The 72089-nt window shown below is 33.8% G+C and overlaps 5 protein-coding genes across 5 annotated transcripts; 2 read left to right on the top strand and 3 right to left on the bottom strand.

Moving 5' to 3' along the window:
* Nucleotides 1-915: 915 nt before the first annotated feature.
* LOTGIDRAFT_162631 (hypothetical protein) lies at nucleotides 916-4102 on the bottom strand (the record flags this gene model as incomplete). The annotated part of the gene is made up of 4 exons (XM_009058644.1): nucleotides 916-1125; nucleotides 3161-3247; nucleotides 3852-3967; nucleotides 4090-4102. 4 exons carry the CDS (start codon nucleotides 4100-4102, stop codon nucleotides 916-918), a joined length of 426 nt encoding a protein of 141 aa, XP_009056892.1.
* Nucleotides 4103-8269: 4167 nt separating this feature from the next.
* On the bottom strand, nucleotides 8270-15419 carry LOTGIDRAFT_162630 (hypothetical protein; the record flags this gene model as incomplete). Its single annotated transcript, XM_009058643.1, has 6 exons — nucleotides 8270-8756; nucleotides 10564-10676; nucleotides 11837-11957; nucleotides 12208-12266; nucleotides 14048-14149; nucleotides 15183-15419. The coding sequence occupies 6 exons, from the start codon at nucleotides 15417-15419 to the stop codon at nucleotides 8270-8272; spliced, it is 1119 nt and encodes a 372-aa protein (XP_009056891.1).
* Nucleotides 15420-20198: 4779 nt separating this feature from the next.
* Nucleotides 20199-31007, top strand: LOTGIDRAFT_62240 (hypothetical protein; the record flags this gene model as incomplete). The annotated part of the gene is made up of 10 exons (XM_009058605.1): nucleotides 20199-20321; nucleotides 20592-20916; nucleotides 23232-23342; nucleotides 23457-23579; nucleotides 25887-25987; nucleotides 27518-27575; nucleotides 27890-27973; nucleotides 28978-29110; nucleotides 30181-30280; nucleotides 30855-31007. Coding segments are annotated over 10 exons (1311 nt in total), but the record flags the coding sequence as incomplete, so codon positions are not given.
* Nucleotides 31008-42226: 11219 nt separating this feature from the next.
* LOTGIDRAFT_233104 (hypothetical protein) lies at nucleotides 42227-44834 on the top strand. Its single transcript, XM_009058642.1, has 4 exons — nucleotides 42227-42360; nucleotides 42967-43065; nucleotides 43258-43345; nucleotides 43915-44834. The coding sequence occupies exons 1-4, from the start codon at nucleotides 42235-42237 to the stop codon at nucleotides 44055-44057; spliced, it is 456 nt and encodes a 151-aa protein (XP_009056890.1). The 5' UTR covers nucleotides 42227-42234; the 3' UTR covers nucleotides 44058-44834.
* Nucleotides 44835-45866: 1032 nt separating this feature from the next.
* On the bottom strand, nucleotides 45867-61297 carry LOTGIDRAFT_206598 (hypothetical protein). Its single transcript, XM_009058641.1, has 13 exons — nucleotides 60891-61297; nucleotides 60568-60687; nucleotides 57710-57910; nucleotides 56784-56938; nucleotides 54908-55076; nucleotides 52991-53096; nucleotides 52428-52517; nucleotides 51619-51743; nucleotides 50982-51172; nucleotides 50746-50835; nucleotides 50024-50172; nucleotides 47169-47272; nucleotides 45867-46509 (listed from the first exon to the last, which is right to left on the bottom strand). The coding sequence occupies exons 3-13, from the start codon at nucleotides 57855-57857 to the stop codon at nucleotides 46457-46459; spliced, it is 1380 nt and encodes a 459-aa protein (XP_009056889.1). The 5' UTR covers nucleotides 57858-57910; nucleotides 60568-60687; nucleotides 60891-61297; the 3' UTR covers nucleotides 45867-46456.
* Between the last annotated feature and the right edge of the window lie 10792 nt (nucleotides 61298-72089).

The raw sequence follows: 72089 nt of genomic DNA, 5'->3' as shown, positions 1-72089 counted from the left end.
CCTACTTAGTAAGAATTAGTTAGTAATATTTCCAATAGGGATAGTTATTTATTTCTTTTCATATGCCGACTTAAAATGTAGAACATATATTGGCGTCATCCATTTCAACAAAATAATTTAAGTTAGTTTGTTTCCTTTTGACTTCCTTGCTTTCACTCACAGTTCATGTGTACACAAATCAGCAATGTTTGTGGAAAAAGTCTCATCTAGAATTAAATCAAGAGAAACATGTTGTATAGATACCTTCTGATATAATAATACTTTTTTAGTATTTAGTTTTTAAATATGATTTCATTATAACTAATGACAATTCTTTCAAAGATCATTTATATACGGGTACAATATTTACAATAAAAGCAAAAGAAACAATTAAACAGGGTTATTTATTGCTAAAATGCATTGAAACAATGTAAAATTACGACCCTCATAGTCTTCTATAGATTTTTTCTGGTGACATGGAATCAGTATTTCACGTGACTTTGTTTACTAGAATATTGTGAACAACATGAGGAATTCAAATAACAGCTTTATAAGGGAATCTGGCCAATAAAATATTGTGTAATTCAGTAATAACTGAAATCACCATTTTTCACATTAGAATTGAATAAAAAAATATCTTCTTGCTTGTTTCTATGAGATTCATTCTTCAGGTTGACTTGGTAGGGATATCAAAACATGCAGCTGATGATTTATTGCAATATGACTTAGGGTGAACTACAATTTCCAATGTTCCCCGAACTTATGGTTCTACAAAATTGAATAGTATTACTGTATATTATATGGAAATAGCTTGCCAGGCAAGGTCACCTATGCCCACTGACTAAAATTAATACAAAATTTCACATAATAAAGAATCAGATGAATACATGTATTTGCAATATTATGGATGGTAATATAAAAAAAACAAACTGGTCTTCACGTTGCTGGTAAGTTTGCAACTGCCTTTTCAACCAGATCAGGTGTTAAAGGACGAAGTTTATAGGCTGTTGATTGCTGGGATACACGCTGCAATGGATGTGCTAATAGTTGTGCCATGTACACATACAGTTTGGTTTGATTTTTTGAGACTTCGAATATGTATGATTGCCCTTTTTTGTCCAAGTTACATAAACTGTGGAAAATCTCCTGAAATTAAATAGAACAAAAAAATAAAAAAATGTCCCATTATGCCAGAAATCCTGTAAAAAGAAATGTATATAATTTTAGTCTTAGCTTATCATTGTAATCACTATCTTATTTTTAAATTACTGTACCATCTTTATCATCATGATTTTTACAATGTCTTGATTTGCTTAGAAGGATATATATAACGACAAGAGCTCAAAGGAAAGCCTAAAATTAACAGCTTACTGAAGTTGGTTGATTAGTGAAGAGCCAGGCTGTATAATGATAGTTTAAGGTATACTAGATAGTTACCCATAGATTATGATCATCTTCAAGATATATGAAGAATGTTCAATTTGTTTGTGATCCTTAGATTTTTGTCAAAAATTATTTGTCTTGCATTGGCCTACACAATTTGTCTAAATGTCTTAAATTCAATAACGTCCCCATTCAAATATTTTGTAAATAAATAATAGAAAATAAAATCAAAATTATGTATAATTGTGTGTCATAGTGGTTTATTTCCATATTGCCCCTTCGAAATTCACACAGATTTGGCCCTTCCCGTCCCCTTCCTATTCCATTCCCCATCTTTCCCTTTTCCTTATCGCTTGTTTCATGTCACCCCTTATTCCCAATTCACTTAAGTGTAGCCCTTTGTCCTTCCGAATATTTACTCCATTTTTAATGGGGTTTTGAATGAAATATGAGAAATTTTTCTTGTTATGTTAAGTTTACTTTTCATTTTATTGTCACGTGCTACAGTGAACACATGTGAGAAATTTGCATTCATTTACCGATGAACTACAAAATTCCTTAGTGATTACTGATGACATAATGACGTCGTAATGATGTCATCTGTGACAACTTGGGATTCAGCGTATGAATACACTCTTTTTAGGTACAAAGCTAATAAGGAACACCTGGCCAAAGGCCTAAGAATGAAAGGCGAAAACTGAAAAAACAAGTGGTTGCCTAGCAAGATACGCCTACTTCCCTGATACATTTTCAGTATATCAAGGGCAGTCAAATCTAATTTGTGCAAGATACTGTTCATTTAAACAAACACACAAAATAAACTGTCACCTCTATTGCGTTCGCAAGCCAACAAATTCTGATGCATTTTTACTAAGTCAAGGGCAATGATTCAAAAACCGTTCATCGAAAAATCTTCAAATTCGAAATTGACCAAGATCTCATGAATATAAATGATCACACCAAATTTCTTTAAAATCAGATAAAAACTGTAGCCTCTATTGTGTTCACAAGCCAGGGGTGACAACAATGTACGACCACATTATAATGTGGGCTTATAAAAATGAATGATAAAGAAACCGGCAAAATTCTGGTCACATGATGGAGGAAGAAAGCCTTGGAAATATCAGTATCACTCTAAGATATTCAAATTGCTTTATAATATGCAAGATTTAGGTCCAGGCACATGTCCAATTTATGATTTACAGCTTTCTTACTCCATCTTGTGACTCATCTTTTTTCCTCTTTCCATTTTATTGTCTTGGACCTTTGAGGGGCCCCAGTGGAATAGGTCAAAATGAAATGAAATGAATGGTGTTTTATATCCTGCTTGAAGAAAACCTAACCATCTTTACGATTCAAGATGTTTATCCGCAATTGACCTCAAAGACGGAAGTGATATTCATTTTTCATTATAGGGAACTGAAATGGTTGGATAAACCCGGTTCCATTGTATCTTCAATATAACAGAACTTAGAAATTGCATGTTTACCAGCAATTGATCTCAAAGACGAAAGTGATATTTTGAAAATAGTTAGTTTTCAGATTAAAAAAAAACATAAATTGCAGCTTGATCATGGAATTTTCAATAAATTGGTTAAAATTATTATGTACATGCTATACTTACATCATCAGATTTTGACCGTTTTTTGTACCCTTTGGTATATTAATGAGATAATGAATGAGTTTGACAAGTGCAATTTATTCAGAACTGCTTTGTGAGTTATTGCACTGGACTTGACTTGGTATCATAACTAACATACTCAATCATAATGTAATAAAATTATAAGTAACATCTTACCTCACATGAATTATCTTCAGCTAATGGTTCATGAATATATAATGAATCAAAAAATACGTAAGGTGATGATTCTAAAATTCTTTGTGACTGAAAATATTAAAAATTGATGGCAAATTGATGATGATGGCAAGGCAAAATATAAAATATCGATCTGCATTTTATTAAGATTATTTCTGCAATTAATACAGTAAAATCATTTTGACTGTTGGTAAATATACATAACATATCCTAGAAATTGTAAAGTTTTAAAAGTTTTTTAGCTTTGTTGAAAAAAATACCACAACTAGTTGTTGAATCATTGTAACCACTGCCTCTTAAATGATATACACTCAAAAAAAGTTGCTACATGTGCCCCTTCTAGATCGCGTTGTTCTCGATAGTACAACAGAAGAAAGTGGTCGATGTTTTTCTAAAGGTATTTTATCATGATGTTGCAAAATACAACCAATGTAGATGGATACAAATTACATATTCAGACAATTGCTGTCGACCGTCCTCGAGTCCAGTTGTTACTTTCTGTCACATCATCATCAGTGGAGATTATCTATGTTAATTTTGTGTAAGAGGCAAGTAAATGATATAGTCCGAAAGACTCATTCAAAACAGACGTGATTACGCAAATTGATACATTCTGCCCCATCAGCTTATATCGCAATTTTTAAATATTAAAAAAAGAACATGAAGTTCTCACCTCCAAATTAGAAAGCTTTAACAGACAATTTGATCTACCATATAAAAATAATATTCTAACAATATATGGTGGTGGTAAAATAATATCATCTACTGTTGGAATATCTACTTTATCTTCTCTAAAAAAAAATATATCAAAATATCAATCAAATCCTTCATAGAAAATCACCCTTCACAGGCTTAAAACTTAACAGTTAAGGGTATTGTAAACAAGTGGCTGCCTAGCAAGATACACCCACTTTCCTGATACATTTTCAGTATATCAAGGGCGGTCACCTATCTGTGTCAAATCATACCAAAACTCTAATTTTTGCAAGATATTGTTAATTTACACATTATTTAATAAAATTCTGACATAAACTGTCACCTCTATCGCGTTAACAAGCAAACAAATTTTGATGCGTTTTTACTAAGTAAAGGGCAATAACTCAACTTCCATTGATCGAAAAATCGTCAAATTCAATTTTGACTAAGATCTCATGATTATAGTAAGTAAGTAAGTAAATTATTTATTACAGTGACATGTGCATGAAAACAAATAATACAGAGACGTGAATAATAATATAATTATAAGCACCCAGCCCTATGGGCTTATATGTCACTATGATGGTATAAATGTTATTTCGTTTATGGACAGCGGTGAGACACAAGTTCTATTTTGGAAATAGTGTTCTCTGTCTTTTCATGAAGGCGTGTACTAAATATTTAGATAGTTTTCTCGGAGCATTATTTGTTAATGACCACAATTTTTCGTCATCTGACAACATATTGTTATCTATCCACTGCTTTCTATATTCTGGATAATGTGAACAGTGAAGAACGAAGTGGGTTTCATCTTCAATGGCCTGATTTTCACAAAATATACAGAGCCTATCCTCGACCTTTTCTCCAACAAATCTACCCGTCTCCACCCTTAACCGCAAAACACCACACCGGAATTGGGCTAATAGTGATTGTTCATTTCTCATGAGATTTAGTGAAAGATATTCTTCAGTTTCATATGTATGTTTCAATTTTACGTAGGTTCTAAGTTTTGGAGAATTGTGCACGTTCTGTTGCCACATTTCATTGACAAGTGAGAAGAGTCTTGATTCAGCGAGTTTGATGTCCACAGGGGTTTTGTATATAAAATGAGACACTAAGTTTAATTTTTCAAATATAGATTTTATATCCGCGCACCAGTTTCGTACCGTGTCACACAAATTGTAGTCAAAGTTAAATACTCTTTTGGTTACACGACTTTCGTCCATTTTGATTAGACGATTCCAGAAGGACAACATTTTGAGCCACCGCCGTTCAGTTGGAGGAATCCATCCTACATCAGCGTTGATAGCCAGATTTGGGGTGAATCTATGGACGCCAAGAAGATATCTCAAGGCTCTATTTTGGACAGAATCAATGACTTTTCGAGGTTTGAAGCCCCATGTTGAGCAACCATAGTCTAATTTCGGTTTTACACATGCTGAGTAAAGCTTCTCGTAGTATGGTATCCAAATTCCTTCAAATTGTGCATTTTTGAAATGATTGACCCCAAAGCTCTCCCCCCGGCTGTGGACAAGGCATCTGTAGTTTTAGAGAAGTCCGAATGTTCGTTAAATACAACACCGAGATATTTGTAATTACTCGTAAAGTTTATTCTGTTTTCACCAACACTAAATGTAGCCTTACTTTGGACCATACCTCTACGCCTGAAATGAATACTTTTAGATTTTGTTGAGTTTATCAAAACCCGCCATTTTCTACACCAGTTATGGAGACTGTCCAACATGCTCCGCATTCCATTCTCGGTTGGGGACAACTAAACGATATCATCTGCGTATAGGAGAATTGAGAGACAATCTGAGCCAATTGAGACACCTAAATTAAGACTGTTGATTTCTGCTACAAGGTCATTGATAAAAACCGAAAATAAGGTGGGTGATAGGTTATCACCTTGGCGCACTCCTGATTTGCAGTCAAACCAGTCAGTGTAGGTTTCATTGATTTTGATACATGCAGACGTTTGCAGATATATATTTTGGATTGAGTTGTAAAGTTTTCCATCTACACCATTAAGTAGGAGTTTGTATAACAGGAATTCCCTATCAACAAAGTCAAATGCCTTTTTTAGGTCAATGAATGTGGCGAATACTGAGCTACTGTTTCTGGTGATGCTGTTAAGGGCGTAGATATGGTCTTCACATGAGCGTGATCGACGAAATCCATTCTGTTCGTCAGCAACGAGGGAGTGTGTTTCAAGATATCTAGATAGGCGGTTATTGATGAAACTGCTGTATAATTTTGAGATACAGCATAGAAGACTTATTCCCCGATAATTGAGTGGTAATCTCTTGTCAGATGAAGCATCCTTCAGTATTGGAAATATAATAGCTTTTCGCCATATTGATGGAGTGATTCCTGTATCAAAAATCTTTTTGATTAAGGCAAGAATGAATGTGGCGAATACTGAGCTACTGTTTCTGGTGATGCTGTTAAGGGCATAGATATGGTCTTCACATGAGCGTGATCGACGAAATCCATTCTGTTCGTCAGCAACGAGGGAGTGTGTTTCAAGATATCTAGATAGGCGGTTATTGATGAAACTGCTGTATAATTTTGAGATACAGCATAGAAGACTTATTCCCCGATAATTGAGTGGTAATCTCTTGTCAGATGAAGCATCCTTCAGTATTGGAAATATAATAGCTTTTCGCCATATTGATGGAGTGATTCCTGTATCAAAAATCTTTTTGATTAAGGCAAGAATGGTTTCGGTGATCAGGGGGAATTTAAGGATTGCGTATTGCGTCCAGTCCAGGGCACGAGTTAACTTTGGCTCTTTGTGTCACCCGTATTATTTCGTCTAACGTGAGTTCGTTCGTGAACATGGTCTGGATTAGATATTATTGTTTCTATCAAAGTCTTATCTTCGATTATGTTCTCATGAAATACTTCATATGGTGAATTGTCAGAGTTGTATAAGTTTTCATAGTCTAACCTCCATTTTGCAAGAACTGCACTTTCGTCTGTTATAGATTCATCAGAGTCATCGACAGTTTCAAATGGAATCTTGGAATCTTTCCTTGGTCCAAGGGATTTAATAGCTTTCCAGAATTATTTGGGGTTTGTGGTGTTCAGTGAGTCTATATTATCAGAAAAATGTTTCTGATATTGACGCTCAGTATCTCTTATCAAACATGTCTCGTGCACAAAGAAATTGTTGTCTGCAAGTTTGTTTAACGGATCGACCCAAGGTGCTTTTCCGGAATTGGCGCTCTCTGAGTTTAACATTATTCCACAGATAGCTAAGCTCATCATTCCAAAATGGTTTTACGCGACTACGTTTTTTATGATATGTTTTTGGTATTGGTTTAGGTCCTTAACCTCTAACACGATAACATCACATAAGTTGTCATATAGCTTGTCAATCTCATTTTGTGACGACCTAGAGGACGATATTTTATCGATGATGTTCCTAATTGCAAGTTTGCTTGATTCAGATTGAAACAAATTGTTCGATATACGATTAAGTCTAATCGGTTTCGGAGTTTGATTTGGAAACTGATTACCATCGTGGTTACTATTAGTACTGTTTGCAGTTGGTACACAGAAATCAACTATAAGAAAGCAATGGTGTGGAAGTCTGCTCCGATTCCCTAGTAAATGATGCAAATTACCCTGATCCACAAGGTCTGAGGTCAAAATAACATTAAAGGATTGACACATGGGGAGGACTTCGTGAGGAACACATATATAATCCACCACCGATCTACCACGGCTATGAAGGAAAGTGAAATTGTCTGAACTTGGGTTAAGCCTGCCATTGACAATGCACGTTTTGGAATCCCTGAGAAATTCCAGAAGTGCGTGACCATGTTGGTTGATTTTTGTGTCAATGGATACTCTTTCTAGGGTATTGTCTAGTTCGTTGTCTACGTCCTTAAGAGAACCAATTCTTGCATTGAAATCGCCACATAGAAAGACTGCGTCGTATTTGTAATGAGTGTGGAACTTTGAAAGCAGATGTGAGTAGAAACCCTGGGCGTCACGCCCCCACTGGGAATTTTCTGGTGAAAGGTAACAGCTAAACACGAGAAATGTAAATTCTCTACTTTAAGAAGTTAGTGAGATCCCTAAGATTCCGTATGAACGGTCCAGAATTGTCACAGTATATTCCTTAAGTATCCATTCTTTGATTAAGAGACCAACACCCCCAGAGCCTTTAGGTGCAGATATGTGTGTATTTATTCTATTAAGACCATACCATTTCCACCCTTCTGCATCTATAGTTTTTGTATCTGTTAGGTGTGTTTCGTTTATGCTTATTATATCAGCCTTAGATTGATTGATAAGAGCAATACGCAATTCTTGGTTTGAATTAGTCCACCCACAAACATTTATATGAGCTATCTTTATCTTACGGTTAGAGCTTTCGGATTGCTATTGAGGCACATTATCGGCCGACAAATCATTTCTCTGCTGGGATAGTATGAGTCCGTTCGTGTTGACTCTTAATGATCCAGGATTGGGCGGTGCTCTTAAAGTGGCTTTCGCATTGCTTTCAATACGACGTTCAACATATGATTTTGAGGATTTCAGATACACATTTGAAAAATCTTGCGACTTTTTGAGGTTCATCTTTTTTCGGAGAATCTTAATTTTCTGTTCGGTATTTTTGAAACTGATTTTCACAAGACCTGGTTTATCGTATCGCCTTTGTGGTATCCGTTTGGTAGCTGTGATCATCACAGGTGAATTCGGATCAAGAGCCAGAGTTTGTATAAGATGTGTATATTTGTCGGTTAGATTCTCGGACTCTTCGTAGTTTAAATTAAATGCAATTATTGTGACGTCATTGTTTTCAGTAGGGTCGCGGTTATAATTACTAATTACATTGCTCACGATAGTATCTTCAATATTGTTCATTCTAGACTCTACACATTGAACCTTGTTAATGACTAAATCAATCCTAATACTTTCACCGGCCAAATCAAGAGTTAGCTCATCACTAAGTGTTTTAATTTTTCGAATCCATATTATTCAATAAGTCTGATTTTAGTGAATCCAATTTGTTTTCGAATACCGTTTTAAGCGATTCCTGATTGTCTTCAACTATGGAAACTTCTGATATTAAAAGAGCCAATTGGGCAGAAATAGTGTCAATTGATGCAGAGGAGGTGGGCACTGTGGTCGCCATTTTATTCAATTTGTTTTCTGGTTTAGGCGTGTCCCCTTCACTATCCCGATCTCTCTTCTTCATGGGAATAAATAATATATATAGTCAATGCTACTTACAGCTCTAGTTTTCGAGCCTTTAATCCAGTAGCTACAAATATATAACGCTTATACAGCACTCAGGTCACGCTTCAATACAGAGTAAACAAAAAGAAAACACGTCCTCTCTCAACGCTGTCCTCTATATGATTATAAATGATCATACCAAATTTCATGTAAATCGGATGAAAACCGTGTTCACAAACAAATTTTGACACATTTTTCATAAATCAAGGGAAATAACTCAAAAACGTTCATCGAAAGATTGTCACATTTGAACTTGTCTAAGATCTTATCATTATAATTGATCACACTAAATTTCATTTAAATCGGATGAAAATTGTAGTCTCTTTTGTGTTCACAAACAAATTTTGATGAGTTTTTCCCAAGTCAAGGGCAATAACTCAAAAACCGTTCATTGAAAGGTGGCCAATTGTGGACGGACGGACGGACAGGGCCGACGACAATATACGATCACATTATAATGTGGACGTATAAAGATTAATGGAGGTGACGACTTAAAGGAACAAATGCGTCGATTTGAGTCTTGAATATATGTAAATTATGTAAAGTCTTCAGAAGTACTAGAAATGTATGAAAATCACATAATTCCTTCACAATTATCTCAAACTAGGAATTTCTTTTCCTATTTCTATAGATGTCTTTTCTATATATGGCAGTGTCTCATGAAAAGACGACTTGATTTTTTTAACATTCAAATGCGGATAATTCTGGAAACACATGGATTTGAAGGCCCAAATTTCGACGGTGAGCTGTGAACACTATTACTGATTGACTTAGTCAATTTTATTGTGTAATATAATAGTCTTTATCACAACTTGTCTCACATTGATATATACAACGTGTATCAAATCTAAGGCCTAAAGCATGAGACAGAGGAATACTTATAAAAAGAGTGCATTAGTGTTTTGCTATTTCCGCTTAAAATGTTTTGATTCCTTAAAGTATCATTTGACAGCATTTGTTGATACAAAATAAAACTAGAAATGCAAAAACATCAGAATCGAAATGCAAAAACCAGCTACCCAAGAGTTGCATTTAAATGTGATTTGAAGGCTTTGTATATGGCCTAATGTGTCTTTAATTGGAATCTAAATCATGCAATCTATTAACTACTTCTTTCCATTTAAAAAATGCTGTTCTTTTTAATATGACTGACTCAATGATTTTAATAACTTTGGAAATGAAATTTGTATCGAAACCAGAAATGAATATTTTGTATGCACAATCTAGTAAATCTTTTTCATCAGAATGTGTAGTAAGTAAATTAGACAAAGTAGGTATGTCCCTTTTTACCCTTAATAGAATGGTGGACAATCTGTAAATTTCTCACTTAAATAGCACCAAGCTATAGCATCTATTGTTTTCACAAAATAAATATTCAGAGATAGAGCGACAAAATACATGTGTCGTACGAGAGTGTACTAAAATGTACTTACATGATATCAAATACTTGAGAAATATCAAATGTATTTGATACAGGTTTATTTGAACACATCAGATCTTCTAACAAAGTTAATATGTCTCTTGGGTTGTTGGTAAAGTCACTCACCTGTCAAATTTATAAGAGTTACAACACAAACATATTTTATGTAATAGGTACTGTCTGATACACTATAGAACCTGCTGTTTATTTACTTTAAGTAACTTGACTCATGATCTTAAAATCAAGTTCAACCAGACAATACTACAGTGAAACCCCTTTAAACCACATCCTCTATAAACCGGATTCCTCTGTAAACCGGATTCCACTGTAAACCGATACATTTGAAAAGTCCCAGCCATTTGGTCATTTCCCAAGCTCAAATTTGCGTTAAATTAGCTGATTTTCGAAAGTTTAGATCATAAACATGGAACGCCCTAGCAAACGTCAACATGTTATGCAAAGGGAAATAAGATTAGAGTAAAAAATTGTTAGTTATTATAATGACATTGCGTGGTGTCCAGTTAACATCATAAAGGGTGATAAAGTCATACACAGATGTAACTCTGTTATATTGCCCACTCCTACTGGTAAACCGGCAACCCCTCCAAACCAGCATTTTACAGTAGTCTGACGGCCTGTTGGTTTAGAGGGGTTTCACTGTATTAACCTCTTATATAAAATGAAATTATAAATCTTATTATAACAATAAGATAAGACAACTCTTCAAATGAATAACTAATGTGGCGAAAGTAGCTCAATTGGGCACATTTTACCAAGTATCAGGTTACTATTTTTCTAACTCTAGTTCATGAGGCTTTTGCTAATAGGGATTGTAAAGAGGATTTCTAAAAAGTTTTTTATGTGTATTGGGGACACTGATTGCATCAATTTGCACCATTCTAATTTTCAATCGGACGTCTGTGGCTCATGCAATCCACTAAAACTAAGTGTTTGATGACTTTGATAAGGGCCTTATGTAATACAAGCATATTTTGCAATTAGTGACGCCATCAAATACTTTGTTTTTTTGGAAATGCCTCAACAACAAAAAATCTTTTTAATTCACCATTTTCCCCACTAGATTCTTCTACAATATTACACTACAGAATTAAGACTTCGCAGACAGTGGAGTATTTTGTTGTTAAATTACTGCAAAGATCACAAATATGAATATTGACTGTCAATTCGTAGTTAAATTTGACTTTGAGAGATTGGAGTTCAATAATTTGTAGTAAAAGATATTTGAACTGCCAATTCAGATCTCATACATCAAAACTTATACATACCCAGGTTGCTCCATCATCCAATACAAGTAGAGCAAACTCATGTTCAAAATGTAGCTTAGATTTACTGTTTAAAAACAAACGTAGGGCTTTGAGTAACACTTGTATTTGAGAAAATTTATCTCTGAAATATAATAAATCAACTACTTAGACATATTAAAACAGAACCTGAAACATGTTGTTACTCTGAGTTTCACTCTGTTTGATCATCAGACATCTGACCTATTTCATGACGTAAGCTGAGTATTTACAAAATTGTGTCTGTTCAGAAAAGGGTGACACCAACAAACGCTTTATATGGATGGTACGGTTTTGATTGGATGAGATTTTAACCTTTGGCCAATTTGTTTCCATGAATTTTTAACAATACTTACCCTGCTCTACTTCTAAATGTATCCTTCTCCATTTCAGAACAGAGATCTAAACAAATTATCTGTAAAAAAAAATTGATATGGATAATACTAATGTTTATAAGAGCTGGATTTCATCTCAGTTCGAGCTAAATCCTTAGCAAATCTAATGTTCTGCTCTGCTTACATTATGTGTTCTCAAACTCAACAGCGCAATGGATGGCTCGTTTAGCGATTTGTTGTGTTTGTGGACCGCTACAGAGAGCTAGTAAGGTGCCAAAATTAAATCTGATATTTTTTTATGACAAGCTTTATTGGGTTAAAAATACTAACTTTGGGACAAGCCGTTGGTAGAAAACTTGTAAGATTACAATTGAAACTTACAATAGAAATCACAAAAGATATGAAATTGTTATCATATGTCGCACATAATCTGACATGATTTGTATTACCTAGCCTACCTAGGTTTTTTTACATGCTCTTTTTTATCTCGTCAGTTGAAAATGGATTATTTCTATTTTGAGCCTGATTTGAATCAGAAAATGTGTTTGTTTCATTTTTGAAATATTTTTGATTCCATAATATTGACCTCAACAAAAATTCCGCAAATTGACTAGTTTAGCTTCATAGTATGAAAATCTACGATTCTTAAATCTAACAATACTCATTTCAGTGCATTTTTTATTTTGGTAGGTGTGGTAGGTTTGGTACATGTGGTAGATGCGGTAAGACGGTTTGCTTTTTGATTGCAAACGAAAGTCAATTCACAAAATATCGATTTTTGGCCACATTTGGAGGTTGTTACGAGTCTTGAATATATGTGAGTACAGTCTTCCTAATTACTAGAAATGTACAAAATCGCATAATTCCTTCAAAAATACTTCAAACTAGGAATTTTACTCACTACATGTATTGCTATATATATATATCTTTTCTTTATATCACAGAGTATCTTAAATTGACGAGTCACCATTTTAACATTCAAACAAGGATAAATATTGACACACATGGATTTGAAGGCTCATATTACGACAATGAGCTATAAACATTTTTACTGATTGGCTGGTCCCTCTAACATGGATGACCTTCACCTTTTACATTTTTTAAAATTGTCCCTTCATCATTTGATCTTTGATTTTGTACTTTTTACATTTTCTAAAACAGTAACTTTCAAAACTTTTAAGGCTGATACCTCGTGACCTTGACCTTTGGTGACACTGCGACCTTCACACAAGTTTTTACGCCTGACGAGATCTATCCAATGGTATCAAACGCACTGCTTTGTTTTCGTTATTTCAAAAAAATATGATTATGTGTTGCCTAATCTGAAGAATCTGTAATAGTTGCAGCAACATTTTCACAGCCCCGTCAACACGGGGGCTCGGCCCCAGCAAGCGAACATTGAGCCCCAATAATTGACCTATAACAAAACCATATTCAGTTCAGCAATGCTTGATTATTTGCCGTGACTTCGTCAGTTTTTTGTTCCCTGTCAATTGTAACTCTCTTATTTTCCCTTGCCTCAGACACCTGTATTCTGATTCGAAATAAGTGCATCCCTGTAATGGCCAAATTAACTGTCGTTTGTAATGTTTTGATTCATTGTTTGGAGTTGTCTTCCTTGTTTGGAACGAGACTAATAGTCTTAACAGAGAGTATAGATAGACTATCTCTGGTCCTAACGTCTTTTTCCGAGCCTGAACACATCTTGATAATCAAGTCTTAAATCGGATAACCGAGTACGTTTACTGAGAAACATCTTCTTGACCAAAATGAGAAGTTTTAACGGTCTATAAAACGGTTAGAATTCTTTATCATACAGTTCTTTTATTTGCATAAGTTTTTGGTTATATTATTGAAACACCTTGGGTCCGGCCATTAGATCAAATAAATCAGCTTCAGGCATATTGATGATATTGACAACAACGACAAAAATTCCAACAATTGTGTGTTTCCTCTTGTGCAGCTGCAAAAGAAGTTCAATGTTTATGTTTCGGTAACAAGACCACAGTCATGTTCCGTGCATGCGGCAACAACCTCAAGGGTACAACCTATGGGAACAGCCACTTAGTAAACAAAGGTTAATCAAAACTACGTCAAACTACTAAAAATACAATTAGTACTCTCTGTATTTAATTAATCCTTATATAACAAATTTAGTTTGTATAAGTGGATAATAACACATTTAGAAATAATTGCACAATATTGTAACCATCACTTATAAAAATGAAAATTTTGTATTAAAATTTCAGAATGACTTTTACAATTTGGATGTTAAGCCCAACGCAGACTAGGAACATTTCTGTCGACGAACAAAAACATTGAATATATTTGTTTTCCGTTATCCGCAGATGACAAACATAATTCCGCAGACGACAAACATTTAGCTCGAACAATACGCCAGTGCCACGGAAAATCACATGACCTCAAAATGGCGACGTCCAAACGAAAATGTAAAATTGCCTTAGCTATTTTATTAATTTTAAAAAGACGCCAACGTAGACGGCGAAATAGGAGCATTTGGGTCCGTACCTGGATTCGACGTCGTAAAGAGCAGAGTGTGTTCGGCAACCTTGTACAGGAGCTGTCGGCTGATGACCCAGCAATGTATCAGCAATATTTCCGGGTTGACAAAGATGGGTTCAACACAATATTGAGGCAGATTGCGACCACATATCTTCCAAAATCTGCTCCTTCTCCACAGTCCAAAATTTTGTGTTGGTGGATTCATTGGACTTCGCCATTTTGAGTGTCATGTGGTCTGGCTTCGATCGCTGATTGGTCTTTCGTCGATGAATGTTCGGTGCTAATGTTCGTCGTTAACGCAGGCATGTTTGATTTCACGAACAATTCTCACGAACATTTTTGTTCATGTTTCTGTAATCCGCAGACGGTGAAAGAAATGATCGAAAGAAAATTTTTACGATTGTTTGCTTAAAATGTTCCTCGTCTGCGCTGGGCTTTTGAGTGCTTAAAGGGATTTAGTATCATATACTTACAATTTTCTCAACACAATTCACATTAGGTAAACCAACTGTTAATGTTTTTTCATCTTCCTCAGTAAGCTCTGTGGGTAGATAATTCTCAATACATATATCACTATTTCCAGGTTCATTAACTGGTTCAGAAACAAGTTCATTTGATGGGTTCACATCCTGTGGATCTTTTTCAGAATTAATTTCAGTACCATTTTCTTCTTCCTCTTTATTTATCTCTAATACATCACTTTCCTCCATTGTAAGTTAGTGCCTAAATGACTTTTGTCAGTTCCTGAAAAATATAAATAATTTGTGGAGAATGGGATGATGTTCTTTATATCTCCCAATGGATATTTGCTAATAATAATCACTGTTGGCCTTTGTAAACCACACTCATGATTTTTCAACAAGATGGTCGAAGTCAACAACGACTTGCTTACAGATCTAAAATGACCATACAAAAAACACATAAAACTCTAATGCAAAATTAACTTGAGCTATTCGAGACAAGAATGGGGTCTTGCTCATAAGCATTTTGAGAAGCTAATAAATTTGAACCTCTATGTCAATTTGGTTTCAAGTTTCAAAGATAAGGGCAATAACTCATAGTAAATATTCGATTCGTCTGATTTTCAATAGGGTTCATCCTTGGGTGATTACAAACACTCACACCAAGTTTCGTCAAAATCCATCAAGAAACCAGCTCTCTATCGTGTCCACAAACAATTCAAGAACAAGGGCACCTATACAGTTAATATAATTACAAACACTCACACCAAGTTTCGTAAAAAATTCATCCAGAAACCAGCTCTCTATCGTGTCCACAACCAATTCAAGAACAAGGGCAATAATTCATAGAGTGAGAACGAGTTACACAATACAGTTAATAGAATGAAAACGCTAAGTCATACAAGATGTTTCTGTGAAAAAATCGATAGGATCATCCTCATAATGACATTGACCTACAAAATAAAAATCAAAAGAATCGGTAAAGAATAGTAGCCAGTAGAGTGAACAGACCGACGAACAGCCAGGGTTTTTACAATATACGCCTAAAATATATTTGAAAAGACATCACTGGTAAATATTCAGGTTATGTTGGATACACAGATCTGTGACCTTTGACCCTGCAATGGGCTAATTACAAAATGAATGTAAAATGAGGCTTTTCTGAGTAACATGAAGTGACATTGGCAACATACAGAAAGTGGACTGTAGAGAGCATATTAATGACCAATTTTGCTCAGTTTCCTTCATTTTACTTCTTGTAACAAAGTTGACAAATTCAATTCTTCACATTAAGCTATTGTGGTTGTTAGGCAGACAGATTTCAAACTTTATGATGGAATAAATGTACACTTTCAAAATCTTGGCATCACTTCTGGTTTTGAAGTTATTACTTCTGGTGGCATCACTTCCAGTGGAATTATACCGATTTTTAATGAGTATTGAAGTCACATTAGAAAAATATTGCAATTTTCTGGAAACTTTGAATGCTTCTATCACAACTTTCACAAGAACTTGACCTCGGATGACATTGATATTTACAGTAATACCGGTAATTACTATTGAACGAAGTATAACATGATGTTATTTATATTATAAATCCAACACATGGTTCCTGTTTTAAGGGTATCACAGAAATTGGATTTAAAACACTTAATAATTCTTTCTGATTTAGCATTAAAATATCATTTAAAATTCTATTTGTGTAACATTGGAGTATATATATATATATATATCTAAATAATGATGGTAGTAAGGACACATCAGTATAGATACCTTCTATCCTCTTTCTATCAAAAATGCACTATGTCCAGTTTGCGCATACAAGGACGTTCTGGAATAGATTAAAAGGTGCCATGCATTACTGAAGCATCCTGGAACCACCCCAACAGCCTAATTGACCCATATGACCGAATTTTTTCAAACTTGAAATATATCTCAATATTTGATTTGTGATTTGAAGAAAAATATTGAATTTGCACAGTGCGCATTACTAACAATCTTATTTCTTAAAATTTGGTATGTATGTGTATAGTCTAATTCTGAATTTAACAGAAATACTGAATTTGCGTGTTGAGTAATGACTATGCAAATTCAGACCACTTTTCAAAGACAAGACTTTGGGTGGTCCTGAAAAGGACTGTTTGATGTAGTACTTGATTTGAAAAATTACTTTATTTGAAAGACTATTTCATTCTTTTAAGAGAGTTTGAAGTTTGCTAAGACATTGTTCCTATTCTTAAAAAAAAAAAGTGGTCCTAGTGTGTTATGAAATGTGATCCGGTATGGTAAGAAAATTATTTTTGTTCAAACAAAATATGTAAAATAGTGTTCAACTGTTAGGAATTGTTTAAAACTTGGTGGGAGTGTGTTATGATTATGAAAAGAGGACCGAATTTGCTTAAACATTGTTCGGAGTCTAAAAATAGTGGTTCAAGTGTGTAATGAAAACAGGTCCGACTTTTTAAAAAAATAGTGGTCCAAGTTTGTTTTGGTCTAAGTTGTCCTGATTCCAATTTAGTTAGGGTTCTTTGTTACAATAGAGGTAATAATCTCTGTTAAAGGGATACTACGTCTATCATAATGCTACGAATAATAATGCCTCGTAGGAGATTAAGGGACTCCACGAAAAAGCAATTCATATAATTTAGAATGAATAATCCACCGCTGACACAATTTTCAACGAATATCAATCATTGGCAAAGTTTGTTTGTATACACCAGAAGATGATTGTTTCCTTTTTTAGCATTGATTACCCGGATTCTTTTTTTCATCGCTTGCTCACTTTGGGTTAAAATTCTGATTATAGTTTTATTATCGCTTTTTCAAACTTGATAAAGTGTGGGATGCATATTTATTTAACCAATGGTCACTATTAAACACATATAAAAGCCACAGGACGAGTGTATTCTAAGACGTAGTATCGCTTTAAAGAATCAAGATAAATGATTGACTATGATCCTTCAGTAAAATGGCGTCTGTACGATATTTCATATTTTCCTGCTACGTGTTGATATATTATTCTTTACGTGATGTGCAAATTTGGCATATTTCAACACACGATTATTTCACAATTTGGCAATAAATCTTGTCTACAAAGAGCAGAAAAACTACTGACAGCAACATCGTTATGTTAGGCGTTAAACTCAATTTAGAACCTTCAGATTCTTGAACTGCTATGGTGGTAGGCCTACTCAATACAACAGGTAGGTGCATCAGCTGATTCTGGTCGAAAACTCAATTTCAATAAAATCAAAAGAATGCCTTGATTTTTTTTTTACATTGTTTTTGATAGATTCAGAATCAGGTGACTGTGTAGTAGTCTGATAACACCCAAAACATCATTTAAAGAAAGGATCTGATATCTTTGAGTCTTACCAAGGAAACCTAAGTTCATAGGTTCTATAATATAATCTTCATAACTGCTTGAGCAATTTTTACCCTATCAAGTCGAGTTCTTGAATCAGACATTTACTTTCGTTTTAGACCTCAATAATCATGAGTTGTCTCCTCTTGCTAGACTAGCGTAGTCTTCAACCCAACTGTTTTTTGATCTTTTGAGGGTTAATGTTTGATATTTTTCTAAATATGTGTTAGAGCCATTTATTGTTTTGAATTCCTTTAGAACCGAAAAAGAATGATAATCGAAAACGTTCCAAAATTTAGATATAAAACAGCTTTATATTGCAATTAATTTTAGTTAGAGAGTATACAATAATAATGGTGATCAGAAAAGTAAATTCGTGTCAAAGTTTTTGCTATGAAACATAGTTGGTCTGTATATTACAAATATTTTGACACTTGGGTCGTCCTTGACTCTATGAATGAAATATATAACTCTTGTTACACCTGACGCTTTATTAACACTTCTCTCCTTTTTTTTATTTCAATCAATTTAAGCTTAGGTTTTAGAATCTAGCTTCACCTATAAAAATTAAGGTCTACTAGTTCCTATCGAATTTTACTGATTACTTTTATCAGAATCAGAATATTAGCAATTTATTAAGACTTTTATTGGGTACATTTGTCTATTACAAATTGTGAAGCAAACTGGTATTTTCAACAATCATGAGAACATCTATTCTCTACTTCTTATTCAAAAAGCATCAGTCCACCATTTCACAAATCAAGTAAGGACATATACTGTGTCATTAGGCCTAGAGGATGTTAATTAAAGCGAAGTCAAAACCGGATCAAGTCCTGTGTAATTGAATCACATCTCAAAGCATACACTTAGATTTAAAAGTCCTTCTAATAATCCTTCTATAATCTATTTCTCTTTGCAGTTTTATCAGATTATAAAAAAAAATTCAAGCTATTAATTGTATAGTTGATTCAAGACTTATCTAAGATAACAGCCTAATATCGATTATGAACAACTTAAATGATACAGATTTAGAAAATAATAATACCTCAACAATAAATAACAATTCAAATAACAATAATAACCCAGCTAGTGTCAATAATAATATAGTGACTGGCGCTACCAATGATGGTGATGGAGATGAAAATGATGAAGAAGATGACGGAGTTGAAGGGGATGATGATCAACATCAGTCTTTAGGTGGAGCCAGTATTGATGTCCTCTCAAGTGAAAGCCCTGGCTCAAATAATGTTGAAGAAATTGAAAGAGACAACACCACTTCTGTTAATGAATCAGACAGAACTGAAAATCCTGTAGAATTCTCCAATTCCGAAAGTAATTCTGGACCATCTACAAGTGGTAATTCTGAAATGGCTAGTAGTGGATCATCCAGGAATGACAAATCAAATGGCTCTGAAAGTAGTCAAAACAGTCCTTCCAATAGTTCTGATATGACAGCTGAAAATGGCCGGTCTACCATGCCTAATGAAAATTTTGAAAATAATGGACAAGTTGGGACAAATGCAGAAAATATTGGATCTAATGGAAACAGTCCTTCTGTGAATATACCTGTAAATGATGAAACTACTAGTGCTACACCAACTGGTAATCTAGGATTTGGACCACGTACTGTTCCACCTTTGGGAAATAATCGTCGCAATCGGAATAATCCGATTTTACATGTTAGAGACAGACTGTTTCATACATTATTTTGTAGAATTGCTATCACTTACGCAAGAGCTTTTCCCAAACCACTAAGAAGATTCCTGGAATTTGCAATTTTGGTAAAGGTGAGCTTTTCACAACTTTTTTTAAAATTATTTTACCATTTCTCTTACAATTGATTGATATTGTTGTAGTATGAAAATGGAAATTTATGTCCACATGAAGTCTGGAGTTTGTAAACCAAAACTGCTTTATCTAGTTTTTAACTGTAGCTGTTATCTTGACAAACAAATTTGTCTTTGGCTCATCTATATTCACAAAATGTCTCTGGTTCTACTTTTCAGTCATGAATCAGCCAATCAATTGTGTAGAAACCATATTAATTTGTGTTTTAGGCATTGGTAGTGTTAGGAACGCTGGTCTATATTCATATAGTGTTTGCTCGAACACCTATAAACTGCTTACAAAGTGTACAGAAAACCTGGCCGAGGCATGGTATATTGAGAGTAGAAATTGTAAATAATGCATCTGATAATTATAGTATTATTAATTCGTATGAGAAGGAATATTCAGATTATCAGTTTATATCTGACAGTGATCTAGGACCTGAGTTAACTCTAGCATCTTCTCAATCGTGGAATGAAACAGATTTTGATAGTGTCACAAGTTCTGATAGTGGTAATGATACTGAAACTGAAATTAGACTTGAAGACATAATAGGTAAGCTCTTACAAATGTTTATCAATTAGTCATCGTAACTGTGAAATAATGATATATATTAAGAGTATTTTAGAAATTTTTATTCCTATAGCCTCTTGAGAAACAAATAATTAAATGATATCTTGTTGAAGACATTCTAAAAAACTAGCAGAGAGCCCTTGAAAGTGAACATTCTTTACTCTGATTGGATAATATCAGAGGTCTCTCTATGTCTGGTAATGAATCAATTTTTTTTGTACCCTGGCTATGGATTTGCTGGTTGAGATGATGTAAGGTCAAACAACGTCAATCTAACAAGATGTGAGGGGAAAGACTTGATAATGCAATCTATACAGAAACATGGTGTCGTGAATATATTGGGGGGAAATCACAATACTTTCTTTACTTAGTTTGTAACTCTACATAATATAATATAAAATTACACCTTGTTTTAATGCAGCAAGCTCAAGATTAGGGAGGAATTTTCACATGCATCAAAAATTGAAAAGATTAGATCCAAAAAAAAAAAATGTTGCGTTGGCTATAAAATAACCTGTTTTAGAACTAGGATCTTTGATATTTTTTTCACATGTACTGAAAATGCATAAAAGCATACTTTTATGAAACTACCAGAAACGACCAACGAAAACATGAAACGACCAGAAGCAAGCAGGAAAACAACTTATGGTGTATAGTTTTCACAAATTTAAGCAGAAATTTCTTGCGACCAACAAAAAACTGAATGCATCTTTAAGATTTGAACACTTTGTAGATGTTGAAACAACAGAAGATTTTGTAAGTGTTGATACACCAGTCGTTGATGATAATATCACTACTGATGATTTAGCGGAAGAAAAAACTATTTTTGAAGATGTACAAACAGAGCCTTTGAAAGATACTCTAACAGAACTAGAAATGCTTGCTAAAGCAGGTAAGAGACTAAATTATTGAATTATTGTCTGTGTGTACAGAGTGTAAGCTGGTGTGAAAAGATTGTAACTTTCTATGTGGTCACATGTAAGGCATATATATAGCATAAAGTATTTAAACTTACTTCAAACTTACTAATTCTAAAATATACAATATAATATAATTGCCCTTCGTCTTTGATCAAAACATTACACTCCATTTGGTTTGATTCCCGAATTATACTAAACTTGTTGAAACCTTTTTTAAATTTGGTAAATTTTGTAGCTCTGGCATTTGTTCTTCAAGCACATTCAAATATTTTCTATATTATATATCTTTGTGAAATACATGACTAAATACTAAAATGATTGCACTTTCCCCTAAAAAATTCTGCTCCAAATCAATTAAAAATTCAGTTCTTGCCTGCTAGTGGGGCTTAGTCCAAGCTTCTCTATGTCTGAGAAGTGCCAAAGTGAATGTGGTAAATTTGATTAAACACTTTGCAGGATTTTGATGCAAAAAATGATTTTGCCATAATTCTGTGCGAGTTAAAATATTAGTCCCAGATTTTTAGAAGACAAGAATTAATTCTTTATAACTGTAACATTGTCCATTAAGTTACTTAATCAGAACAACCTAAGTAAAATTCAAAAAAATTAGGGCTGGGAATGCCCATGGTTTAAGCATGAGAAAACTCATTATGAAATATAGGATTTTTGATTCAGTCAATATTGAGAAATGAAAACATTAATAATTTTTTTGCCTCAAAAAATGTTACTGAATTGGTGTGATTAATTTTAATCTCTGCCACTACTCTCATCAAATTTGGTGTGATCATGAATAGTTTATTGCCCACGACTATGAGTGGACTTAACAAAATATTTTTTTGTGAATATAATAAAAACAAATTTAAGGTTACAGTGTGTTGAATTGATAAGATCTCTGATGAGTTCTCATTTGACAATTTTGGGGATTTTGGAGTTATTATAGCCCTTGACTTTTAAAGTAAAACACATCAAAGTTTGTATATGAACACAACAGAGTTTTCTATCAAATTTGATGATACTGGGTATAATCATTGAAATTGATAAGATCTTGCACAAGTTTGAATTTGACAAAGTTTGTGAAGAATGGGTTTTGTTTATTGCCCTATACACATTAAAAATCTATTCAATCACCTATAGGAAGCAGCTAGTTTAAAAGAACCTGAAGATTGTCGAAACGTAGTGTGTAATAAAACTAAGGAGTAGTATACCATACAATTGTATTCCGTTATTTAATGTGATCTCTACCCCTAAATGTCGCTAAAGGATTAGTTTAAAAGAAAGGTTGAATATCGATGGTTGTCAAAATAATGCTAAATAGATAAAATTGTAAATATAATTAGAAACATATATTCCTTCATTTCCTATTCTTTTTACATTTAGTATGGCCAGAAGAGAAATATATTGTAGAATATGCCCTTGAATATGGTTTTTTACGTTTATCACCCAAAACTAGAAGGCGTCTAAATATATCAGTTATGCTGGTTACATTGGGTAAGTTTTTATGGTTTTTGTTCCAAAAAATTACTCATTAAATGTTTCTATTTCAACTTCATTTATATCAAATTTTACATTGATATATAAATACATGCTACGTGGTATTTTCAGATCCATCAAAAGATGAATGTTTTGGTGATGGTTTTAGTCGATTTTTGTTAGAAGAATTTCTGGGTTATGATGATATTTTAATGTCTAGTATTAAGCAATTAGCAGAACAAGAAGAAAATAAAGGTTTGTTGATAATGTGGACAACGTATTATAAAATGTGGATCAGAACATGTTTTCAAAACATCGAATGTCAATTTGGTGTGCGAAAAGTCATAAGACAGCATATTGTTGTTAGGTACTGATTTTTAAATGTATACTATTTTGAGCCACCTGTTTGATCATTTAAAAAGACTAACAGTAGATTGTATCTGGTAAGAATAGGCTTTGCACATTAACGATGTGTAGACTTTTAATTAAATATGATTGAAAAATTAGATTATTTGACCAACAAGAACATATATTCATCAGTGGACTTAGAATCAAAACTACTCAACAGATTCCCTCTGTAAAAAAAACCTGAGTATTTATTGAAAACGCGTTTTCAATGATTCAATTATTTTATGTATTTATTAGATTATAGAGGGATTCTGTTAAGTTATAATACCAGGTAAGGCCACTGATTGGCCAAGTTCGAGAATTTTAATTTTATGATTACTAGGTGGTATTACTTAAAGATTTTGTGAAATTTTTTTATCATCATTAACCCAAAGACACGGCATCTGAAAGATATGACCTGAAAAGCCAGTTTCAAATCATTTTGTTTTGCCTAATGGGTATTTTCAGTGTAGTCTTCTTACTGGGTGAAAGAATTCTAGCCATCCTCTTCATAATGAAAGGTTAAAGGGATATATGTGCTATTTTGGGGGGTTGATTTTAGTCTTAAATATATGTAAATAGTCTTCAGAAGTACTAAAAATGTACGAAAATCACATAATTCCTTTAAAATACTTCAAACTAGGAATTTTACTCACTACAGTATAATCTGCGTAATTTGACATACACTGATACCGACAAACAATGTCAGATTAGCAAGAATTTCAGAGTATTCAGAATTTTGACATTTTTTAACATGTGCCACGTGTTACTATTTATAGCTCAGTGACTCAAGATTCTACAGACGGTATCTTTCTAATAATAAGACAATAATAAAAGACAATTCAGTTGTATACGTTATATAACAAGAAAGAAGTGGGGATGTCCAAGTTTAGATTTGTCATTGATCCCATTGGAAAGTTTGCAATCTGATATCAAATGGAGGGCCTATTGAATGTAGACTGTGTTAGATCCGTGTTGGTGCCGAGTCTGTTGATTATTAGGTAGTCAAGATTTCGACTGGAGTGTCTCGGTAAATGGAAGTGATAGGCGACTAGTGTGTCCCTCTTTGGATAGATAGTTCACTTCTTTAGCCTTAGCTTTGGCTGACTTGGTTGGTGGAAAAGTAGACTCCTTGTCTTTTAGCCGATGGATTTTCTTCTACCACGGCGGTTATAATACCGAGTGTTGAAAGGGATCACGACTGCCCGCGGGGGTCACGAAGTTAGCCATAACTGGTTGTATACGTTACTATTATTTAATTGTTCATATTTTGAGCTACTGTACATACCCTTTTTATTGGATTTAATGTACGAATTAAAATGTCACTTATTGTTGTCAGACGTAAACCAAATTTCATAGCCAAATATTTCTGTGAAGGTCACAGCACTTTTTCATAATCTCCAATAATTTGCTGTTTCTTATCCAGAGACACATCAGTACAGGCAAGCTTCACAGGATGAGAATTGCTAGCTTGAGAATTTTGATAAAGCGCGAAACAAAGAATACGGTGTAATGAATGATAAAAGTACCCATGCCATTTGATCTAAAGGTAATGACCTTGATCTTGAAGTGAAGTCATTAGCGGTGATTAATCAGCAGAATTTAGTTCAGCAATCCTTTGTTTTCATATGATTTGATCCGGATTATCAATAAAATAAGCGATTATCTAATTGACGATAAGTGATTAAGATGAGTAGATGTCAGATTATACAGAGTGTCGGGACCACTGATTAGGGTCGTAATTTGTAATACACAGAGTGTCGGAGTACTCTAGAGTTTTTTTTAACTACCCTATCGGGACCAGAAAAAAATGTCAGATTACGCAGAATGTCGGAATACTCAGATGTCAGATATCACAGAGTACACTGTATTTCTATATATTACAAAGTATCTTAAATGAGTCATCATTTGTACATTCAAACACAGATAATTCTGGACACACATGGATTTGAAGGCTCAAATTTCTACGATGAGCTGTGAACACTATTACTGATTAGCTTAGCTAAAAAAATTCAGTTCCTGAAACTAAAGTATGATTGGTCAAAAAAATGTCCTACCTGTCTCTTGTAAATGGCTATATTATCATAATCATTTTTGGCATTGTTTTTTAATCGTAGTTGAGGATTGTCAAACTTTGCTGCTTAATCTTATTTTGATCACTGTTATTTTAAACAGGTTTTCTACGAAATGTTGTAACTGGTGAACACTATAGGTTTGTTAGCATGTGGATGGCGAGAAGTTCCTATGTAGCTGCTGCATTTATTATGCTAGTTTTTGTAAGTAAAATATTTGACCACAATTTTTATGTTACTGCTCTTGTTTTCTATGAATAAAATTCGTGAAAGAAAATATTAGTGTCTGCCAGGTCTGTTCATAGTAATGGCTGAAATAGAATGTCAACTGCTGCTTTTTTATACGCCCACATGCAAGATGGGCATATATTGTAATCCGGTCCGTCGGTCCGTTCACATTTGGCTCGTGCTCACTCTATAGGCTACAATTTTTTACAGATTCTTTTGATTTTTATTTTGTGTGTCAATGTCATTATGAAGATGATCCCTGTTGATTTTCGTGATGATCGGATAATTTTTCACCGAAATATCGTGTCTGACTAGACGTTTTACTCTATTAGCTATATTGTGCAACTCGTGCTCACTCTACAGGCTACAATTCTTAACAGATTCTTTTGATTTTTATTTTGTGTGTCAATGTCATTATGAAGATGATCCCTATTGATTTTCGTGATGATCGGATAATTTTTCACCGAAATATCGTGTCTTACTTGACGTTTTTCTCTATTTGAGTTATTGCCCTTGACTTTGTTAAAATGCGTGGAAATAGTTTGTGAGCAGGATTGAAGCTACAGTTTCAACCGATTCTGATGAAACTTGTTGTGATCATTGGAATTGATAAGATCTCGGACAAGTTCTAACTTGATGCATTTTTGATGTACGGTTTTTGAGTTATTGCCCTTGACTTTGTAAAAATGCGTCAAAATTTATTCGTGAGCACAATAGATGCTACATTTTTCAACCGATTCTGATGGAACTTGGTGTGATCATTGATCACAGTTTTCAACCGATTCTGATGAAACTTTGTGTGATCATTGGAATTGATAAGATCTCAGACAAGTTCTAACAAGAGATATTTTTGATGAACATTTTTTGAGTTATTGCCCTTGACTTTGTAAACATGCGTCAGCAGTTGTTTTTTGCCCTTGATTAGAGCTGTGTGATTTAATTGTTTGTTGTATTTGGGTTATTGATATTGATTTTAAAAAATTTTGTGGAATTATTCAGCATAAATAATTTCTGTTTTATTACTTCTGACAGCTGCCAGTGGGCATATGTTAACTTGCAACGCAAGCTATCTTTAATTTCTTATTTAGGTTTAAAATGACTCAAATCAACACTAAAAACTACTGTATTTGTTAACTAATAAAGATGGGTGAATAGACTGAAACTTTCCCAAATTTGTGTCTGAAAGTCCATCAAAGAGACAATTCATCCTATACAATAATAATAATATTGTGGTTTTGGATTTATTTTTTTTTTTGTTCGTCATCAAATTGTTTAGGCTTATATGCATTGGGAAGTTTAAATGAATAAGAGTTGTCTTTTGACATTAATGATGCCAAAAGCTTTGCTGCTGTGTGGTCTTAAAGCTTCTTTTGCGACTGCTTGTTATGTTACTGCACAAGTGCTTGTTGAATTGAGCATATTTTAACATCAATAGCACATAGTTGTCAAAAACTGTCTATGTTTTAAATTATTGACATGATTATTTTTTACTTGTTTATATTTTAGACAATATCAGTATCAACACTACTAAGATATTCTCATCATCAAATCTTTCTGTTTATTGGTAAGTTTATGTAGTTTAATTAAAACTGGAGATTACTAATAGTTAATTAAGCAGTTTGACCTAGTTTTGGTGTTTGGCTTTATAATGGCTCAATATTATTAGTTGAAACCTTCTGAACAAATAGGTTTTTCTTTTTAATTTATTTTTCTAAAATGATGAAAAAAATGGACATGATCAGAGATAGTAACATTTCACATTTGTATATCACATCTGAATAGTAATTTTGAAGAACATAGTTTCAGTAGTGTCACACCTAGGTATTTGTATGATACAGTGATTTAAAGCAAATAATGATATGAAATGTTCTATTTCAGTTGATTTATTACAAATGTTAGAAATGAATGCCAGTGTTGCTTTTCCTGCTGCACCATTGTTAACAGTTATATTGGCTTTAGTTGGTAAGTTAAAATGGTTGTTCAATTTATAAGTACCTCATAAACATTCTACAAAGGCACAATTCCTGGTTGATTTTGATGAAACTGGTTTGAGTGTTTGTAATCACCCAAGGATGAACCCTTGAAAAAATGTTTAGTATAAATCATTGCCCTTGTTTTTGAAAACCCAATTAACCTTAAGCTGCTGAACACTCTAGAAAGCACAAGTCCTAGTGGATTTTGATGAAACTTGAAACAATGAAACTGGGTGAAATTGTTCTTAATGAATCAGAAAGGAACCACATGAAAATATATAAATCAGAAAATATAAGTCCTGTTTTTTTGAAAAACAATTTTACAATGGTTGAGATATTATGTTTTGGCACAAATGCAAATGTTTGCTCTCAGTCTTATATCTCTAAACAATATTAACATGTAAATGTAATAGAGGCTATAATCTTAATCAGATTGGATGAAACTTATTATAAATATGTGTTTTCCACATATACAAGAAATATTAAAACAAATATAGGAATATGGCTTGGTAAAATAATTGATCAAATGTCAACGTTTAATTTTCTTTCACGTACCCATTAATAAGCAGTTTCCCTTCAGCACATCACTTACCTTAACTAAAGTATAATAACAGATCATAGCAATGATTGATCATGTTATTATAATTCTATGATATACAAATAACCCATGGAATCAAAATTTTGGACATGATTTTTATTTAGTATTTAGAAGATTTCTCACTCAAAATATTTCGATTATTAATTGATTATTGATCGAAATAATATCATCGATAATCAATCTGAATTTTGTAATCCATATCTAGCCCTAAATATTGTAAGCACCCATATTCCTTGCTACTCATGCCATTGAGAATTATCACATGCTACTTGTTTCATTAAAGGTCAGTTGCACTAGTTTAGAAAATGGAATGTGCAAAGATGTGTTTAACAAACCATATAGCCAATTTTATTGACAAGTAATTGTCCTTTTGATAGATTTTTTTATTGTTCTAGGAATGGAGGCTATAATGTCTGAATTTTTTAATGATACCAGTACAGCATTCTATATCATTCTTATTGTTTGGGTAGCTGATCAGTATGATGCTATATGTTGCCATACATATATTAGTAAACGACATTGGCTTAGGTAAAAAATTGTTATTTATTATTTGCCCACATTTCAATGTTGGCATGTTTTATTGTTGCCCCTGTCCAGCCTTCATTCCTAAATGAGTGTCAGACATCGGTTAGTGACTGGCAAAGTACTGTCTAATGGTTTACCAGTGCAGTCTGTCATTTATACCCTCAGTCATATTTCTCCAATTATGGGAATTTCCATTTTGATTTTTAGGTAAAATTCATTGTTATGTGTTCATTATCCTTTTAACCAAGTGATCTATAAAAAACAGTTGAAACATTTTAGTTGCTGCAAACAAGAACTGTTGTCACAAGTTTGCATTGAATGATAAAATTTTGAAAATTGATTAATGATGTTCAATCACAATGCAGAACAAACATTGCACTTTACTCAAAACCTTACTTCATGACCATTGAAGTTTAGATAAAAATGTCTGTTGGCCTAACTGACGCTGTCCTTCTGTGGAACTTTCTGGTACAAATCACTGCTGTGATACTTTCATTTTCTTAATATTTGATTGGCACACTTTGACTTTTGACTGGTGAGATATACCCTTTGCCGTTTTGCCATTTTGACTGGCACACCACAAATCCTGATTCATAGGCTTGATATATGTACGGTGTATATGACTAATTATACAGACTGGTTTGGTTTTTTTCAAGAAAAACTTTTAAGTTATTGCACTTGACTTGGTCTAAAATATCTGTTGAACGCAAAACAATTTTGATATATCTGAGATGAAATGTAGTATACTTATGAAACGCAGCCATTTTTTTTACGTAATATTAATGGTTTTTTTAGTTAATGTCTTTAACTTGGCCAAATATGTCCAAATTGGTTATGAACAAGTTAGAACTTGGCAATTCAATTCTTATTGTTACTAGATTTTTAAAATTATCTTTTTTTATTATTTATTATTTGAAAGAACTTTCTTAGAAATCCAAAAAATCAATAACACTAAAACTAAAAAAAAAAACCTTTTGCATATGGATCTCATGTTTTACTGTTACCAATTTCTATATGGAAATTTTGAGGACAGCATTTTTATGAGCTCAAATTTACATTTTGTTTATTTTCAGATTTTTCTACTTGTACCATTTTGCATTTTATGCTTATCATTATCGGTTTAATGGACAGTATAGTGGTTTGGCTTTATTCACATCATGGTTATTTATTCAGGTATGCTTTTCATTATTGAAATCAAGTATCTTCCCCCAAGCCCCATTGTCAGGAATGAATTAGTGCTTGGGCTCAGATTTTGTACTCAGATAATTGGAAGAATTAAAGGCCCAGAGAACTTCTGACTATATTGAGGTGCCAAAAACATATCTTAATCTATGTATCTTTTTGATTTTGTACAATGACACTGAAAATGAATCAATCTCTGCTGAACTGAAAAGGGTTTTTCTGGGGCTTAATTCTCACTTACTGGGGCCCAACCTCCACGGCCCCTACCCTACCGATGGACAGGCTTCCCCTCTGAGAGTAGCATCAAGGTGTTTGATACCAGCAGGATATTTAATTTGAAATTAATGTGAAAGAGTCATTGTCATTGAATTTAATTTTTTGAGAACAGTGATTATGTCACTGGCGATAATGCTTGATATTTGGAAATAATTTCTCTATATAATTTGATTGATTCAAAACAAAAGATTTCTTAAAAATCCAAAACCCTGTCTGTTTCTTATGGCTTGTTGACAATCTTCATGTACATTTTTAAATGGTTGAAATAATTTCTATTCTTTACTTTCAGCATTCTATGATATATTTTTTCCACCATTATGAATTGCCTGCTATTCTTCAACAAGCTCGTATACAAGAAATAATACAACAAGGTGGAAATAATGAACAACCTGGGGGAAACGGCAATAATAATGCCAGTAATATGAATACTAATTCAGGAAATAGAAATACTAATACTGAAAATATAAACACTAATCCAGAAAACACAGATACTAGTCAAGGAAATACAACTGCTAATCCAGAAAATTCAACTGTTAATCAAGAAAACACAACAACTAATCAAGCAACTGTAAATGCTAATCAAGGCAATATAAATCCTAACCCAAATGATGTAGGAATAGGAAACGCTGGTCTACGCATTAATGCTAGAATGTTAGAAAGAAGTGTGAATGATTTGTTAACCTCTTTAAATGCACATATCAATCCTAACAATGCCAATAGGCCTAACGAACCCATAGAAGTTAATCGTGTGCGTGTTTATACTCCTGGAAACTTCATGCGGATGTGTTTTCGTTTAGCAAGGAATCCTATGAACAATGCACCAGAAGAAAATATACGGTTGACCAATACAGAGACTCCTAATATGGAAGATGTATCGAATACAGCAGAAGTGAACACATCTGAATCAATAAGTGATAATAATTCTTCTAATGTGATCAATGACTCTGAGTTGAACTCATCCTCACATGTATGTGCTGGTACTGAAAATACTTTAGAAACATCTGATACTGTGAACAATTCAAGTGTCAATAACCTTAATTTACCAAATTCCTCTTCAGAAACCTTATTAAGTGATTTATCAAATTCTAACCAAAGTGTTCTTAATTTTGAAGATAAATTTGAAGATACTTGTAAGGTAAATGCAGAGTTGGATACTGCCTCAGCAGTGGCAAAAAATAGTTTTTCGGAATCCACGTCCAGTTCAAGAAATCAGTCAGCCGTAACTTTGGAAAATTTAAAGACTGCTTTAAGTTCATGTGAGATAGTAAGTGAATCTAGTTCTATAGATAGCAAAAGTCTCTCACAAACTGATTCAATTTGATTATTATATTCTATATTAACTGTGGACGTTGTTATCTGTCTATATACACTGACTGATAAACAAAACAAAACATTTCTGTAAAGATTTATTGAAACTTTAAAAACAAACCCAATGAAATATTTAAAAAAAATATTTGATATCAGTGAAAAATGATTGTGAATTAAAACTCAACTGAATTCTAATGTGTGGATTTGCTTTCTCACCTGACAAGCTATCTTTCAATATCTATGTGTGATGATCAATTCTTTGTTATGATAAGGCCTATTTTTTGACTGATCTGATACAGATACAGCCCAGGAAAGCAGGCAGTCTATGTCGTGGTCCCTCTTAAATTTGAGGACAGTGCATTTATCAGAAATTTTAGGAAATTCAAATTTTCCCCTCCAAGACAATTTTAGAGAAATTTCAATAGATTGCTAGAAATTTTACCTTCTAGTAATTCAGATATGATCCAGAGGGAGATGAAAAAACTTGGTTTTGGACTTGATATCAACTTTTGAATCAATTTAGTTAAAATTATTATTTGTCACCTCACATAAGGATGGTAGACTCTGGATGTTTTGGGATTTAGACATGATGTTGAAACTTGAATTGATGTAAGAATTTTGAAGATGTGTAATTATTTTGATCAATTATTTGTTTGGTGAGAGTTTTTTTTGACCACCTCTGTTGAATCTGGGATGTTCAGTTTTGATTGCTGAGTCTTGAGTCAATTGTAGTGATATACTGTATTTGTTACCTCTGGGAAGTGGGAAGTTTCCTACTAGGAAGTTGTAATTACCACTTGATTCTTTTCTGGACACATTTGAAAAAATAATACAGACACATGCGCTCCAGAGAGAAATATTTGCATAAAAATTATATCATGTGTCCATTATATGATATAGATTTGTTGTCCAACATTGAAATGTCATATGTCATGATCTGGATATAATTTTAGCAACCTGAGATCTCCAAGCACATTTAACGAAATGAGGAAGCATTGTATTTTCTTTTGTTTCCCCAGAGGTAAGAAATACAGCAATAGTTTCACATATTTATTGAGGTTATTGAATTGCAATTGAATAAGAAGTTTTTTTTATTATATTATAATTTGTTATATGATCATATTGATTTAATTTTTATTGTGATTTGTACCTGCCAAGGTTCAATATAGGCTTTATTTATGAGTCAAAAAAAACTTTTTATTAGACGCCATGTTTCACAGGAATATTACTTTATTCTGGCTATTCTTAAGATAGTTATGTTGATCTTTTTTTCCTCCCATTGTCAATAGCCAGCTTTCTTATATAATGGAATGCGGAAATTTGATTGGATTGTAAGATACAGCCTCAATCAGAGGCCTCAACAGAAAGTATGTGAACAGATGGCATAATGTTTACAGTCTTTCTGTCCAGCGATCTGATTGGCTGTATTCGTTAGCCTACAATGCAATCAAATTGATGCATTTCATCATACAAGAAAAGTGGCTTTTGCAGTCAAGGTATATGACGAATAGTGTGAGCGTATGCCTTTTGTGGCAACCACTCATGTTCAAATATTATACAGTATTGAGAACTGGACTAAACTTTTTATTTAACATAATTATATTTATAATCTAGAGCTGTAAATAAAATATTATTAAAATTCTTTCATATTTATATGTATGTCTTCTCTACATATATCTGTCCATTTAACCATGTTGGCTTCTAGTCAAGCAATCAAGCATGTTAGTGTGCAGATTCCATGCAATCTTTCTCTTTTGAGAATATGTCCTTTGGTAAAATGAGCTCTTGGTTCTTTGAAACTTTGTATGTATAATTGAATGCACTGCTTTGGTTTTGGAATGTTCATTTTGTTTTTCTTCAAATTCTGGTCAGGGCCCAAAAATATGTAATTTTGACCAAAAAATTTGAAAGAAATAGATAAATGGAGGTTGAATATTTCAAACTGGTCATTGTTACTGCCAAATATTTTTATATTGTCGTCGCCCCTGTCCGTCGGTCCGTCCGTCAACATTTCATGTGAGCACTATAGAGACTACAGTTTTTATCTGATTTTGATAAAACTTGGTTTGATGCTTTAGATTCATAAGATCTCGGTCAAGTTTGAATTTGACATATTTTCGATGAACGGTTTTTGAGATATTGCCCTTGACTTAGAACGCCTTGAAATTTGTTAAAAATTGTTCGTGAGCAGGATTGAAGCTACAGTTTTCATCCGATTCTGATGAAACTTGGTGTGATCATTGGGATTGATAAGATCTAGGACAAGTTCTAATTTGACGCATTTTCGATGACCGGTTTTTGAGTTATTGCCCTTGACTTTGTTAAAACGTGTTGAAATTTGTTAGTAATAGTTTGTAAGCAGGATTGACGCTACAGTTTTCAACCGATTCTGATGAAACTTGGTGTGATCATTGGAATTGATAAGATCTCAGATAAGTTCTAACTTGACGTCAAAAGTTGTTTTTGCCCTTGATTAGAGCTGTGTGATTTAATTGTTTGTTGTATTTGGGTTATTGATATTGATTTTAAAAAAAAATTGTGGAATTACTCAACATAAATAACTGGCATATATATATGTAATTGAATTCAAACTAATAAAATTTCTTCAATATGAGAAAATTCATACTTTAATCACTAAAGACTGTTTTATCATTTCTGACAGCTGACAGTGGGCGTATGTTACATTGCCTCGCAAGCTATCTTTCTTTTTTTTTCTCTCTTAATCAATGGCTACAGAATAGCAATATCAGAATTTCTAAATTTTTAGTTTAGTTGCTGAATTTGTGATTCAATTTACAACTTTTTTCAATTTTACATAGTCTCTGTTCTGTCTGTTCGAAAGCTGATTACTTGACTAAATTTGGTTCGAGTGCTTGTAATAACCCAACGTAAAATATAATATTTTATTGCCCATTTTCTTGCAAATGTGTTGTGGACAGGATAGAGAGCTGGTTTCTTGGCGGATTTTGTTGAAACTTGGTGTTAGGGTGTATTGAGATGAGTCTCAATGAAAGCACTGGCCTAGGTCACAGAGCAGTAGATAACTTGGTGTTAGGGTGTATTGAGACGAGTCTCAATGAAAGCACTGGCCTAGGTCACAGAGCAATAGGTAAGTCTATTAATTATGTGAAAATTAGTTAGTCATTAGTATGATTTTAGTTGAAAAGACACACACAAACATACACTGCATGTTATATAATATACTGTATATAACCATGGCACCAGTCCTGAAATAAGTATTCCCTGAAATCTAACTTAGAAATCGATTAATTTATTGATAGAACATGATACATTTATATGAAGAAATATCTGCTCCTAGGATGAATGGGCATTGTTCAATGGTTCAAGTCCACCGTGAAAGAGGAAATTGTTAAGATTTTGTAAGTTACAACCAAACGTTTTGTGTATACATGGGGAAATTTGTTCTGAAGTTCCGAGTAATGGCGTTTGACTATTATGGAGGCTTTGATAGCTGTAGAATCAAATGTCGTTATAAAAGGTACAATCTGGTTATCGTGTTGAATGTTGAGTCCATTTGGCCTCACAGTCTGCAGTTGGTCGATCCAGTAACTTTCGCGCTGTAGACGTCTAAGCTTAGGTTTGATGCTAGGTGATGTAGAAACTGTTTCTATAGGCATGATGAGAAGGTCATCAATGGAATGATCGGGAAGGTTGAAGTGATTCGCAATTGGTCTATCCTTGTCATGGTAATTTTTTCTTAAAATGTCTGAAAGCGTGTCATTCTTAATTGTTCGAAGAAATCTTTTGGATTAACCCCTCTCCCTTAATTTGTCAAAAACAAGTTTACAGGCGGATTCAAAATCAGCCTGTTGGGTGCAAATTCTATGAAATCTTAGAATTTGAGATTTAATTATTTCAGAAAATGTGTCCTTCGGGTGGAACGAGTATAAAAGTTGGTGTGTATCAGTTTCCTTAAAAAATACTTTAATGTCTAATTTTTTAGGAGAAAGAAAGTTAATGCCTTTGAACACCGTGGTGTCCACATAATCCATGCTGTTTTCGCTGATATTTGCTGTCAATTTCACAGAAGGGTGGTGGTTGTTTAAAATTTCGAAATATTCCCAAAAATGTTCTAGAGTATCGGATCAAATGATAAAAATGTGAGTGTTTGTAATCACCCCAAAATAAACCCTATTGAAAATCAGAAAAATTGAAAAAAATGTTATCCTAAATAGTGCAGAAAGCGGATACAGACAAAACTTGATGAAATGGTTTATTTTCATCTAACGAGAAAAAAAGAAAAGAAAAACAAACTGTAAAAAAAGCTTTGTGTAACCTATATTTGTGCATTTAAGGATTCAACACCGAATTTCGTCAAAATTACAAAACAGATTTTTTTTATATTTAGATGTTCCTTCAGATGTTCCATAAAATAATTAAAATTGGTTTGTTTCGATTTTCTTTATGAATCCCTCAACTCGACAACGGCTACAAAATGCGTCACCTATTTTCGTGTAAAATGCTTGATCTATAAATATCAATTCCACCCGTCACTCCGTCAATGAGTTCGCCACTCACGTCAGTGCCTCAGAAAAACACGTTGTATGGATACCAAGTGGTATCTCATAGTATTTATCTTTAATTCATTTTAACTAATGACAATTCTTTTCACAATGTTTTAAAAAAAATAGTGGCTGAAAAAATAAGATAAGTAAAACGAAAAAGTGATTTATTGCTAAAATTCATTGAAACAACATAAGAATATGGCCTAAGCTACAATGTGTTCCATAGAAAATTTCTGCAGACATGGAATCCGCTGTCACGTGACTTTGACCACTGGAACATATTCCAGCAGACGTCACATGGAATTCCGAGTAGGGCCTACAGCCGGGGATTAGGTCACGCGAGGTTGCACATGTAAATTATAGAAAGTCCACACTTTTCTATTTTCAACTTAATTTTCAGCTATTTCTAGCTAAATTTGCGCTATTTTAGGAAATGTTTAAAATTAATTCAAGTACCCACTGCTATTTTTTGGCTATTTTTTAGCTAATAATAGCTGAAAATAGCCAATTATATACTTGGAATTATTTCCAAAGTTTTCTATAATAGCGCAATTTTAGCTAGAAATAGCTGAAAATAGAAAAGTGTCATTAAGCTATTTTTGCAGTTATTATGAAGTGTCGATTATATTTGAGAATAGCTAGCTATTAGACGCTATTTTAGAAAATTTGTAAAATTATTTTAAGTCCACACTTTCCTAATTTCAACTCAATTTTTAACTATTTCTAGCTAAAATTGCACTATTTTAGAAAATGTTTACAATTAATCTAAGTATCAAGTCTGCTATTTTCGACTCTATTTTCTAGCTAAAATTACGCTATTTTTCCAATTTTACACAAAAAGGCTAGAAAACCTCTTTCCAATTCCTTTAACTGATTTCCTTGTAGGGGATTGAGAAGGAGAAAACCTAGATATAGCCCGGAATTTGTAAGTAAACAGTCATTTTGGCTCAATATTTTAAGTGCAAGCCAACTCGGCACAGTATTTTAGGCAGAATAAAACTTGCAAAAATAGAGTAATTTTAGCTAACATAAGTTTCATCTGTGACTGAGGGTTGGCAACAGTTTTAGACACATAAGTTCCATCTGTGACATTTCCTAGGGTTAGTTTGAGTGTTTGAATCAATTTTAAATACTTAAGTTCCATTTGTGGCATTTCTAAGGGTTAATTTGAGGGTTTGCAACATTTTTAAAAGTAGGTGGCTATTTAAATGTATATTGTGTGAGCATCGTAGGTGCGATAAGCGAGCGTCGCGAAGTGATGCAAGAGCGTAACAACTAGAAACGCCGTAGGCGCCGGAAGCATGAAGGGTGTGGGGTTTGCAACAGTTTTAAATACGTAAGCTCCATTTGTGATATTTCTTCGGGTTAGGTTGAGGGTATGCAAATGTTTTCAATACACAAGTTCCATATGTAACATTTCTTAAGGTTAGGTTGAGGGTTTGCAACAGTTTTAAGAGTAGGTGGCTATTTAAATGTATATAACATGAAGGAAACATGAAGGGCGTGGGGTTTGCAGTTTTAAATTCTAATGACGCTATTGTAGCAAAGCGCTAAAATAGCGGTTACAGCTATTCTTATAACGCTATTGTAGCAAAGAGCTAAAATAGCGGCTACAGCTATTCTAACGTTATCTTAGAAAAGCGCTAAAATTGCGGCTATTATAGCTGGTTTTAATAGAGTCATAGTCAATCGCTACAAAAGCGTTATTAGAGTAGCTGTTACGGGCAATAACTCTGAAAATGTAGCCTCTATCGTGCATACAAGAAATCTGGACGTACGGTTGGTTGGTTGGTAGATGACAAGTTAACGTTCGCTTCCAGCGGATGCTGATATTGCAAACTAGGTAGTTGTTGGTAGTCGTAGTACTTGGTAGTTGGATTGGTCCAAATTGGATGGTGTAGTTGGTTTGGTTGTTGATTCTTCGTTCATCTGGTCGGGTCGAATGATATGGCGGTGAAACTCAGCCCTGGATGGTGTGGCGTAAGTTACTCGATCTCCCTTATTCTTCCAAACTCGTTCTGATCATGGTATGTCTTGTTGATTGGTAGTCGAATGGTAGCCGTTGGTTTGGTTTGGTTTGGTTATATTATCTAATAACTGTTGGAAAACTTGAAGACCTGAAAAAAAAGTGAGAAAAGAGGAGGAAAAAAAAAATAAAAGGGACATGCGACCTTGTGGCAACGTGGTCGCAGCGACATTTAATGGTGTTTAACTGGTGGTCTCGTAGTACGTTGTTGGTTCGGAGTCTGGTTGCCACTTCGCAGATGGCTACAGATGGATGGTTTGGTTTTGCTTGGTTTGGTATCTTCGGATCAATCTGGTATCTTGCGGTGTCGAGGTTCCGTAGCATGTCGGCCCATTTCTGGTTGATCCTTGTTACTGCAGAACTCCGAATAGGAGTATTCTACAGGCTCGATATCCTCATGACTCAGACTTTCCTTGGCACAACGGTCTGCTTGATCATTGCCAGGAATATGGAGACGTGCGATGGGACCCATACTAATTCAATCGTAGTTGTGGATCATTTTTCTTATTTCGGCGATAACTTCTGACCTGCAATTAGATTGGAGGCTGCTTAGCGAGTCGGATAGAATTGCGGCATGCTCCATGTGATTGACGGATAGCCACGCTGTGATGCTGTGAACACTGAACAGTGCGGGGGGATCCTTTTACTAATGCGGATGCCTTTTGCTGGGATGCACAAACCGTAACCTGTTGCTGTACTACTCTTGGAACCATTGGTAGATCTTCAAATGGTCGGCGTACACGGAATCAACTAGATCAAGAGCGTTTATCGCCGAAGGGATGAACGGACGGACGAGGGAGTGTCAAGGTGTGGGGAGGGATCTGTGGGCAGGAGAGAACTCCACTGGTTATCACTACAGCTCTGGCCGGGCTTCATTGATCGCGGTCGCGTTCGTCAGCGACAACACCTTCCAGGAAATTGACAGAAACTCATATGACCAGGAAACAACCAATGAAAACGATGATCTTGATGAAAGTTCAAAGAAATTACATTTAATTGAAGTGTTGATGAGTCAAAATCTAAGGCATTTTTATTTAAGTAAATCGTATCAAAGTGTGCATTTAAATAAGCGAAACGCCTATATACAACAATTGCCTAATTTGCAAAGAATCGACTATCGTGGCTCACAGCGCTTTGGTACGATTTGTTTGAGATGCAAGATGGCTGGCAACATTGACAACAATTAATAAAAATATTTCGAGAACTCGCTCTAAGATTATAGGAATAAAGACAAAAATATTTTTAACCAGCGTTTGAAATTTACGAATAACATAGAGGACGTTCTGAAGAAAATTTTATGCCATTGGCAGATTTAACTGTTCAATAATCAGTGAATCGGGATTAATGGGAAGTAAACAAGTTGGCCCCGGTTGCACTTCACTTCATAGCACTTCATACTAAAATACTGTAACATTGACCATTTTAAATTTAGATAATGTAAAATATCCAGGAAGTAACACACCACAAGTCTTACTTTTCATAGAAATTGTCGTTGGGATTGTTACATAATTACATTTTAACGGAAACTGGTATCAACTGTCTCAGGGGTTTGCAGTACCGTTTAAAGAGATAGACCATTTTTTGACCAATCATACTTTAGTCTCTGAAACTGATTTTTTTTAAACGAGTTATTCAGTAATAATGTTCACAGCTCACCGTGGAAATCTGAGCCTTCAAATCCATGTGTGTCCAGAATTATATGCGTTTGAATGTTCAGATGACAATCGTCAATTTAAGATACTCTGTGATAATAGACTATATAGAATAGACATAATGGAAATAGTGAGTAAAATTCCTCGTTTGAAGTATTTTCGTACATTTCTAGTACTTCTGGGGACTATTACATAAATTTATTCAAGTGTTCAATTACTCCAAACTATCTATACCTCTTATATCCTGTCGCCTTTTGACGGGTGTCTATAAAACTAAGACCTAAGACTCTATAAAACTAAGACCCATAGGACAATAAAACTAGACCCATAGGACAATAATACTAGACCCATAGGGCTCTAAGACCCAACTAGAAAACTAAGACCCATAGGGCTATAAAACTATACCCATAGGGCTATAAAACTAAGACCCAACTAGAAAACTAAGACCCATAGGGTTATAAAACTAAGACTCATAGGGCTCTAAGACCCAACTAGAAAACTAAGACCCATAGGACTATAAAACTGAAACAGTTTCATTTACTCTAAATTATAACTTATCTAAAACTTGTCCAAAAAAATTTTGGGTCTTAGTTTTATTGTCCTACGTGTCTTAGTTTTCTACTTGGGTCTTAGTTTTATAGTCCTATTGGTCTTAGTTTTCTAGTTGGGTCTTAGTTTTATAGCCCTATGGGACTTAGTTTTATAGTTGGGTCTTAGTTTTATAGCCCTATGGGTCTTAGTTTTCTAGTTTGGTCTTAGTTTTATAGTCCTATGGGTCTTAGTTTTATAGTTGGGTCTTAGTTTTATAGCCCTATGGGTCTTAGTTTTATAGCCCTATGGGTCTTAGTTTTCTAGTTGGGTCTTAGTTTTCTAGTTGGGTCTTAGTTTTATAGCCCTATGGGTCTTAGTTTTATAGCCCTATGGGTCTTAGTTTTATAGTTGGGTCTTAGTTTTATAGCCCTATGGGTCTTAGTTTTATAGTTGGGTCTTAGTTTTATAGAGTCGTAGGTCTTTGGTCTTAGTTTTATAGACACCCAAAAAAATCTATTTTCAAAACGTTCTTAGTATTTACATTAATCCGTCTTTTATCTCAAGGTCAAGATGTAGCGATATCTGTATATGCGTTACGTATTATATTATATTATTCATGTTATATTATATTTTTATATCATTTAAACATAATGTTATGTACATATGAAAATCAGGAGAGGGGTTATATAGGCGAAAGCGAAATCCTTTTCATATTTATGTGGATAAAATATTGTTTAAAAAAACATTGTTAACATTAATACATTGTAACAATATTGTTTTATAGTGTTGTCGTGAAGTTTAAAGAGACACTGGGATACATTACGTTTATAAATAACAAATATGCTAAATTTCATCTTAAGACATAATACTGGTAGTGAAAATTATAAATAGTTTGAGGTTGTTTCATGTTGATTTCATGCTCGTTTCACGTTTTCACTGGTCGTTTCATGTTTTAAGGGCCGTTTCATGTTTTTTGGCCGATGAATTTATTTAAGGCGATTTAATTTGTACCACGCGCTGATAATCGGCCATTAAAGCGAGCTGATAAGATTTGCTTCATAACCCCTCATGTAGCCTGATAATGCATTAAATACTGCAACTTAACACCGTACACCATTGCCCTCGAATATTGTATTTTCCCCGTCCGCGCGAACCATCGTGTTGGCTACGGACCTGGATCTATTGAAAGTTATAGACTCCGAAACTCTGGGTTGCAACATGGTTAAGTTTCTGCTTTAATATATTTTCAAACACAATTAGTCCAAAACATCTGCACCAATTCCAACTTCTTATGGTTATTTTGACAGTTGTCAGCTCTGTCCAGAGGTTGGAATAGAGACAGATGCTAACAGTAGTCAGTATACTCAAGAACTGAAATACAAGTTGTACCAGTTGAAGAATGAACAGTTGTAGAGACTGTGGCTTAGTTGATAGAATAAAGTGTAAGCCTATTAGGCCAATTGATATAATCTTTGACATATTTGGCAACACTTTAATTTAATTAAGGTAAACTCACAGGTTTGTTGGTTGGTATGACAGATTAACAAAGTATTATCACGTGATACATACAGGATGGTATAAAGTCATGTGACTTCGCATAGAAACTATAGTAAACATCATTTCAAGATGGCGTCTTCTGCAGGTTCCCCGAAGTTGGAAGATTTTCGCGATGACAGGGTTCCCAGAGCTCTTTATTGGACAATGGAACAGGTAGCAGAATGGATAGAAGGCTTGGGATTTCCGGAATATAAGGTATTGTTGCTTAGGCCTATATGGTTTTAATTAGGCTTATATTTAAATTTTTATTGTATAAACAAAGTAAAAATTTTGAAATTTTTTAATTATATGCTTCATAAAAGAAAAATCAATGATGTAAACTATGGTAGTCCTATAGCACGGGTAGTGTTAGTTGTTAAAAATATTCATACATGCACATTTCAATAAAGCTAGTTTCAAATTTATAAATTGAATATCAAAACCAAAATAGAACTGAGAGTTAGTTGATTGTCTCCAGATGAATATTAATATTATTATATTCCCTGTCATTGATGTAGGTAAGAGGGGCTGACATGGACATAGTTGTTCGGATGGGACAATAAACTGAGGCGTGGTGTGGTTCAGGCTGTGGACATCAAAAATTGCCACAAAAGCACGCTGCTCTAAACTTTTCAGTCAGGCATGGGTAAAGTAAAGGTGATGAGGGATGAAAGCGAACACTGGGCCAGCAGACCCTGGACCAGCAGAACCTGGAATGCATTTGCATTTTCCAATGTTTTCTTACCTGAAGAGTGCTTTGTATCCACATCATATATTTAGGAGATTACCCATGCTTTGAATAGATTTCTTGTATACTTTTAGTCCTGTATTACCAGTAATTGTATTGATGGTAGAAAATTAATTCTATTAGATGCTTGTAAATTACCTGATATTGGTATAACAGATTATAAACATATAGAGGTTCAGTAACAATGCTTTCTATCTTTTTTTTTATATATCTTTTCAATTCAATTATGAGAAAAATAAAAATAATTCAGTTGAGAATTCTGTTGCTAAGCATTGGTTAAAAGCTAGAGAGATCAAGTATTTAAGATATTTTGTAACAAAAATGATCATTTAACAAATCAATTAAACAATTTCTTTTCATTTTAGAAAATTAGAACATGTTTGAGGGAATTATTGGAATTAGATGAACCTGATTGGAATAGAAGTATATCATTACCACCTAAATCTGATATAGGTAACAATATTTTAGCTTTGGATTTATAAGTTCACAGTTCTTGAAAAGCTGTAGCAAAGCAGCATGTTTTTCAGAATGCTAAAGATTAACTTTTAATTTCATTTAAATTATTATGTAATCTCTCCAGTTAGTGTATAAAAATGCTGCTCTTATAACTTTTGACCTTAATCTAATTTAACTGAGTCAATTTGGAACATCGAATAAAAAAAGTTGGTTTCATCAACGTTTAGTTTTGGTAGACTTGATAAACTTATATAGTCTAATGCTCCTGGGTAGACACCTTTCGTTCACATCACATAATCCCAGCTTTGGTGAGGGAAGAAATGTGATTTGCTGATGGTGTCATCAAATATTTTTTTCTTTCAGGGCATACCCGTTCACATTATCTTCATGAGAATCCCACTTTATTTTGGGATAGAAATTGAAACTTGTAATCATTACTACTTGTACTTACACTACCTAACAATACAGTGAACTTCTTTTATTTATATTTTGAATTGGTCTTTAAAGTCAAAAATATATTTGCATGAATATGATTTATGATGAATATCTCTTTTTTTATTTTACAGGAATGTATTTAGAGAAGAAAAGTCAAAGAGGAAAAATTATTGACAATATGAGTTTCCAAAAATACCTACTGACTGTTCAAAAGCTAGATCCAAAATGGCAGCCACCATTATCTAATCAGTGCTTGATAATGCCAAGGTCATAGGCTTAACATAATGACAAGAAACTTTTATTTCCAATTTTACAATGTGGAGAACATCAGCAAATGAGATAATTTTTAATGCCTCACCTAGTTGATTTTAATGTCTTCTTACCAGATTCACTTTGAGCCAGTTTGACAAATCGGTTGGTGGATTTGCATCAAGTCGAGTATACCAATCAAATATAGTGATAATAAGAAAAGTGTAGAATTTAACAATATAACATCTTCTGCTCTCTTTACAGACAACAAGTTTTATCAGTTTCATATTTGGTTTGATCTTTCATCATTATACTATTATCAATGATTACAATTATTGCTGATGCCTATTGGTTAACCAGTTTTAATGATCAGATATTATTTCACTAATTTAGGGTGTTGTACTGGTATCTGGTGCTTTGGATGTTTTTTTTCAGGTATTTTTCAATGTTTACCATAGGTAAACCCTACTGTAAATAATAAAGAAGTATCTCACAAGCTTTAAAATGTTATTGCCCTTATTCTTTCAAATTTTGGCACTTTGACATCACAATTCAATTCAGCACAGACAAAGTGTAATTGTTTGTTGTCAGCAGAGGTCAAATTTCATCGAAAATCAAAGAACCAAAAGTTATGCAGCCCTTCTTTCATTATTCAGCTTTATAACATTAGTAGGCTTAAAATTGATACTTAACATTCAAGGAATAATGATAAATAATTAGAATGAGTTAATGCCCTTTTTTTTTAACCTTGAAACAAAGCATCTTTTTTGATATAAATTTGTGAATAAATTTTAATATTTCATGCTTGTGATGTTCAATGTTTTGTTGATGATGCATATGTTTCTAACCAAGTTTTTGTTTTGTGGTACTGTGTGAGAGACAATGTGAGAGACAATATCTGGCAATGTCTTGATGAACTCAATAATGGTCCATTTTTTATAGATACCGCACTTTGTGCGAAAGTTGGTGAAAATTCAAGTTATCATAAGATATTGATATATAAATGAGTTGCAAGATTAAATATTTCCCTCAAGGCTCGGGAAATATTAAATCTGGCAACTCATTCATGAATATCATAATTTATATGAATTGTCCAAGTCACAGCCAAAATTCTGTGTTAACTAACTTTGGATATACTAATTGTTACGTGTATAACAAGGTTTTAGATCTCCGTGTGGCAAGTTACATTACAACACTTTAAAGGACTAAGGCAGTGTTCTTGGTGCAGTTCAACGTTCCTCCTCCAAAATTAAGACGGCTTAGTGATAAAAGGGTTCAAGTACCAGGGATTACATACTTGGACGGATCACAGTTTTGCCCAGAGAATTCAAAGAGGAACTTATGACACATATTTAAAGATGGAGAAGCTCATTGATGGCAACCAGCATATGATTTAACTCTGAATCAAATGTCCTTCATCCAACAAAACTGGTGGATATAGATTGTATTCATGACCGGTAAGTTCATCTGAACACAAGAGTCAAAAGGTTTCGGAAGTGTTGACGCATACCATGCTACCATCGGTGAACCTGATCCCATCTGATAACGCTATAAAGTCAAATAGGTTAAGTTTTTAAAAAAATTTAAAGATCGAAGGCAGTTCACAATTTGTCTAGATTGAGTTTGAATATCATGAACATCAATACACTTTTTCCGGAAAATCAAACCTCAATGTGTATGAAAGCGGACTTTATTGAGAGTATTTTTCAAATTAGGAATCGAAAGCTCTTTTCCAGCAGATGGAGAGACGCCAGCCATGTTTTAAGCCAAGATGTTGCAAGTTTCAAATTTCCATGAACATAAAAAATATAAAAAAAAAAAAAAGTTCAAAGGAGCGTTTTCAACCATTTTATTTATGTATATCAGATATAAAATAGTTCTAGCATAGAGCCACGCCAGTCTGGACAGTTCTAACTCCATTTTACAACTAAGCAATGTATTTTATAGTTAAGTTCGAATTCCACTCGCTCCTAGCATTCAAAAGCTTGGTAACAGAAAACTTGATCCAGGTCACTATCACAGTTTTTATGATAACTTGTCTAATAAAAAGTTGGAATTGAATGTTCACACATAGTAAAATGGCTTTATTATTTCGATTTTATATTCCATCTATCGGGTCTGCCCTCCACCATTTCAATCAATTCTTCGATCATTTCATTTGTCCCCATTTTTTTAGCTTTGAAAGTCATCCTTTTAAACATAACTTATCCCACCATTTTTACCATGTGCTTTAATCTCTATTGATTAATTCCTATCGAAGTCCATACAAGTTTTTAGAACGATACGATGTCAAAGTCCTTCAAAGATTTCTTTGACCACTGTCACTGTCAAAGAATCCTTCAAAAACTTTGATGTGACATCTGTGCCTAAACAAGCATATCATGGATGAAAAAAATATCAAATGTTTAAGTTCAGGGCAACCTCTCAAATTTCCATCATTTTGTCAACATCTATTATAGCTTCATTGGTAAATTTACCTGAAAAATAAACAAATGTTTTAACATAATCTTCATGTGAATAATTTCTTGGACAGGTTTTACAGTAAAAACCTAAAAAAAAAAAAACTCAGATAGTTTTACTATTTCTACTATAGGCTTCATCGCGTCTAACCATCCAATATAAATGTTGCCTATATTATTCTCTTACATCACTGATTGATGACTTGCTTCACAGATAGTGTTAAAGATGAGTTTCCTTATTTTTTAGTGTCAAATTACACAACTATATTGATTAATTGGTGTTTCTATTGAATTATTGTATTCTTAATCATATCATTATGGTCTAATTGCATATAATTAAAGTTTTAACCAATCATAAATGTCCTTGTATGAGCAGTCAAACAAAACAAAAGACAGTTTCTATTCATATAAGTATTAGCATTTTCATTTCACTAAATGGAATAGGGGAACCCATCTTTAATATAGCAACCAAGACATAATACTTTTTAAGTCATAGTTATTTTAACATTTATCTATTCTAAATGTTTTGGGTTTGGGTTTTTTGGCATAGGAACCAGAAGGGGAATAAATGGTCTATTTCACAGTTTGTTACAACTGAAATCACCATTAATCATGTTTTATTTGGAATTTTCACATTGTAATGTGAGCTTATATGAAAAGAAAAAATCTGATCTTACCCATAGCTATAATGGTTTGAGTGTGTCCAACAATACAATCTTTCAACTCACACTTCTCTGATAGAGAAGCTTTAGAACAAATGATACTCCCTTGAATATTACAACTTAAATACAAATAATACATTTATTAGTATATAAAATAGGAAATATTAAACAATCGCAGTAAAATACAGTCATCAAGTGATTCTAAGAAATATCTATGTTAATAGATTGATTTTGCAGACTAAAAACTTAACTATGGAAATTGACAAAAATATGTCTTTAAATCAATTTAAAGCAGACTTTACAGCCATGTTTGATTTGATTTTAATTGAGATTAATAAAGATAGTTTACCACAGCCATATACGCCCACCATGGCATGCGGATGTTAAGGGCAAGAGCAATAACTCTGCTTCTAACGGTCAAAAATAGCTCAAATTTGAACTTGATCTTCGTTTTATGATCATTTCTACACATAACGAATTTCATTTGATTCCATCAAAAAATCTAGTTTTTAGAGCGTTTACAAGCAAATGTTGACTGACAGACAGACCGACCAATGGACCTTCATTTCATAAATATGTATGCACATACCGAATTTCATTTGATTCCTTCAATCACTCTAGTTTTTAGAGTGTTTACAAGCAATTGATGTTGATAGAAGCACTTACTGTATAGAGGTTACAGGGCGATAACTCCTCAAAACTGACGTAAGAGGCCTAAATCTTGAAAAAGCCTTAAATTTAATCAGAAGCAAAGTAAACTTTCTCAAACCTTTCGATTTAGGTCCAATAACATCCATTTTAAGTTTCATCAAAATCAGTTGAAAACTAAGAGAGTAATAGCATATTCAAGATTTTGGGCCAAGGGCAATAATTCTGCTTCTAATGGTCGAAAATAGCTCAAATTCGAACATAATCTTCGTTTTATGAATATGTATACACATACCAAATTTCATTTGATTCAATCAAAAACTCTAGTTTTTAGAGCGTTTACAAGCAAATGTTGACGGACGGAACAACGAACGGACAGTGGTGCCGACAATATACGTCCACATAGAGAGATGTGGGCGTATAAAAAGGATCATCTCAAAGGCACCAACTTGTAAGATGTACAAAACTTATCAAATTAGGTGGAGGGATCAGATAATGTTCCAGGTTATTCTATTCTATGTGGACAAGTTTAAATTCTTGTCATATTTGTGTTGTCTTAGTGATTTGGTTGTTGTCTCTGTAGGCCGTTTGAAAATAAGGCCTCATTGATAGCTGATATGATGTAGCTGTTTTGGTTCACTCTAAATAGCCCTTGATTCCAAAAACTACTTTTGGTAAAAGTATAAGTAATTGTAGCAATGGTGGAATAAGAACAGTTGGATCACATTATCATATAAGTGATGTCATTAGACATAAATAGTATGTATTATAACAGTATTATTGACAGTTTCAAACTTGACTGAGACTCATTAAGTTGCACTTTGGTTCATCAAGCCTTTAATGCATCTTTATTCCTCAAACCAAATTTGTGGTTGATGTTCAAGGCAATGTATATGTCCATATGTGTATACATAACAATAGCTAAAAAGCTCAGGAGCTTCAATCTTGATCTTTAACTGTAGCAGAATTAATAACACATTTGTAAACAAACAAGATTTAGATGAGTTGTTGTGTACAATCTCTTGATTTACATAAACAATCAAAACTAGAACCGTGACAACAGTACCGAAGCAGTGCGCATCCAACCTGATACAATTGTGAAACGTTGCATTTTAAAGTCACAATGGGATTTCTTACCGAAAAGAAAAGCAAGTAAACATTCATTAGTCAAAACATCGTTTAAACCGTTTAACGTTCGGTAGTGTTAACACTCGGTAGTAAAAAAGCGATTTTTATAATCGCTGTAAAACTGATAATAAACAATGCACAATACAAATGAAGATATATTTAAATAGATTTGGTAGAAGACAATAACTTTTGTTCTGGTCAAAAGGTCAAAAAAGGTCAAATAAAAGTAATATGAGCCTTTGAAGTTTTGAAAATTGCTGTCTGCAAAACCTGAAGTCGGACATCAAAGATCAAAGTAAAAATAGTCATCCAAGGTCAATGACCTTTGACCATGCAAAGGTCAAGGTCATTTATGTGAAAGTTCAAAATGAAAATTTTTAAAATTGTTAAACCTATTCCCTTTTTTAAGTAAAGAAGGCAAACAACTGTAATCTTATCACAAATTGTCCTAAGTAGTGAACTATTTTCATGCCAGATTTCTAGGGTGACAAATGCAAACTTTGCGAGTTATGACAGTTGCAAATATTTCAGGTAAAGGTAAATGCACACCTGATGTGCCACGCCTACTTCTAAAATTTTAATTTGTCTGTGATGTGGTGTACATTATTAAATAATGTTCAAAATTTCAAGTGTTTACAATCATTAGCTCATGAGATATTCGTAGTTAAACGTTTTTTAAGGCAATGGTTACTGTCCGTGGATTATAGACACTGTGAATTTACGCACAGTTACTATAGAAGTCAGTGCAAAATTTAAAATTTTTAAAAAGCGCAATTTTGATCAAAATATCAAGTGTAATATATCAACAAAAAGGAGAGATTATGAACTCTAAGAATATATAAGAAAATTTGTTGTATGTTAATTAGGTCACGTGACAGAGCTCTTCAAAGTTAAATATTTTCAAATGGCTGTTGAACCAGAAGTTAACGATGCACAACAAAAGTGAAGATATTATCAGATATATCTTTTTAAACACCCTAGATAAAACCTGTGGTATGTGTAGTTTTGGTTGGGGAGCGTGACCAGAAGTAGACTAAAAAAAAAATAGTCAATTGCAAAACAAAGTTCGAAGAACGCACTGCAATAAAGTTTACCTTTCATCAATCCTAGCATTGTCCATAATTAAAGATCCTGTTAACTTAACTTTATCACCAATAACACAATTTTTACCAATAATACTTCTTTTAATAGACACTTTTTCACCTATCTGTACATCTTCACCTACTATACAGTCACTTCCAATCTAAAATTAAAATGATTAACAGATTATAGTAGAGCAACAAGCTGGGTAATAACACTTAGATACAGGAAATCTTATACCAGAGTTGTTTTAATATGAAAATTATGAGAAAGAAAAAGAGGGGAGTGGAGATGTAAGAAGAATATGAGGTGAAGAGTGAAAGAACAATTTAAAGAAGTGAAAAATGTCAAATGTCAATCAGAAGAGTATTTGTTTCTAGATTCCACCAACTTTAACAGAGATTTGATAACAGAAACCAATAAACTTGATATTAAGGTGTATTTGATATATGATACCTTGTACAAGAACTTATTTCAACAAATAGAGTAGGGAATAAAGGTCTAAAAGTTTTTTCGTGTTCTCTGAAGAATACCAATCAATTTCGACTTGGCTTCCCTTCTCGAAAATGTCAGATGTTTACTGTTTGTTATACTTTCAACCTAAAATAGTCAAGAAGGTTGAAAGCTCATCCAATATCATCAAAGGGTCGCACAGTTTTCAATAGGGTCAGAACCATAAATTAATTTTGGCAGCACCTAATGCTTCAGATCAAATAATATTTTCAAGGTAACATACCTGTGACTTTTCTTTAATTATGGCTGAAGGATGAACTGACTTGATACTTGTATTTTTATTGGATGACAAAGTTGATAATATCTTGGGAATCTGTTAAAATGAATATAAAATATTAGAATACATCAAAATAATTCACTGAATGTTTATCACACAACTTTATTGAAACCTTATCATTGCAAAACAATGCCATAAATAAATGAACAATCCAAAAAAAGAGTACACATACAATAACAAACCTGTCTGTTAGCTTCAATATATGTTCCTAAAGTATTTGCTCTAATACAAAAACCATCATCTTGTATATGAGCATAGCATCTTACACTTTCCCCATGAAAACAATCAGCCATATCTCCTTCATGATCTGTCCATGTTGTTAATTCTAATATTTTACTATTATTACTATCTTCAGATGTAAAATCATGGATATCTAGAAACAAAGTCATGATAGTGTAATCGACATAATCTGAGTTATTTACACAATATACAACCATTTTCCAAAAATCTAGTTAACACTTTGGAAACTAAAGTTTTCATTTAGTTTAGTTGATTATATTTTGTTGACAACGCTTCAATGGAAACAGTTTCAGGCATTGTCCGGAACTTAATTTACACAAGTCAAAATCAACTTGAAATGGGGTAGAAGCTTACATTACATGTACTGGTGAGATTTAAATCATAATACACAATATTAGGGAGATTAATAACCAATGGTATCAATAAAAGTAGGAAACATTAAATCATTAGGATTATTCAGGCCAATAATCACAAAATACAAAACGACATAAGTTTATTATTTGATAAAACTACATAAAAGACATAATTTCCATTCGTCAATTTCCATAACAATTAAATATAAAAATATCAATAATCTACCTGGTTTAGTGTCAGTTTGTGTTAAAGAAACATTACCAGGTAAATCAGTATCTGGAAGCTTTGGTCTTCGGAACTGTCTCCTTACTAAATAAGGTATCAATTCCCCTTTTATTGTACATATTTTTCTGAAATGCAAAAGTTGCCTTTTAAGATGCATTCTTTAAAATATGTAATAGACATTATTAGACATTGTTACTTTTGCTGACAAATTATGCAACCAATAGAAAAAAGATATTAAGGGCAGAACCTTCATATATACAGTTCCCTAGGGTTATTATCTATCATATGTGTTCCAATATATCAGGTTCCAACCATGTTTTTATTTGTTGTGAAAATTGGCTAAAAAATTTTGCTATGTAATATGGAAACCACTTGAAACTTAGTTATAGGCAATTACGCAACCATCAAATTTAGGCTAAGTGAAGCCAAACACACAAAACAGTCTGTCATGTGTGTTAGCAAAAAAACGTTTTTTTGGTATATGGTGTATAAAAATTGGTGTTCCAAGTTAAATGTTGGAGGATGTTCAAAAATATTGATTTTCCAAACTGCATTATGTGTTTATCTAGTGAGGGTGATTGTTGACATTATGGTGTTTAGTTTCACCCTAATTACCAGAAGTGACTATGAATGCTTGAGCATCATAGGAAGTAAATAAGTATCTAGGGACGCTAAGACTTCACTTGAAGATGATTTAGGACATTGGGAAGTTGTGTTGAATTAATGATGTTAGTTTTAGTGGAAGAACAACAGACGCCTGACTGAAATTTGTCCTCTGACACCCAAGTTTAGAAAATACTGAGACTCACTGATTTTGAGCTAAGAAATCTATAACCCATTTTTTAAACAGATATAAATGGCAATCTGTTAATTTTGAACGTATATTAATGAATGGATGTCTGAAATATATAAATTACAAAATTAAATATACATATGTTGTATGATTTAAACATAGCCACAATTCATAATTCTGGAAGGACAGGGGTGACAGCAAGATATGTCCTTATGACCATGTGGGTGTATTAAACTAAGCACTGTAAGTAGTCCAAGGCATTAGGACTGTTCAATTATTTTTTTGTCAACTGGACATTTTTCAACAACCTGAGAAATCTGATCTCAATTTCCCTTTGCCATGAGAAAAGGTCTTTATATTATATGGGTATTGTCATGATGTTTGGCAAAAGAGAGGTCAACTGTGTCATTTAACCAACAGTTTACTTTATCACTCATTCTAGTTACTCTGCCAGGCCATCAAAGTATGTTTAAAAGTTTGAAAAAACATTAGGTCCAATGTGCAGGTTTTATATTTCATTAGGTTACTCATTTTCTTAGCAACACTAGAGGAGATCTATAATAAATTAGATTAGTAAACCTTTTAAGTGTTGATTTCTGAAAAGATATGGTATCTTCTAAATCTGCTTCAGATGTTAAAAATAACACTCTTTTACCATTTTCATCAAAACCAATAAAATCCCTCTCTGCAATAGACATAACATTAACAAGATGTCATAAAAAATAGCACAGAAATCCCACTCTGCTAATTTGCATTCTCACAACACATGCCAGCCAACACATGTTTTGATAATTGATACCTGTTCAAGATAATCCTCTCAATTATTCAATCAACAAAACTTGTTACTAAAGAAAAGAACAGGGGCCTTATTCTCGATGGCTTAACTTAAAACCACTAAAATTGATTTTAGTTAAAATTCGATTTTAGTCGATTTTAACTAAAATTGATTTTAGTGATAGATAGTCCCGACCTGTCAATCAAGTTGTGACGTCGTAATGTATCCAACCAATCAAATCGTCGTCTGTAAAGACACAAGGTCAGTCTGCCGTCACGCCGCCTTTTGTGCCACATCAAAACGAAGCGACGTCGAAGGGATTTTTATGAATTTCTTACATTATTAATGTGCGTCGATGACCTTAAATGCTGACATATCCAAGCACGCTTGTATCTTCTTAATTCACCCTACTACTAAAACTACAAACTGATAACTGATGTTACTGATGGATTCCATTAATTATGAAGCGTGAGGAAACAACGGACCAGCGACTCCGAGACAGCGTGAGTGAGAGAATTGTAGAGTGGAGAATCCCTGATGTCAACAATCACAAATCGGTAATTATTGCTTCAGTAAATTCGTAAAAAAATCATTTGACTCTCAAATCCTTGACTTGCTTTTGTGACATGCAGACGTTAGTATGATTAAGAGTCGCTTTCGATTGTGGAGTCAAGTTCGGCCTCTTCTTGGCTCTTAGTTAATTTTAGTCTACCAAATTTGGTTTGACTTGTCAAGGCTCGTATAGAAGCGTACTGATAGTGATACCGCTTAGACATAATGGCCTTCCGTAGGTTAATTGATAGAAAGTAAGGGACCGTTCATAGGCCTAGAGACTGTTATGTAGATAAAAAACAAAGTTCAAAACAACAAATTGAGTTGCTTAAGTGAACTAGGCCTAGGCTAGACCAAGAAAATTATCATAGACCTAGATCTACATACATGTATGTTATAATATAGCCTACAACACAGAACTTTGAGGCCTAATGTAAGTAAGCCAAAAATATATTTTCTCAATTTAAATTTATTATTATTATCTATCTTTTCAGGGATGCCACCTCAACTTAAAAAGAGTTTCTGTGATCTATCCACAAGTTTAGCCTAGGCCTAGTTAGGCTGCCAATCTCGAATTCGAAATGGTACAAAAGAGGCAACAATTACCAAGTGAAAAATGATTTATGGACTGTTAGTTAGCTACTGTCATGTTATCTATGTATTGTGTTCTTAATAAAAAAATGTATTCACATGGAAAAAAAATAGTTTGTCAAGGCCCACGGCTCCCCATTCCACAAGTTATTTTCTTCACCCCCGCTATACTATTAATAATGAGCACAATAAAGGCCAATTTGTCTTCCCAAAAACTACATCCAAATCGTTTTAATTTGTGATCTTAGGTAATATTTGTAAAATAATCATCACTTGTTTAGCCGCCATTTTGTTTCGATTTTAGTTTAAAACAGGGTAAATGGTGTTTTAGTTTAAAATCGTTTTAAGTTAAAATCACGTTGTAAATAGGCTAAGGGAATACAACTTTAGCCAAAATTTGAACTTACAACTGATTTTAAGAGATTTAAGTTTTTCGAGAATAAGGCCCCAGCTTAAACTTTACAACTTACACACTCAACTTGACAGCAATGCTAATCCACAGTGAATTAACAGAGATCAATTTCCACTTGTAGATTAGATTTTACATACCAAATGGATTTATGGATGAACATACCTACCTACTGTTTTTTTCTTTGATTTTATACCTGGTGCTGGAATATCAATGAACTGATCTGGTAAAGTTGATAATAGCATGGTAGCTGATGAATCATATGCTTGATGTAGATTAGCTATATGATGCAAACTTAAATCTGATATTAAATCACAACTCATTACCAATACATCTGTCTATAATAATAAAGAACAAAAACATCAGAGCCATGTGTTGCACAGAAGCTGAATTTGCCATGTATAAATAGATCTGATGAAAACTATCAATAAGTATTTTAGAATATCTTCAAGCCATGACCTCAAACCTTGCACTGGTCCAGGTTATCCAAGGTCCAATCAAAAGAATATTAAAATTCAAAAGCCTGGTTCTTACTTTAAACCAAAAATGTAACTACATCGCATTTACTGTTCTTGATAAAGTATTTCAACCCACTCAAATATCCAGCCGTTCTCAAAATATTAATTCAAAAAATCAGCAACTCGGGAATAACTGGGTCAGCTATTGACCCTGAATCCTACATGTCACAAGGGACCACTTAGCTAGCATTGTAATTAAAGTGAATGGCAAATCATCACAATGTTAAAAAAAAAAGAAGTTTTAAATGCAAACTTTCGGATTTTGTTGTTGTTATATTTCAACATAACTAGACATTGTAAATATAATTAGATCTAGTATGACAAAAGAGTTGGGGTGGCACGGCACATTGGGGCTAATATTTGTGTTTAATAGTGACCATTCGTCAAATAAGTATGCATCCCTCACTTTATCAAGTTTGGAAAATCGAAAATAAAACTATAACCGAAATTTAATAAAAAGTGAGCAAGCGATGAATCCGTTCAGTTTGAGAAAAAAAAGAGTCTGGGTAATCAATGCTAAAATAGGAAACAATCTCTGTATACAAACAAATTTTGCCAATGATTAATATTCGTTGAAAATTGATTTATAAATTATATGAATTGCTTTTTCGTGGAGTCGCTTAATCTCCTACGAGGCATTATTATTCCGTCTTCAAAATGTCTGCCAATGTCTAGGTCAATTCAAGAGAAAAGGCCAAGGACGCGGGAAACCCGACTTGAGAGTTACTTCCCCTTGTGTTTACACACCGGATTTCCTAGATTGATGATTTGAAAATCGTTTAATGGATGTATTAAGCGTTTTATAATTAATTACTTGATTTTGTAGATATATCGGATTATTGAGGGACACCAACTAAGTCCACTGATGGATATATACTGTTATTGGCCAAATTGAGCAAAATTAAGATGTTCATCCTAAGACATAGCATCCCTTTAACTATCAATCATTCTTTGAGCCAAGTATACTGTTTTTTGGTGAGCATTCAGATGGGCATAAAAGTGTTTGCCAGTTACGTTCAGACGACCATACTAAGCTGGCTTGGTTTTTGGCTTGGTTTTAAGCCACCTCTGAACTAGTCGTGTTCAGACGACTAAAAAAAGTAGTTGCCTAGCAAGATACGCCCACTTTCCTGATATACTAATCTGTGTCAAATCATATCAAAAGTTTAATTTGTGCAAGATATTGTTGATTTAATCAAACAAATTATTTAATAAAATTTTGACATTAACTGTCACCTTTCATACGTTCACTAGCCAACAAATTTGGATGTGTTTTTACTAAGTCAAGGACAATGACACAAATTCTGTTCATTTAAAGATTGTCGAATTCAAATTTGACTAAGATCTCATCGTTATAAATGATCACACAAAATTGCATTTAAACATGAAAACTGTAGTCTGTATTGTGTTCAAACCAATATTACCCAGTATAATTGCATAAAAATGTGAGTCCTATTATTTTGGAATATTTTCTCAATATTTGTGTATGTATGTAAAACTATAGCAGACTACTTAGCATAAAGTTACCTTGATTTTATCTCTTATATATCGTAAAGATTCTGCTGTGCCCCAGTCTTCATTATCTGGTATAGGAACTACATCTAGCTTAATCTTAATATTACAATTACTTAAAGATCGGTGTATTTCATTAACTGATGATTCTAAAGCTATTATAATCACATCTGAAATAGTAATCATTAAATTTGGAAGAAGTCTTGCTTGTTTTAAGATAGTTATGCTTCTTGGTTTCAACAATTTGCTTCTTTGTTTTGTTCCATTTTTTTTCTGTCCTCAATCTCCAGATGGAATTTCACTGAAATCTGAAAGAACTATCCAATATGTGGTTTGATTGGACATGCTTATTGTTTCCAACATCTGGTTTGATTGGACATGCTTATTGTTTCCAATATGTGGTTTGATTTGATATGCTTATTGTTTCCAATATGTGGTTCGATTGCACAAGCTTATTGTTTCCAATAGTGGATTGTGCCCATGACTTAGCCAAAATACATCAAAAGTGAAATGAAATGAATGGAGTTTTACGTTCTACTTTTTTGCACCATGTAGGCTAATGAAGATGGGCAACGCCATAGGTCAGAAATTCAAAACATACATCAAAATGGTAATGTTAACAGAATTGACAATGTTTTGAATATAAAACATCAGTTTTATCGTAATTAATTAATTAAGTGTAAGTGCTTCGTCATTGTGTAACCCCTCATTTGCATTAGCCTCGTCTTGAGTTTCAACTCTGAGAGACTATCGGAGACAATTATCAAACTTGTTTGATATAAGAAATCCTGTCGGGTATGTGATAATCTTGTCTTGGAACCTTCAACGTTCATATCCCAACTACGTCCAACTTCTAAATCTAAACTAAAGAATTATTTATTTATTTATTATTAATTTAAGGGATAATTAATTTAACACAGGTAAACAAAGCATGAATTTACCTTCAAAACCAGCTCTTTCCAAACTATTTAAAGAGTACCATATCATTGGTCTATTACCGATAGGAAGGACCGCCTTATAACATTTAGATGTTAAATCTGTCATACGAGATCCTTTGCCCCCAGCCATTACTACTGCTTGAAACTCCATGTTAACTTCTTTCTGCTTAATATATATACCAATCAATTTAGGCTTATGTAATCCTTAAAAAATAAAGAAAAGATCACATGTCTAGGCACTAAAAAATCCAAATCCTTAACAAATCCAAACGTCTGATTACATTTGTCTACAAACTCAAACCAATGGATGGTTCAGTGCTGGCAAAGTGCCAAAATGGGTGATTTTCCTCTTCTCCTTTGTTTCCTGACCCAATACCAAGAGTTTTACCTTTTACACTGGCTGTTTTGTAGAATCATCATACTGACTCATGTAAGCACGGTTTGAGTTTCATTTGAGTTTGAGTTGTGCTTATGGACAAAGCGAAGCTTTAGAGTGAAGACACAGAGATCCATATGCACCACCAGGTGTGAATTTGAAACTCTCGGGGAGAAATTTGGAATGAGGTGGAATTGGGGGGAAATTTTTGTCACTAGGGGGAACATTTAGCAACACTTCAATAATGAATTCACTGATGTTTTCCAACTGGAACAAAGCACCAGTTTAAATGTGGCTTGACAAAGAATCGGAAAACTATTCAAATTTGAGTGCACAAGCACACAGAAAAAGAGACGGACTAAAATTAACCAAACTTGTTCCAGATATTAAGATAGTTCATCAGGAACATCATGCACGATGTTCTTAATGAAGGGCCTTGACACTTTGTACATTATGTAAATCAGAGGTCTTTGTTGTTTAAATATAAGAGCCGCGATGGCTCAGTGAAGTAGAGCCTTGCTCACTAACCTGAAGGTCCAGAATTCCATCCTTGCATAGTCAAGATAATATCTATGGATGTTTTAACCCTGTTTCTCACTGTCATTGATGCAGGTAAGAGGGAATGACATGGAAAAACCATCTAATCGTTCAGATTAGACAATAAACCTGGACCCTGTGTGCTAGAGGCTGTGCACATTAAAGATCCCTTGACAGTGGGAAATTGAAAAGATAGCTTGCCAGGCAAGGTAACATCCACCCACTACTGGCTATCAGAAATAATAATAAAATCTTTAGTGGATTAATAATGAATTTTAAAATAATATTAAAGTCATCTATAAGTCAAGGCAAAAACCTGAAACATTTCATCAAAATATTATCAAATTCATAATGAACAATGTCTCATCGCTGTACACACAGTAATCCGATTATTACCAATTTCGAACTTGATATCTCATCAATATATACATGCATACTAAGTTCATCGGATAAAAACTGAAGTCTCTATCATGTCTACAAGCCAAATTTGATGCGTTTTTACTAAGTCACGGACCAGGGCGACGGACATGGGCGACGGCAATATACGTAGTATAAAAAGGCAAATGCCTTTAGATTTTTTCAATAGACATGGAATCTGCTAGTTTGTCACATGACATTGTTATAGTGTTTAAATATACAGCTAGGGATATCTAAAGGGAATCTGGTCAATAAAATATTGTAGAATTTGGTAAAGACTTGAATAAAAGAAATTGCTTGAAACTACTACATTCATTCTTCAGGTTGACATTGAAGGGATATCCCATAATTATCAAAACATAACTTAAGCAAAGTAAATCATATGAATTAATTACCATTTCCGAATTGAAACAGTGGTTACACAAAATTGAGTAGTGTTACTGTACTATATGTATATTATTTATCTCATGTATTTCATCAGACAAGATAGTCTGAAACATCTGCCTCTATTCCAGCCTCTGATAGCTTTTTAAGAGTTTAAACAGTTGTCAGTTGAGAGTTTCTGTATGAATCCTTCACTTTGACCCATATTTCATGAGCAACCAACTCAGCAACGGCGGCAGAATGCATCACCTATTTTCGTGTACAATGTTTGATCTATAAATAAGTTGAGAAAACACGTTGTATGGATACCGGGTGGTATAATTAACTTCTCTTAGTATTAATATTTTATATCAATTCATTATAACTAGTGACAATTCCTTCAAAGAACCATGATTTTAAAAAAAAATAGTGACTGACATAATAAGATACGTGCTAAAAGTCACTGAAACAACATAAGAATATGGTCCACTTTGTGTTCCATAGAAATTTTCTGCCTACACGGAATCCGCTAGTTGATCACATGACGTCATTCGTTGGAATATATTCTATCAGACGACACTTGGAATTCCGATTATCGCTTGGGATTATAAGTGAAATCCGCCATTTTGTATTTGTCAAAGTATACATTATTACACTTTACCTTGCTTGAAACTACTGGATTCAATCTACTAGCTGATATTGTGGAGAAAACCCATGTTTATCAAAACAAACTAATGCGGAGGTCGCGCAAGGTCGCTCATGTAAATTATCAAACATTTCCGAAAATCTACGAATAATAGGTTTCCACGAAATTAGGTTACTTGACTGTATAATGAATTGATATTAAAGATAAATACTAAGAGAAGTTAATTATACCACCTGGTATCCATACCACGTGTTTTTCTAGACTTATTTATAGATCAAACATTGTACACGAAAATAGGTGACGCAATCTGTCACCGTTGCCGAGTTGGTTACTCATGAAATATGGGTCAAAGAGAAGGATTCATAAAGAAAATCGAAACAAATAAATTGTAATTATTTTGTAGAATATCTTAGGAAACATCTAAGAAACAAAAAATAAATTTCGTTTTTTTAACTTCGGTGTCGAATCCTTATATGCATGAAAATAGGTTACACCACTGTTTACCGGTATTTGGAGTCATACCTTCATTAGCCTATCCCCAAAACCATTTAAGTAAAATCTGCAGTTCCATCAAGATAAATCACAGGTAAAACCCCAATAAATCGGTGTCTAGTTTTGCCGATCCATGACAGCTATCAGAGACTGGAATAGAGACAGATGTTTCGGACTACGGAATTTTGATAAATAAACTGGCAAGGCTGACGCAATGTGAGTCTAAATAAAATTAGGGGAAATATCAGAAGATAGTCAATGGGTTATAATGCATTTTATGAAATGCGCTGTTATACTAATTTAAAAAATAAACAAGTGTTCAGTTTAGGATGCTAAAAATTTTATTCACATACCTAAAAATTAAGAACTATAGACGTGATGAGCCATGTATGCTGCCACATTGGAAAACTAAAGTTGGGAGTGTAAATTCAAGTAAACGAAACATTTTCGGTAACATTCACTGGGCTGAAGTTAGAGCGCAGAAAGCCAGCATACAATACGAGGTGTGGACAATTAGACGGGTCAACAAATACCGAATTTTTCATGGGAGAGTATATCAATCATAAGTGAGTAGGTATTTCATAATGAAAAGTAGTATCACTCAGGTGTCTAGAAGAGTAAGCATATCCTGCATGGCACCACACCCGTCATAGCAGCTAACCATACACAACACACACTACAAATACGAACGCGCCAACAGAAGAAATGGCGACATTATGAATTTATAAAAAAAATTAAAATTTCAAGGGATGAAAAAAACATGTATCTCTAATTTCAATAGTTCAAGGGACGTAACTTTATTTAATGGGAGGCAACTGACCACAATAATTGTTATATTATCTGAAAAGTGTATTAGACGCCAGGAATGTGGTAGCATTTAGTGATGAAAAATAGCATCAGGTGATCAGAAGAGTAAGCATACAGTGTTAGATGGTGATGAGAACATAGTCTCAAGAAAACACTGTAAAGATTTATGATTAAAAAAAAAGGTGCAAGTTAAAGGTTAAGATAATTAGAAACGTTAACTAAGGATGTCTCTGTAATGTTAAGTTAACGTATAGAATAATATGGTGGCAACTCGTTAATTATACTGTTGTGATGACAGTTTAAAAATGATTTTTAAGCAAAAACAACTGCGATGATAGCAGAAACAGATATTTTATAGTTTTCAACTAAGCCTATAGCCTAGTTCATGATGGCCCGTAAAATTTCATAAGTGGGGGTTTGAATCATTAGCTAAGTGCCCCAGTAATAGTAGCTTCAAAGTTAATTGCTTCGATCTTGCTAAGAAACCAGAGTAGAAAGAACATGCTCTAGATTATCGAACTTAGTTTAATGAAAGAGGAGAAATTACAGTATTAAATAAGTAAATTTTACTTTCGGTATTATCCATAAGCTGGCGCATGCGGAATGTTGCTGCACATAATAGAAAAATTGACGATTGGAAAATCAAAATCATCACACTTATCACATAATTTTACACTAAGTCTGTGTTTTTTTTGTCATATTCAAGACGCAGATCCAAATAGGATGCGTATTTTTCGTCAGCGGTTGTGTTTTTAATTTTTAATTCATCGTGATTTATGAAATCTAAATATTCACTAAATTTAGGATTATTTAGGTGGAGGACATCATCTATATACCGATAAATGAAATTAAAATGCTTAGCTAGTCGTTTGTTATTTTTTACGAGTGCTTGCATGTATTTTGCCACGCTTGATAAATGTCTTCGCCACGTTGAATCAACGAAAATGGTGTCAATTAAAAAAAACCGGCATCTTAACAACTTTGGTAGTGATTTTTTAATGGAATCACTATGGTTGACAAAAATAGGCCTATATTCAACACACTTCCAGTTTTAGAATGGAAAACACTATAGATAAGATCTTTAAGGCGTGCCTTTAGTTTACTATGTTGAAAAATCAAAGGTTTGTATTGATGAGACTCTTGAAAATGATTTAGACTGTAAATTTTTAGATAATTTTTTTAAGTTCTTTTGAATTTTTCGAGATCCAAATCTGATTGATTCCATTACGGGAGTATATAGTATTGCAGTCTGAGTATTTCTGAACACCCTCTTTAACAGCAAGTTCGCATTCGAAAAACGAAATCATCAAATTGTCACCTTGTTTACTTTGAGTATTGTGTCCCATAAAAAACATGCGTATATATTCAGCCATCGTATCACGAATACGGGTTTTGACATGGTCTTAAATGACGAATGGTTTGGACACAATGATATCTATCATACAATACCAGTTCTCATTCGATATACGAAATTATCTAAGTGACACCGAGCTTACTTTTTGTATAATGCACCATCAAACACACTTACGAAATTGGTTATACATATACCCAGCATACAAAAAGACTTTAGAGGCCTATTCGTAAAACTTTAATCATATTATAAGTCATCTTCACCCATAATTCCAGTCGACCCAGCTGTAAATGGGTACGGATAATCCGTTTAGCCAAGGATCAGCTGGTAGAAAGGATCCTTAACTGTTATTTAAAATATAGTTGTCTCTTTCTTTCTTACTTCGTCGTCCGTTGGCTATTTCAAAACCAACCAGAGTCACCCCTCAACCTCTTATGTCTATAAGTACAAATGGCACAGCTGTTACTTTAAGTTCTCGAAACCTCACACCCCCCTTATTTGATGCTACTGTGCTTGTTTGCTTGTGTCCTCACACAGTTGATTGTTTATTTATTGTCCAGTCCCACTGGCTATACTATTGAAAAGGGGAAACCCAGCCTAAAAATCCACTAAGTATGTTACCGGCCTTGACCGGGATTCGAACCCGGGACCCTCTAGATAGCAATCAAGTGATCGGACCAATGAGCCACAACGGCCCCCGAATGTTGAGTGATAGCTCTATAAACCATAGAACACTCATGTTAAGCTTTTGGAAAAATAAATGATGTGTAATCTCTCCTCTAGTGTAGTAGTTTTTATCTCAAGAAATGATTAAACATTCTACTGTATCTGTATTTGACAGAACTCTTGGAGTTGTTTCCTATTCATATTATGACTATTTACATTTCAGGCTTCAGATGATGATATTGATAGTGATAATGATCCAGATTATTGTGTCAGTTCAGATGAAGGTGAAACGTTTAAATCTAACGAATAACCTACTGCCACCGCATTACCTATCATTGGTGATAACAGTGAATCATCCATTGGTCAAGTTGTATCGGAATTAGATACAAACAATGGAAGTCATAAATCTAGAAAGAGAAAAGCTGATCCCAACACATGGCAAAAGAATATCAGATGTTTAGAGTATGATACTGGAGTATACGGAAACGAGTAAATGGCGTATCGGGATCACGTAGAGTTGGTAGTGATTGTAAAGATACATGTAAACTATCATGTACAAAGAAATTTACTGATGAAGAAAGACAAGGTATATTTGATTCGTATTGGGGAACCAACAATCACCAAAGGAGACGAGATTTTATAGTATCTCACACTAAAATATTTAAGAAAACGAGGTCTATGACTGGTGGTACTCCTAGTAGAATATCCAACACCATACACTACTTTTTACCACAAGGCAGAGACAACATTCATGTCTGTAAGGTCTATTTTCATTAGATATATCTGATTCAACTGTAAAATACAATGTCAACAACTCTAATAATGGGTTGGTTATTTTTGCAGAACCAAAAGTACCTGTTAACAAAACGTCTGATACCAAAAAACAATGTGTTATTAACCATATCAATTCTTTTCCAAAAGTTGATAGTCGCTATTGCAGAGCCACAACTAAAAGAAAATACCTTGATCCAAGTTTAAATATAAAGGCTATGTACAGATTATATAGTGTTAAATGTGAAGAAGAAGGATCTTCAATGGTCACTGAATCTATGTATCGATACATTTTTAATACAGAGTTTAATCTCGGGTTTCACACACCAGGAAAAGACACATGTACTAAATATAAAATGAAGTAAGAAGCCAATACATTAACTGAAGTTGATGACAAGAACCAGGAAGAACATTTAAAGAGAAAGCAACAAGCAAGAAATTCCAAAGAAAAGGATAAAACAAGAGATGACAGCTGTGTTTGATCTCCAGCAAGTAATGACTGTTCCAAAGCTAAATATTGGTTCTGCCTATTACCTTATGAAATTGAATGTATATAATTTAACGGTACTGGAGTTACAAAGCCACCAAGGACACTGCTACACTTGGAATGAACCCGAGTGCAAAAGAGGCACAAATGAAATTGCTTCAGCAATTACAATAGGGCTAGCAGCTAAAGATGCTGAAGGTTTTGAGCATGTAATTCTTTACAGTGATTCTTGTGGGGGTCAGAATCGAAATAGACTAATGTGTACAGCATTAATACATTTTCTTTATAAAGCTAAAAACATTAAATTGATTGCACAAAAGTTTTTCGAGTCGGGTCAAAGCCAAAACGAATGCGATGCAATGCATTCTTGTATAGAACGAGATTTCAGAAAATGTAGTGTGTTCTTGCCATCTGGTTACCAAATCCACATGAAAAATGCCAACAAACGAAATCCATATGAGATACACCAACTTACGCATGACATGATATTAGATTTCGATGGCTTGAATTCTGTAGGATTTAAGCAAAATGCTTTTAATGGTATCATTTCTATGCATCATATTGTGTATTCTTAAGAAAGCACAGAAGTCCGAGTTTCGTTCTCTGTCGAAATTGGTGGTGAAGTTGAAGAAAAATTGTATAGAAAACGTGGCCAGCCTATCAACTTTAGCGGCTATTCCATGTCAAAGTCATACAGTGCTCGGCTTCCAATCGATGCTCAGAAAAAAAACGATCTCTTAAAGATAATGGAGTTTGTACCAACAGATAGTCAACATTTCTTTATGGAATTACCAGTCCAAATAAATACAGAAGAATAATCCATACTGCTATGTATTTCAATAGTTCCGTTATAGTTCTGATATAGTTCCTTTTGGTATAAATTCTTAGTTGCTCTTATTGCGTCATGTCTACAGTTATTTTCTGGATTACGCATTTGATTTGGATGTTAGTTTTACATAAAATTGTTGTTAAAAATAAAATTTGTTATTTTTTATTATTGTTTTTTTTTCACTTACAACATTTTTGCTCCAAACATCTTCGAAGTATGTTTGGAGCAAAAATGTCGTATGTGAGTTTATGGCATCTTTCCAACACTGAATGAAACTGAAAGTATTGTAAAATAAATATCTTCACTAACACTCTGAAAATAGTTACAAGGTAAATATACGTCAGTAATCATGATTTCATTTTGAAATTTAAAATGCAATTTTCTCCGTTTCACCACCGTGTCACTTACGACATTCTTGCTCATATTATGAGGAAGCCTCTTGAATGGAGGCCTGACTCTGATAGATCTGATGATGAATTCTTGACTTTTTAGATATAAGCCTAAAGGTTGAAATAACCGATGTCCATTGCGGTGTAGGCTACGGTGCGGAAAGATCGACACATTAGTGAACATACGAGGTACGGATCCGGACACGATGCGAACACAATCACTTCTACTATTTTCTACTGTATCTATCATCCCACACCGTATACCGTCTATTCCCATCTTTAATAAACAAAACGAGAACCAGATGCTTATTAACATGTTGCATATCTACATTTTATCTACAGTCTTTAAAATGAAGGAATTCCAAATTTAGTTGAGAGAAATTGTACTTGATCCATGGTAATATATAGCTAACAAAGTAAGAACACTAAAGGATTTGATGATCAATTCTTCTTAAATATGAAATATCTCCAATGTGCATCGTGCCAACATAGGTTTATAACAGATACTTTTCTGTACCTGTATTAAGAATGAGACATTTGTTGTTTGAGTTCTAATTAAGATATCAAAAAATTCCAACGTTTAAATAACTTACGAATTTACAGCTTTGAAGGTATTTTTCAATTAAGTATGTAACAATTTTGCACATTACATAGATATGCATTCTAATAATGTAAACCACATGATGTGGAATAATAAATGCATTTGATGATCGGACTGGAGTTGAAAAATTTCAATTTCCAAACGGGGCGTTTCCCACACCAAAACTTAAAAATTACTCAAATATCTAGAGCTATATTCTAATACAAAGGCTGCAACAGAATTAAAATATGGGTTTTCACACGGATTCAAACTACAATATTCTGGTTCACGATTGAAATCTGATTGGCCTAATGTATTATCTGCAGAACAACATAAAACTGAAATGAAGGTTAAATTGGAAAAAGAGAAAAATTAGGTAGGATATTGGGGCCATTTGATAACTAACTTGCATATTTCTCCAGTAGGGCTTGTCAAAAAATCAGATGGGAGGTGGAGGATGATTACTCACTTGTCTTACCCTGAAAATAATTGTATTAATTGTTTTATTGACCCTCAGTTATGCTCAGTGTCATATTCATCCTTTGATGATGTTGTTGAAAGAATTTCTCTTTTAGGACAAAATGTCTATTTAGAAAAAATGGACATTAAGTCAGCTTTTCGTCTTTTAAAGTTATTCCCTGGTGATTTTGATCTTTTCGGTTTTAAATTTATGGACAAATATTTCATAAATGTCTTCCTATGGACTGATCAATTTCATGTTCTATGTTTTTTTAAACATTTTCAAATTTGGCTCATAATTTCAAAATCAAAACAGGATGGAGTTTTATTTTTTTCTGCAAATGTCATTTTAAGTGGAAAGTATTGATGGAATCTAAGTGTATTAGGGCGTACGCAAAATGTACATGTTCGCAGATTCTCGTGGCCTTTTGAGAATTTGTTTCACTTGATGGCATAAAATCACATGCAGAAAATCAAGCCAATCGAGTGATGTTTAGGGGAGCCACGTTGATGCTGAAAATCATGATTTTCACATTTTCGAATTCATTTTCACTTCATTGAATGACCATATTTTTCATTGGAAAACAGAATAGTTTTGGAATTAGTCTATTATTAACTATGTGTCACATCACCGCTGCATTCAAATCTGAAGTTGAAATTGACTGAAATGCCTAAGAATAAGGGGTGTTTTGGCCTCGGAGCTGCAATCACCGTCGATGACGCAGAAATAACTGGTTCACGACTTCCATCTCCAAAGCAAATCTTCCGATGTTTCATGTGTTATACAAAATATCCAACAAAAAAGAACTAAAACAAAACGTGACTGAGCTAGGATTGTGCTAGATAAAATACGCCCATTTTACAATAAAGCTAATATTCCTTTGATGGAAGAGAAGAATGCATTGGACAGAATAATAGAGCTATCTGAAAAAAAAATCGCAAACTACGAGAAATTCCTGTTGATAGGCAAATGTCTGGAACTTATACCCAAAAGTTAAAAGATGAAAAAGCAAATCAACTAATAACCAACACAGAAGACCTGGACTTTCTAGAAAGTATGAAAACTAACAGGACAGCAACATTTGGTTCATTTGATACTAATCTGAAAGGAAAGATAGATAGAAGACTTGCCATAGAGGCTGCTGAAAATGACAGATTCGATAAGGAACAAAGGAAAGTTGAAAAACAACTAGCAGAACCAAGTTGTAGTTTGGTCTTTGAATCAGATACAGATGAGGAAGATGAAAGAGAAAGAGATGCTGATTAGCAGAAACTAGAAGTGCAAATAAGGGCAAAAAAAAGAAAAGGCTCCGGTTCCCGCTGATGTGATGAAATCTCATAAGTTGGCGACAATGGCCACAGCGATAAAAATGTCACCAACACAACAATCAGCCTATTCCAAGGCATTCCTCGAAGAAATCGGCGCTGATACAAAGCATGTTCATAAATCATATGCGTATACTCATCAACACCGGACAAAGACTAACGCCAAAACTGCAGAAGCTGAAAAGAATTGCTGGATTGTCCCAATATATGCCTCAATTCAGATAAGCAAATGATGCCACAGCTTCATGATCCGTGGATTGTATGTTTGACACCACGGCATCGAACACAGGCCATGTTACTGTTACACTTCAACAAGCTCCGGATAAACCATTGCTATGGGCTGCTTGCCGCCATCTTATGGGGGAAGTTATTCTTTCACATGTCTTTGATGATCTCAAAATTGAAAATTCAAAATCACCAGACGTGTCTGTCTTTACTAGATTCAGAGAACATTACGGCACCTTGTCTCAGGATTCCAACAATTTCAACACCTACGATCTCGAGACTATCAAAGTTAAAGGCCAGATTAGTGCTGAAAAGTTCAGGGCGGAGTCCCTCTCCCAGTGTTCGATGGATCATGATCTGCGCCGTGAGGATTACATGGTGGTTATAAAACTGTGTACCGTATATTTGAATGGTCACAGGGACAGCCAAATGAAATTCCGGAAACCTTGGGCTCTACACAAAGCCCGTTGGATGGCTAAGTTGATTTATAGCATCAAAATGTGTTTATTAGAAGGACAGATTGACCTCCTGGTACCATAACAACCATGCGTCAGGTGCCAAAGCTTCGAGAGTTGATGAATTTTGTTACTCTTCTTTACATACCCTTGTGGTTGAAATCTTCATCCGCTGCAAATGCCCCATTCAATGATTTACTTCTATACCAAAATCTTATTAAGTACTCTAAGGTAAATCGAGAGATATCGGAGAGCGCTATCCGGGCACTTGAGCTCCATATGTGGTATCGGAATGGAGAAATGACTCCATTAGCTCCATTTTCTGATTTGGTTGAAAATTGAAAATGAGAAGGATATTGCGACAAGTGAAACCTGAAGATATGAGTCAGATACCACCACAACGATTTGGAACTGGCTTCGGAAAGCCAAAATTTCCATCAGTGAAGGATTTGAAACAATTATCTGGGTTAGTTACTCCAGATTCGTGGTTGATGATGCGCATTTTGGATATGGATGTATCATTCCTGTCTGTACCTAGTGCTCAATGGGCTACCAATACCGCTTACAAAGACGCCAAGCTGAAAATAAGAGCTATCAATTGCGTAAATGATGCATCCGAGCGTGGGGTCAATTCTCCGCACACGGAAATGAAATGAAATGAATGGAGTTTTACGTCCTGCTTTTCTGCACCATGTGGGCTAAGACGGGCAACGCCACGTAGGGTGCAATTAGGAAAATTTTGCCAGGACAGCTGAATTAGCCTGCTCTTTTTCGATTTCCAACTGTCGAGGGATCTTTAACGTGCACAGCCTGTAGCACACAGGGCCTCTCCGCACACGGAAAAGAAGAGCAAAACGGGTTGTTGAGGTCATACATGTCTTTCATTGATATTCACTTCGTCAATTAGAGCAATAATGTCATGACAAATATATGCTCCCAAGTTGTTTTTTTTTTCTTTTCCAATGAATTTGAATGTCAGATTGAACTGAAACTTTGCTTGACTGTTGCTTTTAACTGACCTTAATGGGGTGAGATATTTTTCAGAAATAGAGTGGGTATCATCTGATTTTCTCCAACTATATACTGATAGTGCAGGATCTGAAAAGTTAGGAGCTGCTTTTTATTTTAACTCACAATGGTTATTTTTTTTTGGTGGCCTTGCACTGGAAGTCTCTAGACATTATGAAAGACATTACTTTCTTGGAATTAGTGGTTATTGTTTTGGCTGTTGCAGCTTGGGGTGACCAGTTAGCTTACAGAAAAGTCAAGTTTCACACAGACAACATTGCACTAGTTTCAATTATCAATTCGCAAACATCAAAATCCAAAAGAGTTATGAAACTTATTCGCCCATTAGTCCTTTACAAGTTAAAATATAATATTATTTTTAAAGGTGTACATATTAAAGGCACTGATAATAAAATTGCTGATTTTATTTCCCGAAAGGAATGGTCGATATTTTGAGAAGTAGCCCCAACTGCACACAAGAACCACAACAAATACCAGAAATTATGTTACAAGTGATGTCCAATCGGAAGTTACAAGACTGTTGAGTTTTTGTCTTGCGCAGAATACAAAATCTACATTACAGGATTATCTATTTTGGGTAATTTTCGATCACCATTCAACTTATCTCAAACTTGGCCACCGACTTTAGATCAAATTGTGAATTTTATTGGTCATCTATCATTTCAACAACTGAAATACTCTACTGTAAGGTCATACATTTCAAGCATTGCTTTTAAATGTAAAATAATGAATGTGGAAAACATAACTTTAAATTTTCTAGTTACTAAGTTACTGACGGGATTGGGGCGTGTCAAAACTCAAAAGATAGTAGACTTCCAATAACATTGCCATTATTAAACAGAATAGCACATACCCTCCCAATAACATGTTCAAACAAACATGAAACAGAACTTTTTCAGACAACATATATATTAGCATTCTTTTTTTAGTGTATGCGAATTGGTTATTTCAAAGGGCAATAGGTTGGAATTTATTGTATTTGTAGATGATGTCTTTTTATCACAGAATGCTTTGGAAATTCATTTGCATCATTCCAAGACTGATCAATTTCATGAGGGTGCTATCATATCTATACCTAAAGCTATTGGACCAATTTGTCCTTTAAAATTGGTGAAAAATGTCATTAAATCGAGATCAGAATCAGCACAGAAGAAAATCCAGTATCAGGCCCCTTAATCAAGGCCTGTACATTTGGGACAGGGGCGATGGCTAGATACGTCCACATTTCCTTGACGCGCCCCTTACAAAGTCAATGCCAATAACTCCGAAACGATTTATCCATTATTATTACCAATTTCCAACTTGACTGAGATCTTGCCCAATATACCAAGTTTCATCGAGATCAGGAAAAAACTGCAAACTTGCCCTTTATCGTGCCTACAAGCCAAAATTGACACGTTTTTACCAAGTCAAGGGCAATAACTACGAAACCGTTAATCCCATTATGACCAAATTCAAACTTGACTGAGATCTCCTCAATATATACATGTACATGCATGCATCAAGATCGGATAAAAACTGTAGTCTATATCGTGCCTATAAGCCAAATTACTTGTTTTTACTAAGTCAAGGGCGATAATTCTAAAATCGTTCATCCAATTATTACCAATTTCGAACTTGAGCGAATTCTCATTAATATGTACATGCATACTAAGATTCATCAAGATCGGATAAAAGTTGTAGTCTATATTGAGCATACAAGCCAAATTAACGCGTTTTTACTAAGTCAAGGGCAATTACTCTAAAACAGTTCATCCGATTATCACCAATTTCAAACTTGACCAAGATCTCATCAATAAATACATGCATACCAAGTTTCATCGAGATCAGATAATAGCTGTAACCTCCAATAGCATACAAGAAATGAGGACGGACGGATAGACGGACAAGGGCGATGACAATATACGTCCATGTGGGCGTATAACAAATACAAATTATTTTTTTTAGGTTTGCCTAAAATGTTCCTAAGAGGGCTTTCATAGAAATTACACAAATTGTACTTTAAGAATAGAAGCAATATATTTTGAGCTGATCGGCCTTCCATATTGTAATGTATACAGTGCACGAGTTTCTATATATAACAAACTAGATATAGTGGCAAACTTTACTAATGCACGGGACAGATGAGCGAATTTTGTCGCTGAAGAAATTTGCTCGTTAGCCCGCTCCTGTCCATAT

This window comes from Lottia gigantea (assembly GCF_000327385.1).
Source record: "Lottia gigantea unplaced genomic scaffold LOTGIsca_35, whole genome shotgun sequence".
NCBI lineage: Eukaryota > Metazoa > Mollusca > Gastropoda > Lottiidae > Lottia > Lottia gigantea.
Note: the sequence above shows the minus strand (reverse complement) of the source record. Positions and strands in the feature narration are given on the sequence as shown.

Excerpts from the sequence above, each read along its gene's own strand:
- LOTGIDRAFT_233104 (XM_009058642.1), top strand. The coding sequence starts at position 42,235 with ATGGCGTCTTCTGCAGGTTCCCCGAAGTTGGAAGATTTTCGCGATGAC. Across the intron at positions 42,361-42,966 it reads TGGGATTTCCGGAATATAAG|TCCTGTATTACCAGTAATTG; the intron begins GTATTGTTGCTT and ends GTATACTTTTAG. Across the intron at positions 43,346-43,914 it reads ACCACCTAAATCTGATATAG|GAATGTATTTAGAGAAGAAA; the intron begins GTAACAATATTT and ends TTTATTTTACAG.
- LOTGIDRAFT_206598 (XM_009058641.1), bottom strand. The coding sequence starts at position 57,857 with ATGGAGTTTCAAGCAGTAGTAATGGCTGGGGGCAAAGGATCTCGTATG. Across the intron at positions 53,097-54,907 it reads ATCAAAGAAAAAAACAGTAG|AGAGGGATTTTATTGGTTTT; the intron begins GTAGGTATGTTC and ends TGTCTATTGCAG. Across the intron at positions 46,510-47,168 it reads TCAAACCATTATAGCTATGG|GTAAATTTACCAATGAAGCT; the intron begins GTAAGATCAGAT and ends TTTATTTTTCAG.